This window comes from Pelmatolapia mariae, linkage group LG23, assembly GCF_036321145.2.
Source record: "Pelmatolapia mariae isolate MD_Pm_ZW linkage group LG23, Pm_UMD_F_2, whole genome shotgun sequence".
Taxonomy (NCBI): domain Eukaryota; kingdom Metazoa; phylum Chordata; class Actinopteri; order Cichliformes; family Cichlidae; genus Pelmatolapia; species Pelmatolapia mariae.
Window position 1 is genome coordinate 2,770,359 of NC_086246.1, and position 72,089 is coordinate 2,842,447.

At 41.9% G+C, this 72,089-nt stretch overlaps 1 pseudogene; it reads left to right on the forward strand.

Moving 5' to 3' along the window:
* The first annotated feature begins 15,231 nt into the window (after nt 1–15,231).
* LOC134621115 (NLR family CARD domain-containing protein 3-like) lies at nt 15,232–40,569 on the forward strand (annotated as a pseudogene).
* Nucleotides 40,570–72,089: the final 31,520 nt, after the last annotated feature.

The window sequence follows — 72,089 nt, forward strand, 5'->3', positions numbered from 1 at the left end:
GACCTGAAAATTTCCATGACTGTTCACCAAAGCCTGCTGTCTCTTACGGTGAAAGAATGATATCGATACTCCAAATAGATTTAGAGTTAGAAAGCTTTGTTTGAGGGCAAGTCAAGGCAGTTTTGGCATTGCCTCTACTCAGTTATGGTGCATTAGAAGTCAAATATCTTTAATAATTCGTATTTTAATGATAACTTGTCAACACTTTAAGATTCCCCCATCTCTTCTGAACAAAACGGTGTAAGAATGACCATTCTAGCCCCTACGGTTAGGAAATTATAGCCATTTGTTTGAGGGGAGTCCTGACTATAAGAAATAGACTGCAGAAATCCTGTCTCTGTGCTGCGTGTGTGTAAAAACAGGTGCACCTGTCTTGGTGGGAAAAAGTACACAGCCTCTCTGATTGGTGGGTTCAAATTTAGCAGCTCCCAGGCTGCTTGGCTGCTGCTGCTGCTAGTGTGTGTGTGTGTGTGTGTGTGTGTGTGTGTGTGTGTGTGTGTGTGTGTGTGACAGAGAGGGAGAGAAAGAGAGGGCGAGAGAGAGTTTTTATGGGAGCATCTTATTGTATGATTTAAATTCAATATATTTAGACTGGTTGACTGAATTTGATCCTGTGTGTCTCTCTCTGTGCATGTGTGTTTCCATATGTGTACATATTTGTGATTGTGTGACTGTTATACTTGTTTTTGCTGATTTTTTTTTTCATTTAACAATTACATTTGAGGGACCGTTAGCATGTTCCGGATTTTTCAGCTGTTCATTTTGCTTTTCCAGTTTTTCTATTTAAGTTATTACTATTGTGCTAAGTCATAGCATTTCTGCTGCTTTTCAGTATTTGTGCTAAATACAGAATTTCTGCTAAATCATACTATTTATGCTATTTTATAAGATTTGTGCTAAATACTGCATTTGTGCTAAATCATACTATTTATGCTATTTTATAGGATTTGTACTTAATATAGTATTTCTGCTTAATTATAATATTTCTGCCATTTTATAGTATTTGTGCTAAAACATAGTATTTCTACTAAATGCAGTATTTCTGGGTAATCATTGTATTTCTATATATTTCTGCCACATCCCCAGGGAGTCAGACCTCTGTAAGGACTGTAATATTCAAATTTAGCCATTAGGACCTGGATGGCTTCACAACCAGCCAATCATATCTGAGGGCTGGCACATTCAAATTTGCATATTGTTGCCTTCATGGCTTCCCAGCCAGCCAATCATATCTGAGGGCTGGAACATTCAAATTTGCATATTGTTGCCTTCATGGCTTCCCAGCCAGCCAATCATATCTGAGGGCTGGCACATTCAAATTTGCGTATTGGGGCCCTCATGGCTTCTAAGCCGACCAATCATCTATGTCATATATCTATACTTGTTCATTTTTTTTTTAAAGACAACACTTGATGATTCCCCCATCTCCTCAGAACAAAAGAATGTTAGACCTGAGACCTGAAAATTTCCATGACTGTTCACCAAAGCCTGCTGTCTCTTACGGTGAAAGAATGATATCGATACTCCAAATAGATTTAGAGTTACAAAGCTTTGTTCGAGGGCAAGTCAGGGCAGTTTTCGCTTCGCCTCTACTCAGTTATGGTGCATTAGAGGTCAAATATCTTCAATAATTCATATTTTAATGATAAATTGTCAATACCTTAAGATTCCCCCATCTCTTCTGAACAAAACGGTGTAAGAATGACTGTTCTAGCCCCTACGGTTAGGAAATTATGGCCATTTGTTTGAGGGGAGTCCTGACTATGAGAAATAGACTGCAGAAATCTTGTCTCTGTGCTGCGTGTGTGTAAAAACGGCTACACCTGTTTTGGCGGGAAAAAGTACACAGCCTCTCTGATTGGTGGATTCAAATTTAGCAGCTCCCAGGCTGCTTGGCTGCTGCTGCTGCTGCTAGTGTGTGTGTGTGTGTGTGTGTGTGTGTGTGTGTGTGTGTGGGTGTGTGTGTGTGTGTGTCCTCCTGCTTACATTAAACAGACTTTCACAAGGCTGTGTCTGTAATAAAAGACTACAGCCCCCCACCCAGAACCTCGAGAGGCTGGGGAGGGGGCCCGTGGAATTCCTTTCATCACAGAGTTAAAACAATGTAGAGATGGTAAGCATAAAAATGACAACATTTAACAATTCACTTTAACAGGCGTCACTGGATCCTGACTCTGGGAACCCTGGAACCACAGCAGCTATTTAAAGTTATTAAGTGTTTGACATTAAAGTGAATGTAAATGTGAGACTTTATGTGCTCACAGCTAAAGGCTACAGTCAGCTGTGTTAGAGCATCTTTCACACAATCATCCTTTAATAAACGCTCAGAGCTCCATGTTGATGAAGTCATGTGTGAGCTTGTGTGCTGACATGTTGACAGTGTGACTTCTATTTAGCCAAAATGGCTGCTTAAACTGTCGGATACTTCACAGATGTTTAAATAGCACAACAATCTGCAACTACAAATGGGCACAACATAATCCATGAGTGTAAACTAAGATTCATGATCTGTATTTTATGATGGTATTGTAGTATTGGAATATTACACTTAATTCCCATTTTTACAGATTTTTCAATGGACTCTGGTGGCAGCAGGTTTTATTTTTGCAGTGACTGAAGGATAAAACCCCTGTTGTAGAGCCGTCAGTCTGGCGCAGGACCCTGAATGCATCGTAAGTGTACAGGAAAAACTCTCAGGTCAGAAACATGAATCTGATCCTGGCTCAGTGTGTTTAAACACACAGTGAGGATGAAACGCTGCTTTAATGTTAGTTTCATGTATTTTCAGGGGTTATTGCTGCTGTTGGATCAGCCTGTCTGTAGTATTCTGAGTATTAACTGCAGTAAAAGTCCTGCATTAGAATCCTGCTGATGTTCATACTGACATCAGATGAAGGTAAAGTGTTAGAGTAGAAGTTTAGTACCTCACACTCGACCATGATCTCATCATGAATGTTTGACTGTCAGGAGAGAACTCTGAGGATGTTTGGATGAATGTGGAGCTGAAACAAAGTGTTGACAGATGTTTGTGTTTTAAACAGGAAAATGAGCAGAAATAAATGAGCTCTGGACAAACAGCTGCCTGTCATTATTATTATGGTCTGTGCAGACAAACATGTGCTGTTCATTCACTCAAACTAATCTATTCTGTGTTTTTCTATGTTCAATAGAAAATCTTATGTGCTGCGTTCACTGACTCCATCCTCTCTGACTGTTACTGCCACAGTTTACTGCTGCGGAAAAGGGGGGGGGGGGGGGGGGGGCGTAACAAAAGCAGAGTGAAATGGAGTGCTGTGATTGGTCAGAATGTTTGTGACTGAAAGATTGTGGACCCTCTGTCCCACAAACACCTCCATGGTTTTTCCCTTCCCGACGTTTTTCTCTCCTGAACTTTGACGCTGATCGTGTCCGTGTGAATCTCTGTGTTACGTTAGCAGTGTGTAATGTTTCCTGGCTAACATCAGCTGTGTGCAGCTTAGTTCAGAACAAATCTGCCGCTCCATAGTTCACGGTAACGGACTCACAGCTGGACCAACAAGGCTGACCGCGCCCTGAGCTCTGAGTGAGGCCGCTGTACGTGACGTGGAAACAGATGAAAAGTAAATATGCTGTGAATATTTGCTCTGTCGTTTGTTTCTCTGCTCGCTCTGCTGTCGCTTTGATTTTAAGAGAACACAAAGTTTTCCGTTAGTCTTGGTGTTTCAGGCTCTGTGTGTTTGTGTATGAATCTGGACTCTCCTGAAAGAAACCTCATGAAAATATAAAGTTAAAGTAAAGCTGTTTGTCATCGTATGTCTGGGATGAAGCCACATCCGAAACGCGTGTAACGTTCACTAGATGGTTTGTAATCTCTCTGAATATTTAGGAACAGAAACACGCATTACGTCACTGAGTTATTCAGGAGAACAGCGTCTCTGCTTTCAGTGCACACGTGTGACAATCAGTAACCATGGATACAGGTGACAGGGAGGGTTTCTCTTGGGTGATGAGTCCCAATGAAAGATCTCAGCTCATTAACAGACAAACTGGTCTCTAGAGTAGTTCGACTGGGTAAGATATGAACCATTAGATTTACACACGTGTGCAGTGATTTGTGTGTTACATCTGAGGACTCACAAGTATGTGCTGCAATTAACATATCCCAACCTGAATAGATCCTCATTATTTACACTCAGTTTATTAAATTCAGCTTCACGAATCAAAAACCTTCCTGTGCACAAATATCTAAAACATTTCTCTCCATCACAGTTTTGAGACAAATATAACACTGCAAACTTCATGCAGCTTTCCACAAAGTAAGCTACGTTTTGTCTTACAAATAAACAAATTTATCAACATTTTCATTTTTTTCCTTAAGATTTTTTTGTTGCTTAAAAACAAAGGAACTGTAACAACGATGAAGAACTCAGTGCTCTCATTGCTTACATCATATTCTAAGCAGCATTAACATGAGTTAGCTTAGCTAGCAGAGCAGCTAGCAGTTAGAGCATAAACTCTGTAAACAGTCAGCTCGGTCCTGGACATTGTTACTGACATAATGCTGCTCTCTGCAGCCATGTTTGACCTTTGTAGGACTACAGTAATGGAAGATTTGGAGGCTGAACTCGGCTCTGTGACACTTTTTGTAGTGAACTGATGAAAGTTGTGTCTCAGATGGATGTTAGTCCAACACATCAGACACGACCTCTGCAGCTCTCAGTTGATGTGCACATGAATGATTTGTGTTTCCTCTGCAGGTAGAAAGTGTGTGTGAGCTGATGTGAATTGAGCAGCATGGATCAATGTGAGGACAGAGAGGAGGGAGTCCCTCCCTCTAAAAGCACTCTGTGTGGGGAACATGAGAGCCAGACCAAAGCTCAGAGGTGAGATGACCATCTCTAACTGTCCGTGACTCTTCTCCATGTCACAGCTCAGCACTCACATCACTGCTCCATCATTATTCACAGGAACCCACCTGGACCTCCACCCAGCTCTGTGTCCTTAAAGAGTGACACGTCTAAAGATTATCCCATTCGTTTTAAATCCCAGCCTCTGTCTGCTGCAGAGAGGTGAGCTGTTAGTAACATGAACTGATGCCAGTTTATCTAACATCTGCTTGATGTTGTTTTCTCGTCTCTAAACTGCATCCCAAAGGAAGTCACTGAGTGAGGAATTCCTTTATTCTATCAAACATGTCCAACATTTAAACTCCTACTGCTTACCGTGGGACCATCAATAGTCCTGCACAGTGTAAATTACATCTGGGTGGCGATCTGTTCTTACACTGTAAAACAGTAATTGTAGTTTCCTTCTGCTTATTCTCAAAACAAATTTTTCTTCTCTGACAGGATCCATGGGAGACCTGCTGGACCTGAACCTGAATCCAGCTGTGTCCTTAAAGAGTGACGCATCTAAAGATTTCCCCATCATTAATTTTAAAGTCCAGCTTCCATCTGCTGAGAGCTGAGTTGGTTGCTAATAGACATAGATTAGTATATGTTAGCTAATTAGAGATAGAACCAGTTACTTAGTGGAGAATAAGAACACTGAAGCTAAAAATCTGTCTCACTATTGTGCTGCTCCTTGCTGCAGCAATTAGTTTATTTAAAAACTTTGGCTCTCTGTGTCTTCAGCAGGAAATGGTTCTGCTTTGTTTGGTGGCTGAGCTAAAACAGGAAAATCCATCTTAGTTATAGTGTTTGGGTTTGTAACGAGGCTAACGAGGGGAAACAGAGAGAGAGAACACACCATCAGCATTACTGACATATTTCATCATTTAGAAACACTTCCTGTCACTGTGGTGGTTACAGTGACATCATGCAGTTTGTGTTTTGACCTCCAGAGGGCGACAAATCAGCACAGACAGAGAACTCCATTCGAACTTTGCTGCCATCAGTAATAATTCTTCAAATATAATCATCAGTGTTTGAGCAGTTATGATGTCACGGACGATCTAGACATGTGTGACAATACTGAACATGTCACATGACACACCTTAAACATCATGTGATCCACTCTCAGTGTGCACTTTCATTCATGACTTCAACAGGTTGAAATGAGCTTTGATGAAACATTCAGTGAAATAAACCTCTCATCACAGGATTCATGTGAGCACCAGATGAACTTTACAAAGAATCAGTGGATTCATCTTCTGTTTTAGATCAATTTTGATCACTTAGAGCAGGGGTCCCCAATCTCAGTCCACGAGGGCCGGTGTCCCTGCAGGTTTTAGATGTGTCCTTGATACATCACAGCTGTTTTAAATGCATAAATTACCTTCTCAACATGTCTTGAAGTTCTCCAGAGGCCTGGTAATGAGCTAATCATGTGATTCAGGTGTGTTAACCCAGGGTGAGATCTAAAACCTACAGGGACACTGGCCCTCGTGGACTGAGATTGGGGACCCCTGACTTAGAGCATCTTAAGTCTGTTTGTTCTAACTTGTCACTCAATGACATTTCATATGATTTCAGATCCCTGCTGTTCCCCACCTGCCCTGTAGGTGGCCTCACTATGTTTCCACTGTTTCCAGTCACCTGCCCCCTCCTCCATCAGCACACCTGTTACCTGTTACACCTGTCATCTTGAGGCGGCAGTTGTTGTGATTTGGTGCTGTATAAATATTGAGTTAAATATTCTTTACCATCAATCGTCCGTTAAATGTACTGCAACAGGCCGAGGCTCCTGAAGTTTTTGTACGGTACTTTTCTACTCTGCTGGTGCATTTAAAGTACTTTATTCAGCTTGGTTCATTCACCTATTCACCTTTTCTGCTTATGTCTATCTAACATTCACACACATTCCCACTCTGATAGAGTATGAAGCACTATTGATTATTGGAAAGCAACTTGGGGTTAGTATTGTGTCTGAGGATATTTGACATGCTATCTGATAACAAGGACTGGTGCAAATGCGAAAGATGCTCGTCATGGCACATTGGCTTTGGTGATCATTTGACCTCATTTCCATTTGGATATACAATCAGAAGCACAAATAACCACAAGTGAACATCAATCAGTATTTATTATCGTATCATGGTCGTGATATATTAGACACTGTTACGGTTCTGGGTCCGCTGGACCCAGTATTTTGAGTTTATTATGTTTTGGTTTACTTTTGCATCATGGATTATTCTTTATGTTTCTCTGGTACTGTGTTTCAGTTTCTTGGTGTTTTGGTGATGATGATTATTGTTATTAGAGTTCCATGTTTCTGTTTATTTATATTTAGGATTTGTGTTCTCATGTTTTGTGTGAGTTCAAGTTCCATGTGTCATTCTGTCTGTCTGCGTCTTGGTGTAGTGTGCTTGTTTCCTGTTTTATTGTGGAAGTCTGCGTCTCATGTGAGTGTGTTCAGTTTTACCTCTTGTCTCGTCTCATTTATTACTCCCAGCTGTGTCCACCACCTGTGTGTAATCTCCCTGTGTTTCTCTGTGTGTTTTTAAGTCACGTCTTTAGTCATTGTTGTTGCTGGTCCCTCTGCGTTTCCACCCTGCTTCATCTGTGTGTCTCCCTGCTGTCCGTCGTCTGCCACCCCCGCTCTTCCTCCTTCATGTTTCAGGTCCTGGTTTGTGTCAGCAGGTTAGTTGTTCTCAGTTTAGATAGTTTCGGTCCCGTTTTGCTGTTTTGTCCTTTTCATTTTGTGTTTAACAAATCACCCTCTCACCTTCATTCTTGCCTGCGATTGGATCCTCCTTTATTATTTTCCACACGGCTCATCTCACTCGCCGTGACAGACACAGTGAACACATGAAGGAAGGATGTGTTTAAACATTCCTCTGCTGGCAGCTGATAATAAAGGAATTTGATGGAACTGAACATTTATTTACTTTAAATTGAGTAAATCTTCTATATGATCTGAATTAAAGTGTAACTCGACCTCGTGAGGGGAGTCAGTCTTTTTACAGCTCTGTTAAATAACATGTTGTTGCTGCTGAAGCTTCATAAAGATCAGGAATGCTGCAAACTGAAACTATGCTGCATGCCGTTACTAGTCTTTCTAGTTTAAACTTCCCTGGAAAAATGTTTGCTTGGCTGACAACAACCAACATAATTAAGGTTCTCTGGTTCTCATGAACATGATGTGAGACAGAGCAGAGAGCTGACTTTAGTAAAGAGCTCAGGACCCACTGTGTGTGTGATACATTTTATACCTTTAAGGTTGTTGTTTTTGTTTTACATATTTCTTTATGTTTGTGGCTCTGTATTCATCTGATACTGTTATAACTGTGTGATGTCTGCACATGAACTATGCTCTATAAGTAACGTCTAGACTATTCATGCAGCTTTCTGTTGGTGCAGCCACTGTAGATTCAATTTGGTCTCATAGTTTTTAGTGATCGTAATAAGTGAATGCAGAGTAACCATCACTGTAAAGAATATGATCAGAAAAAAGAGCAGAGGTAAACCATTACTACAAATCACTACTTTGGGTGTCACTATCACAGAAGATATGACCGTCACCAAGACAGATAAAGACGATGTCACGTGCTGTGTGCAGCAGGCAGGGTTGGAGGACAAACTAAACTCATCTTCATTGCTGGAATCTGGAAATATAAAAACCAAACTGGAACCAAACCAGCAGGCAGAACACACAGCTGCGAATGAGGGAGACTGAGATGTTGGATGCAGGGAAAGGCAGACACTAAATAAAACAGGAAATTGGGGGAAAGTGGAGGCTCTTACATCTTGCAGGAGGTCTCCTCTCTCCAGGAACTCACTCTGCAGGTGGGGGAGATATAGAAGAAGTGGAGGACGATCTCAGCCTTGGTGTCTATTGTCTTGCGTGGTCTGGAAGATGAGTAGATGACGCAGTGGGTGCAGTTTTCTCTGTGGTGGGGTGGGGTGGGCTGTCCTGGGCTCTGTGGGGCCGGACAGCGCTGCTGAACTGGCCCCGGTCCGGATGGGCCTTGGCTCCCTTGCCCTGGTGGGTTGCAGAGTATGGGGGTGCCTACTGGGGTCAGCGGGGGAGCTGTCCCCACCACTCCCCCTGCCAGTGGCAGACACGCTCAGACATTAGACATTCACATTACTCACACTCTCATTACACATACATATAGGATCTTGGGGGTGGGCACGCAACACGGACTCCAAAAGACATTCAGGGTGTACAACCTCACCCCTGGCGTCGTTGCCCACCTCTCAATTTTAAATACACGTAGACATTGAGGGCTAGCAGGAGGGGCTATGCGCTTACCTGCTGCTCTCTGGCAGGTAGCTCCATGCCCTCCTGGGTTTTAAATGCACCTTAGAACATAGAATAGAATAACTTACATCAACACTACATATGAGCGGGTGGAGGGAGGTTTGGAGTCTTCTCACACCCCCATTCTCTGCGGCATGCTGGAGCGGGGGGGCTAGGAGGAGGAGTTTGCCGTCCGACTGGGGTCTGGAATGTGGGGCCTCTCTGCTGCTGTGGAGTCGGGGGCGTCTGCTTCTCCCCACCGCAGGGAAAAGGGTAACACCACCTGGGTCTGGGTGCAGTTTCCCCCTCCAGGGGCAAGGGTACCTAGACCCAGTTCTTAGAGTACGCTTGGGGAGTGTGATTGTGTGTACAGTGTCTCTTTATGTCTGTCTCCACGTTGGTTGAGTGTGGACTAATTGCTTATGAGAGCATGAGGGTGGGAATGGATGTTTGTATCTGTGTGTGCCTGTATGTCTGTGTCTATATGTCAGGTTGGGTATCAGACGCCACCTCTCTGGTGATATCTCAGGCCCTCCAAAGTTTAGAGGCCTATCTCCCCCACCACTTCCCCTGCCGGTGGCGGACGCCCTCAGACATCGGTGCGTTGGTGGTTCTTTGTGTCCGGGGATGGGCGTCCAGGTACACACCGGCTCACTCCTTGGTCGCTGCTTATTGGGGCCTGCAGCCTGGGGCTCGCTAAAGCCACTTCGGAGGTTGGGGTACCCTCAGCCTCTCGGCCTGGAGCTCAGTCACTCTGGCACAGCTGGCTGCCGGTGGAGCTCATGGGCACGTCACTGCAACTGGCTTCTGCTCTGCGGCTGCTGAGTGACCCCTCATCTGGGGCTCTCCTCAGCTCTTTCTGGGATAGTTGCACGGCTGCCCCTCTGTTGGTCTTCCTTGGTCTCTTGTGTTCTGAGGGCCTCTGGATGTCTGGAGTCTTGATCTCCTCCATACCTGCTTCAAGCCCTGGAGGACGGGTTGATCTTACGTGCTGCACAATAATGTTTAATATTTACTATTTAATGTTATATCCCCATAGATCGGGGGTGTCCAAACTTTTTTCACTGAGGGCCACATAAATAAAAATATAGGAGGGGCTGGGCCACTTACTAGAAATTAGGTATTAGGTACACTCTTAGCCTGGCCCGGAAAGGCGACTGGAAGTTAATGTTATTCTCCTTAAGCACCTTCTTCGCTGCCGCATATTCTCTTCTTCTTCCTTGTATCTCCGGGGCATAGTCATTGTCCACATATAGCCTAGTGCCTTGAAAATCAGCCCCCCCTAGCCTGCCAGGCCTTCTTGATGATGTCTTCCTTGATACGATAACTTGAAAGTTCAACAACAATTGAGTGTGGCGGGGCTCCATCAGGGCGTTTCTCAGCACCTGCCCAGTGTGCTTTTACAATTCCCAACGCGGTGGGAGAAGAGAGACGCATTGTCTTTTCAAACAAAGTCTCTACGAAGTTTACAACAGATGGGAATGAGTCCCCTTCCCCTTCCTTCACCCCATATATTCTGAGATTCTCGTGACGTGAACGTCCCTCTAAATCCAATGGCTTAGTTTCGCATCGCATCTGAAGATTTGCTAATTCTTTTAGAGTCCTTCTGCTTCATCAATGCTGTTCACATTCTCCCTTATGGCATTAAGCTGCTTATTTGTGTCTTGAAACCACGGAATTCTTTTAATATCATATCCGTTGTAGCTGGGTAGTCTTTCGCAGTAGCATTAGCATCAGGTTGCTGGTCTTCTTCCATATTACTGCTGGCTTGCGACGAAGCATCTTCTTCCACTTCACTACCTTCTCTTATGTCCTTTTTCTTACATATTCTGGGCATTTTTATTCCAGAAACAAATACCCCACACTGTCAATCCAAGTTTTGTAGGTTTCGAGTTAGATAAGTTGGGAAAAAAAGGTAATAAGGTTGGGAGCAATTACCTTACACAGCCATCACACAACCTGCCAGACCGGAAGTCGGTTACACACCCTATTTCTAAGATTTTCAGGGCCGAGTACAATAAGCTTAGTTTTATCTAATTTTAGAAGCAGGAAGTTAGATGCCATCCAGGTCTTTTTGTCTATAAGACATTCCTGCAGTTTAACTAATTGTGTGTGTTACCTGGCTTCATGGACAGATAGAATTGGGTGTCATCTGCATAGCAGTGAAAATTTATGCTATGTCTTCTAATGATACTGCCTAGGGGAAGCATGTATAATGTAAACAGAATTGGTCCTAGCACTGAACCCTGTGGAACACCATAATTGACCTTAGTGGGTGAAGAGGACTCTCCATTTACATGTACAAATTGGAGTCTATTAGATAGATATGATACAAACCACTGCAGCGCAGTACCTGTAATACCTACAGCATGTTCTAATCGCTCTAATAGGATATTATGATCAACAGTATTGAACGCAGCACTGAGGTCCAGCAGGACAAGCACAGAGATGAGTCCACTGTCAGAGGCCATAAGATTATTGTCAACATTCACTGGTACCGTTTCTGTACTAGTGTTGGACTATTAATGATCCTTGTATGAGTAGAGGTTTAAATGTACAATGCATACAAATGAATTCGGATCCAGGTGGGTTCTTGTGAATAATGATGGAGCAGTGATGTGAGTACTGAGCTGTTACATGGAGAAGAGTCATGGACAGTTAGAGATGGTCATCTCACCTCTGAGCTTTGGTCTGGCTCTCATGTTCCCCACACAGAGTGGTTTTAGATGGAGGGACTCCCTCCTCTCTGTCCTCACATTGATCCATGCTGCTGAATTCACATCCACGTCAGCTCACACACACTTTCTACCTTCACCTGAAGAGGAAAGACAAATCATCCATGTGCACATCGACTGAAATCCTCCTTTCCATCATGTGTGCTGTCCAAATATCAGCTGCTTCTTTCCTGCTTCATCTCAGTGTCAGCTGAATGCAGTCAGACGGCAGCTTCTTATGCCTCGCACTGCTATCAGCTGCTCTACTATCAGTCCACTAGATGGAGCAGTGAAGCACACACGGTGCATTCACTGACACACTGATTCACTGTGACTGGAAGCTTCAGTCCATTAATATTAGGTCAGTTTAACACAATCTGTATCTAATGCCGTGCAAAACTCCAAAACTCAGTGGTTTGCTTGTATTTATGGGAAGGATTGTGTCCCTTGTGATGGATATTCAATTACATTTTATTTATAAAGCACTCAAACATTACACTTTACAGTTTTCTTTTCAAAAAACTTTATTGAGACCATGAACAGAGCAACAGGCCTGCATAAAGATGGTGATCAGGGAGTATGAGGTGGATTTATAAAAATGCTAATCAAAGATGTTTTTATATTTGCTGTAGAAATATTTTTAACTCAATGTTGAAACAAAAGTTAGTCCTGATTTTAAAGTCATTAACTGACAGACTTCTGTAGAAAGCTGTAGACTGACATTGACATTAAAATACAGCTCAGGGCTAGGGATGGGTACCAGTGTCCGGTGCCATATTGGCATAAACGGTAGTAACCAGACTGAAAAGCAGCGCACATTTCGGTGCTTTTTTTCGGTGCTTTTTTTCGGTGCTTTTTTCCCCCTGAGATGTGATACACTTCAGATTCTAGCCAATCATTTTACGTCTCCGAGGATAGTAGGCGGGCCCAGGTACGTATGTTCTTTTAGAGCAGAGCTACAGATTAAAAAACCCCAAGGTGAAGCAGTCAAAAGTCTGGCTGTACCTCACAGCAAAATATGCAAACTCAGCAGCCTGCAACAAGTGCTTTAAGGCGATACTGTGCAAAGGAGGTAACACCTCAAATCTGATGAAACACCTGGCGGCGCATAGCATATTTTTTTAAAGCCAAGAAATGCACCGTATTTGATAGCTTGCTGCAAGACCGAGCACCGGCACATCTACTGCAGGTGTGGTGCCTGTTATTGGAGCCGGAGTTAGCAACATCCCCCAAAAACCCGAAGAGTAGAGTCCTGGCCCCTAGCCCTGCCAGTGTAGCAGAAATGATGAGGATGATGATGGCAGCAGCAGCAGCCGTTCTTCTCTGCGTGAGTAGCTTAATGTTGTTCGTGTGTAATTTACGTTGATTACGCTAACCACGTTATTACTAGAGATGGCACGATACCACTTTTTTATGTCCGATACCAATACTGATATCATAAATTTGGATATCTGCCGATGATATGAATCCGATATATCTTGCTGCATTTTGTATAAGTTCATACTCAAGTTTAAATAAACAACAACACTAAAGCTATTCTGTTATACCTGTATGTAAAAAATACACTGCACCCAAAATATTTCATAGTTCAGCAACACTGATCAATCTAATAAACCTTACCTAACTTAAAACCTAACTTAAACCTACTCCATCCTCCCTATTCTGGTATTTCAAAGAGTACTTAGCAGAAATATTAAGCAACCGAACTAATAGGGTTGCAAACTCCCAGCAAAAAAAAATAGGGAACCACCCCCCACCCTCCACCTCATGATGCTTAATCGACCTAATCAACTTTAATTTGAGGCAGGGTGAAAAAAAATGCACAGAAATCAATTATTTTTCAAGAATAATTAAATATATTCAACATCTTTCTTCAACAGAATTGCAGAATGCACAGATGGTATCTTCCCAAAGGAAAAAGTAGTATAGCTTACTAGGGTATATTAGACTTAAAAGTTACTATATACAGTAATGGACTTCTATACATTTTACATCAGATTAAAACTTTGGGTGTAAGATTCGGATAATTATTTATTAAAAGCTAGACGTTTTAAATGAGAATAAGAAAGAAAAGTATGTCTTTGTGCCCCCTTTTCCCTGTTCATGCCCTATCGGCCCCCCTGGCTAAATTTTGCTAGATCCGCCCCTGCACAGTTACCAGCCGTCAGCTACGTAGAAAAGGATCCTGGTGTAGAAAGTAATATTAAATAAATTCTAACAACAGCTTATCAAGGTTAAACGTGCTGCTGTTGTTCAGCCGCTGGTTTCCTCTTTCTGGTGCAAAGTGGGCCAAAAACAAAGAAGAGAGACGGACTTGCGACAGAAAAGCCGATCAGCTGATCATCAATTGAAGTAGGAGCAGGAGAGGTAGGGGGAGAGAGAGAGGCAGTCGCTCCATATATCGGTTGTTAAGCTTAACATGGGAACGCTTTACAAACATTCAGAGATGAACTTACACACTTGCTTTACTTCTCTGTGGGATAACTTCCTCGGAGATGAAATGCTGGTTTGTTAGCGAGGCTTCAAATACACACAGCCGCTCTATCACGTGAGCACACTGCTCCAACGTTCTACGGTTACGAGCCGAGTTACGCTGTGTCGCAAGTTTTGTGAGGTGCTTTTTTGATATTTAATGGATCGGATTACATTTTTTATTTCTCGCCGATATCCGATCCAGTAATTTAGGTCAGTATCGGACCGATACCGATACGTAATATTGGATCGGTCCATCTCTAGTTATTACATTAATGCATGTAAGGTGAACTAGCAAACACCGGCGTAGTTACATGCGGCTGTCTTTTTGTTTGATGGCAGGTACTCCCTTCACCCTGGCCAAAAAGACTAAAATGACCAAAGAAAAAGTGGGAAACAGTTAAACATGAGAGTTTTTTGGACCAATTTTGTGTTTTTTCCAGTGTTTAAGCACTGCTTCCAGCCAAGAGTGATACCATATATGCTCTATAGCTGCAGAAAAGGCTAACATTGTTATCTTTTTACAAAAAAACAGCTGAAGATGAGAGGTTTCTGGACCAATTTTGTGTTCTCCATTCCTTAAGCACCGGTTCGAGCACCGTTTAAGCACCGGCACTGTTTCAAAAGTACCGGTTTCGTACTGGTATCGGATAAAACCTAAACGATACCCATCCCTAGTCACTATATGTTTACAGACATCTCTGAAGTTAATCAATAGTTATTATTAATCTTTGGGTCTCTTCCACAGTGCTCTTTTATTTTGTCTTCCTCCCCTTATCCCCAAACCAGTAATGACAGATGGCTGCCCCTCCCTGAATGTAGTTCTGCCAGAGAAAAAAGACAAGAAATTAACAAAACATTTTTTCACCATTTAACAGGTTCAATGGGAGACTTGCTGAACATGGACTTGAACCCAGTTGCGCGTCCGTACAGAGTCACCGGTCTGCTGGTCACCGCATTAATTTTAAAGGACACCGACCCTCTGCTATAGAGAGGTGAGATGCTAGTAACGTGAAAGTTTGATAGCTCTCAGTTTGGTATCTGACCGAACTGAACTGCTTGATGTAGTGTCATGGTCTCTAAAAGGCAGCTCAAAGAAAGTTGCTTAGTGAGTTCAAATAATGTTTAATGATGTTCAAATAATTATAAAAAGTATGCTTTTTTTTCTTTCTGCTCAGACTGCAAACCAAATTGTCTCTGTGATGGTGAAGATCCTCTAAGTCTTCATCAGATTCGGTGTCTTGAAATGAAAAACAGTTTTCTTCTCTGTTTAACAGGATCGATGGAAAACCTGCTGAACTTATATCTGAACCTGGACCCGAGCCCATCTATGTGTCCTTAAAGAGTGACTACTCTAAAAGTCACCTAATTCATTTTAAAGGACAGCAAATGTCTACTGCAGAGAGGTGAGCTCTGTTATGTTATACGAACCCTTTAAGAGCAGGTTCAACTGATTAACTTCAAATAAGCAGTGAGTGACACATTGAACAACATGGTGACAATGAACGAAGTTCAACACAGCCAGCTCTTTTTTGAGTGTTAGGTGACTTGACAAAAAACCGGAGTTAGCAGGTATGACAACAGAGGTTACTCTGTGAAATGGTCATTTAACAAGATTTCCTGCATAAAGTGATTAATTTCTTATGCACAAAATGATTAAAGTGACTGGCACCTATTCCAATCAGAGATGCTATCAGATAGTCATGATTGGAATGGTGATTAAACATGCATAGAGAACATAAGTATATAAAAAATTCAATACTGTTCCAGACATGAAATCAACAGTACTTGTCTTATGACTATTTTTACATCTGTTCTGTTCACAGTAATATCAAGCTAAAGAAGTTTCAGGGGCTTCTGAGACAAGATAACCTGGAATGCTCAGAGAGCCATAGGGAAGATGAAGAGGTGATGGAGCGAAAGGATGAAGAGCAAAATAAGGACCAGAAAAGAGGTTCTTCTGAAGATCACACTGAAAATGAAGCAGGTGGACTTTGCTGAATGTGTGAAGTCCCCTAAAGTTTTAATTCAATTCAATTCAATTTTATTTATATAGCACCAAATCACAACAAAAGTCACCTCAAGGCGCTTTATATTGTACAGTAGATCGCACAATAATAAATACAGAGAAAAACCCAACAATCATATGACCCCCTATGAGAAAGCACTTTGGCGACAGTGGGAAGGAAAAACTCCCTTTTAACAGGAAGAATCCTCCGGCAGAACCAGGCTCAGGGAGGGGCAGGGCAATCTGCTGCGACCGGTTGGGGTGAGAGAAGGAAAACAGGATAAAGACATGCTGCGGAAGAGAGACAGAGATTAATAACAGATATGATTCGATGCAGAGAGGTCTATTAACACATAGTGGGTGAGAAAGGTGACTGGAAAGGAAAAACTCCATGCATCATGGAAATCCCAGGCAGCCTACGTCTATTGCAGCATATCTAAGGGAGGATTCAGGGTCACCTGGTCCAGCCCTAACTATATGCTTTAGCAAAAAGGAAAGTTTGAAGCCTAATCTTGAAAGTAGAGATAGTGTCTGTCTCCCGAATCCAAACTGGAAGCTGTAAAATTTTTAACAAGATAATCGACCTCTGTTGGAGTAGCGTTCAGGTAGCTGCTCTGCTCTTTGTTGGTACAGGGCATTGAAGATGATAACAGTGGGTGGATTATATTCTTAAACTTAGTTACAGCACTTTCAGAAAGACATCTACTTTGATAAAGTCTACTCTCCATTGCTGTGTAATCAATTATTGTAAATGTAAATGTTATCAGGAAATGATCAGACAGCAGAGGGTTTTCAGGAAACACTATTAAATGTTCAGTTTCTATGCCATATGTTAAAACAAGATCTAGAGTGTGATTAAAGTGGTGGGTGGGTTCTTTTACATTTTGAGAGAAGCCAATTGAGTCTAATAACAGATTAAATGACATGTTGAGGCTGTCATTTTTAGCATCTACATGGATGTTAAAATCACCCACAATAATTATTTTATCTGAGCTGAGCACTAAATCAGATAAAAAGTCTGAGAAATCAGAGAGAAACTCTGTGTAAGGCCCAGGTGGACGATAGATGATAACAAGTAAGACTGGTTTCTGAGTTTTACAGCTGGGGTGGATGAGGCTATGCATCAGGCTTTCAAATGAATTAAAAGTCTGTCTGGGTCTTTGGTTAATTAATAGGCTGGTGTGAAAAATTGCTGCCACACCGCCCCCTCGGCCTGTGCTTCGAGGTTTCTGGTAGTTAGAATGACTCGGGGGTGTTGATTCATTTAAACTAACATAATCATCCGGCTGCAACCAGGTTTCTGTAAGGTAGAGTAAATCGATTTGTTGATCAATTAATAAGTCATGTACTAACAGAGACTTGGAGGAGAGAGACCTAATATTTAATAATCCACATTTCACTGTTTTACTCTTTGGTTCAGATGTGGATACTGTATTGTTCTTTCTTTTTGATTTTTTATGTTTAAATTGTTTATTGCTGGTTTTTAGTTTGTTTTTTGTCTGTTTGGGAGCTGACACAGTCTCAATGGAGATGGGTTTTTGGGGGGGTAGCAGGAGGAGAGAAGCTGCAGAGAGGCGTGTAAGACTGCAACTCTGCTTCCTGGTCCCAACTCTGGATAGTCAGATTTTGGGGGGTTTAATAAATTGGTCCATATTTCTAGAAATGAGAGCTGCTCCATCCAAAGTGGGATGGATGCCGTCTCTCCTAACAAGACCAGGTTTCCTCCAGAAGGTTTGCCAATTTTCTATGAAGCCCACATCGTTTCTGGGACACCACTCAGACAGCCAGCAATTTAAGGAGAACATGCGGCTAATCATGCCACTCCTGGTCTGATTGGGGAGGGGACCAGAGAAAACTACAGCGTCTGACATTGTTTTGGCAAAGTTACACACCGATTCAATATTGATTTTAGTGACCTCCGATTGGCGTAACCGGCTGTCATTACTGCCGATGTGAATTATGATCTTACTGTATTTACGTTTACCCTTAGCCAGCAGTTTTAAATTTCCTTCAATGTCGCCTGCTCTGGCCCCGGGAAGACAATTGACTATGGTTGCCGGTATCTCTAGCTTCACATGTCTGAGAACAGAATCACCAATTACCAGAGTTTGACTCCCGGCGGGTGTGTCGCCGAGTGGGAAAAACGGTTAGACACATGAACAGGTTGGTGGTGTACCTGGGGCTTCTGTTTAAGACTATGCTTCCTCCTCATCGTCACCCAGCCGCCCTCTTTCCCCAGCTGCTTGGGGTCTGCCGGGGAAGTTTTAGGCTGCTCAATAAATTATTAACATCTAGACAACATCATTATTAACATTTATTATTGTTAACAATAACATAATTTATTAACATTTATTAACATCTCAAATATGAATAATGTTTATGGGAAATAAGGCTGACATAATTCAAAAATATATATCTGATCCTTGTTAATTTATGAACTCCCATTGTTGTCTATCAGGATATTCTCAAGTCTTTTTTAAAGAAGAAGTTCCAGTGTGTGTTTGAGGGTATCGCTAAAGCAGGAAGCCCAACCCTTCTAAATCAGATCTACACAGAGCTCTACATCACAGAGGGAGGGACTGCAGAGGTCAATGATGAACATGAGGTCAGACAGATTGAAACAGCATCCAGGAAACCAGACAAACCAGAAACAATCAGACAGGAAGACATCTTTAAAGCCTCACTTGGAAGAGATGAACCAATCAGAACAGTGCTGACAAAGGGAGTGGCTGGCATTGGAAAAACAGTTTTAACACAGAAATACACCCTGGACTGGGCTGAAGACAAAGCCAACCAGGACATCCCGTTCATATTTCCATTTACTTTCAGAGAGCTGAATGTGCTGAAAGAGGAAACGTTCAGCTTGGTGGAACTTGTTCATCACTTCTTTACTGAAACGAAAGAAGCAGGAATCTGCAGCTTTGAAGACTTCCAGGTTGTGTTCATCTTTGATGGTCTGGATGAGTGTCGACTTCCTCTGGACTTCCACAAAACTACAATCCTAACTGACCCTAGAAAGTCCACCTCAGTGGATGTGCTGCTGATAAACCTCATCAGGGGGAAACTGCTTCCCTCTGCTCGCCTCTGGATAACCACACGACCTGCAGCAGCCAATCAGATACCTCCTGAGTGTGTTGGTATGGTGACAGAGATCAGAGGGTTCACTGACCCACAGAAGGAGGAGTACTTCAGGAAGAGATTCAGAGATGAGGAGCAGGCCAGCAGGATCATCTCCCACATCAAGACATCGCGAAGCCTCCACATCATGTGCCACATCCCAGTCTTCTGCTGGATCACTGCTACAGTTCTGGAGGATGTGCTGGAAACCAGAGAGGGAGGAGAGCTGCCCAAGACCCTGACTGAGATGTACATCCACTTTCTGGTGGTTCAGGCCAAAGTGAAGAAGATCAAGTATGATGGAGGAGCTGAGACAGATCCACACTGGAGTCCAGAGAGCAGGAAGATGATCGAGTCTCTGGGAAAACTGGCTTTTGCTCAGCTGCAGAAAGGAAACCTGATCTTCTATGAATCAGACCTGACAGAGTGTGGCATTGATATCAGAGCAGCCTCAGTGTACTCAGGAGTGTTCACACAGATCTTTAAAGAGGAGAGAGGACTGTACCAGGACAAGGTGTTTTGCTTCATCCATCTGAGTGTTCAGGAGTTTCTGGCTGCTCTTCATGTCCATCTGACCTTCATCAACTCTGGACTCAATCTACTGGAAAATCAAAAAACCTTTAAGAAGTTTGAAACAAGAGAATCTGTAGAGAAACACTTCTACCCGAGTGCTGTGAACAAGGCCTTACAAAGTCCAAATGGACACCTGGACTTGTTCCTCCGCTTCCTCCTGGGTCTTTCACTGCAGACCAATCAGACTCTCCTACGAGGTCTGCTGACACAGACAGGAAGTAGCTCACAGACCAATCAGGAAACAGTGAAGTACATCAAGAAGTTCAGTGAGAATCTGTCTGCAGAGAAAAGCATCAATCTGCTCCACTGTCTGAATGAACTGAATGATCGTTCTCTATTGGAGGAGAACCAACAGTCCCTGAGATCAGGAAGTCTCTCCAGAGATAAACTGTCTCCTGCTGAGTGGTCAGCTCTGGTCTTCATCTTACTGTCATCAGAAGAAGATCTGGATGAGTTTGACCTGCAGAAATACTCTGCATCAGAGGAGGCTCTTCTGAGGCTGCTGCCAGTGGTCAAAGCCTCCAACAAAGCTCTGTAAGCAAATATTAAAATATAAATGTGTCTGTATTTTGTTTAGCCATATCATAAATATACCTAAATTAATTGTATTAAATGTAATACAACCAGAACTTTAGGGCTTTTTAAAATTGATTAAATAATTTTGTAAAATGTTCTAATCTCCTAAAGTTCAATTATTTAAATGTGTTAATAATACATCCAGCTTATACAGTTCAGCAGCTGGCGCCTATCCCAGCTGTCTTAGCGCAAGAGGCATGCTGCACTCTGGACAGGTAGCTAGTAGCAGGGCTTAACAAACAGAGACAGGCAACCATCCACACTCACATTCACACCTATGTGCAATTTGGAATCATCAATTAACCTAATCCCACTAACTGCATGTGTTTGGACTTTGGGAGTATGCGGAAGTACCCAGAGAGATCCCATGTAAATATGGCAAGAGCATACAAACTCCACACAGAAAGACCCTAGCCTGATGGTGTAATTGAACTCAGGTCCTTTTTGCTGTGGGGCTACAGTGCTAGCTACTGCCATATTTAAATAAATATGAGTTAACCCTTTAAGACCTACCATAGAACCAAGTCTGCCAGACCTTATATTATATTTTTACATGCTGTAGTGCCATTTTTGGGAGCATTTCAAGTTGCTATACATCAATAGAACCATTATAGCCCAAATTTTAATAATATGTGCATTAAGTGCATAGTGGTTACATAAATTGCAAAAAAGTGCAATAAACTACAAAAAAATTGAAAATCGTTTTTGTTTTTTTAACATATATTTCTAGTTAGAGAAATTTAAGAGGCTTATCCCTCAAAACTGTAAATACAAAAAAGTTGCACAAACTAGTTTCCCACCACAGGAAATTTATTTTAAGTGTCTTCATAGTTTTATTTTTGAAATACACCAATTTTCATATACTGCAGGAAAAACAAAAATAAATATTATTTGCAAATTTGCAAAAAACCCAGCATATGCATCAAAATAAACTATTTCCAGCAGTGCAATATGAGTCCTAAGCATCCCAGAAACGACACAGAAAGTCATAAAGTCAAACATAACTTTTAAAAACACCAGTATAGGGTCATAAGGCCACGATAGTAAAAAAACTACATTTCCGCAAAATGACGCCACTTCCGGTTTCGGGAAGGTCATGGCGGACATGCGACAGTTCACGCTGATGGACGTAGGACGTGTTTTGAACAGCTGATCGGATCGGCAAAGCGTATTTCTGCAATATTATGTTTTTGTTGCTGCAAGCGCTTTTTATGCAGTTTTTGCAAAGCTATATGTAGAAGGAAACTGTGACCTAGGAAAAGCTGATGGCATAAGATGTAAGTACAACTCCTCTAGTTTCATATGCAAAAAAAATTATTGCGCTAGCTTACGTGGTTGCAGAGCTACAGGGATTTAAAAATAGTTACACAAAACGGAGCGTGTCCGCTCCGACCGGCTTTAAAGGGTTAAATGGCACAAATACTGAAACTTTTAACACAGATGAAAAGTTCTGATGAGCTTTTAACTAGACATGGACTGATCCGATATTACGTATCGGTATCGGTCGGATACAGACCTAAATGACTGGATCGGATATCGGAGAGAAATAAAAAATGTAATCCAATCCGAAGTATCACAAAATCACCTCACAAAATGCGCTACTTGGTGTAACCCAGCTCAGCGCATTGTAGCGGTATGTGTCACGTGATAGAGCGGCTGTTGTCTACGAGACCTTTCAGCGGTCTGCTGGAGCATTTGGAGCCTCGCTACATGCTTCCTAACAGTGGAATTTCATCTCGGAGAAAACTATCCCAGAGAAGCAAAGCAAGTGTGTAAGTTCATTCCTGAATGTATGCATAGTATTTCCACATTAAGCTTAAAAACTGATATATTAAGCCACAGCTGGACTGGCCATCGGAGTTCCATATTGAGGTGAAAAGGAAGCGATTTGTCCCGTACTTCAGCTAGAATTTAAAAAAGACACAAAGCTGGAGTTATTCTGTCTTTGCTGCGCAGTTTCATCTACTTCTCTCATTCACTCCCCCTTCCTCTCCTGTTATTACTTCAAGCATGAAACTGATCAGTGATCAGCTGATCGGGTTTTCTGCTGCAAGTCCCGTCTTTCTTGTTTGTTTATCGCCCACTTTGCGCTAGAAAGAGGAGACCAGCAGATAAACAACAACAGTACGTTTAAGTGTGATAAGCTGTTGTTAGAATGTATTTAATATTACTTCCTAGTATCAGCTGATTTTTGCTGGAGCCACAGCTGTAAAAGCTGCTGGTCATGATATCTGTTTGTATATGTGGTGAGAGGGAAACATGAAGGAGATGTCCTCACTGAATCATCAGAGCTGAGCAGGTGATGGAGAAACAGGTTTACCTTTTCAGGTGACATAAATGAGTTGAAGGGAAGTTATGAACTGTTTCTGAGAGACAGATATCACCAGGATCCTTTTCTAAATAGCTGTAGGGGCGGGTCTAGCAAAGTTTTGTCGGGGGCCAGGTTGGGCATTAACAGGGAGAGGGGGGCACAAAGAAATATTTTTGTTTGTTATGTCATTTAAAAACTTTGAATAAATAATTATCTGAATCTTACAACTAAAGTGGTCATCTGATTAAATGTATAGAAATCCATTATTGTATATAATAACTAATAAGTCTAATATACCCTAGTAAGCTACAGTACTTTTTTCTTTGGGAAGGTACCATCTGTGCAGTCTGCAATTCTGTTGAAGAAAGATCCTGAATCTGTTTAATTATTGTAGAAAAATAATTGATTTCTGTGCATTTGTTTTACACTTGCATTAAATTAAAGTCGATTACATAGATTAAGGGCGGGGAATGGTTCCCTAATATTTTTGCTGGGAGTTGAGAACCCTATTAGTTAGGTAGGTAAGTACTCTCTAAAATACCAGAATAGGGACGATGGTGTAGGTTTAAATTTATTAGATTGATCAGTGTTGCTGAACTATAAAATGTTTTGGGTGGAGTGTATTTTTTGCATACAGGTATAACAGAATAGCTTCAGTCTCTTGTTTTTTAAAACTTGAGTATGAACTTATACAAAATGCAGCAAGATATTTATAAAAAACAGTTTTATTGATTACAAAATACGCTATATCGGATTCATGGTATCGTGCCATCTCTACTTTTAACACAAGTTTGTTAAGAAAGCTCAAAAAATATAGATAAAACTATCCACATCCATTATATTAAACCCATGCAGGATGCAGTACAAAAAAGATGGGAACATGGGAACTCTGCTGTGATCTTCAAGTAAGCTGTTTCTCTACCAGTAGTCAGAGGTTGTTCCAAACTCAGAAGCAATTATTCCAAATTGAACTTTAAAAGGAAAAAAACAAAAACTGAAGATGTCCAACCTAAATCATGTAGAGCAATATTTATGTAGTCTTCAATTTATTTCCAAACAAGCACATTTCAAACCCTTCAAAATAAGGGTAAACAAAAAAAAAAAAAATCTAGAAAACTAGTCACTCCAGACTTATCTGTACATGGATTAGTGTAAAAAATTTTTATCTGGATTTACCTTTCTTTTGAATATAATATTGATTTTGTCAATTTAGTTGTTACTGCTGATGTCAAAATTTTGGATGTGATTTGATATTTTCTATGTTCTACTACTGTTTGTTTCCCTGTGTTATTTAGATTCATCTGCTCACAACAATTACTTTTTCAGATTAAGCGGCTGTACCATCTCAGCGAGAGACTGTGAATCTCTGTCATCAGTTCTCAGCTCCCAGACCTCTAGTCTAAGAGAGCTGGACATGAGTAACACAAACCTGCAGGATTCAGGCTTTCAGCTGCTTTCTCTTGGAGTGAAGAGTTCACACTGTATTCTGGAAACTCTCAGGTCAGATTGTTTTTATATATAATAATAACAATAATAATACTACACCCACAAGATGTACTCTGGATATTGTTCCATCTCGTTTACTAACAGATGTTTTTGACACTGTGGATATGAGTTTGTTTTCTATTGTCAATAGCAATCTTCAGTCTGGGTGTGTCCCTGCTGACTTTAAACATGCTGTGGTGGAACCTATTCTTAAAAACCAAAACCTGGATCCAGAAGTTTTATCCTACTACAGACCATTTTATAACTTGCCTTTTCTTTCTAAAGTCCTGGAGAAAGTTGCCCTTCTTCAGCTCCAGACCTTCTAGATAAAAATGGCATTAGTGAAGCATTTCAGTCTGGTTTTAAATCACACCACAGCATTGACACTGCTCTTTTCAAAGATTTTAACGACCTTTTTACTTTTACTGACTTGGGATTCTGCCATTTTAATACTATTAGACCTCAGTGCTGCCTTTGAAACCGTAGATCATAGGATTCTTTTCTCTGGACTTCAACACTGTGCCGTAATCAAAGGGACTGCACTGGTTTAAATCTTACCTGTCCGACCAAAGTTTTTGTGTTAGATACATCATCCTCAAAAATCTCACTTTCTTGTGGGGTCCCCCAGCGGTCCATTCTTAGCCCAGTTCTCTTTTCAGTTTATATGCTCCCTATGGGTTCTATTTTTTAAAAAGATCGTGTCTCATTCCATTGTTATGCAGACGACTCACAGATTTAACTGCGACTAAAACGTAAATCTATGAGATTTACCCCCACCATACAAACACATCCTCCAAATTTTGTTTTCAAACTCCACTGCAGTTTATTTCACACCTCAAACATTTAGTAAACAATTAAAACAAATAAAAGTAAACTGCAATAAATTAAAGGTAGCAGTGAAATAAACTACTAATTCTTTTACACTGCGTCCACACCTACACAGGTATTTTTTGAAAACGCAGCTGTTTCTATGCATTTGGGCCTTTCGTCCATAACATAAATGGCATTTCAAATCACCGAAAACAGAGATTTTTTAAAACTCCTTTTTTACATGTGGACGAGGAATACAGAGTTTGCGATGCAACGTCAAAGTTATGTGCCTTTTTTCACGTCATGCTGTGCTCCACATTATTGTTTACATGAGATGAATTTCTACAATGGCAGATAGTAAGACTGACAATAAATTATGTCTATCTCTTCAGTTAGTACAGGCGTACATAAAGGCAGAGTCCTCATGGTGTAATTATTTTATGTGTAGTTGTTTTTTTCCTGTTTAATAATATTCAACATTGCTATCAATATATTTTTCAAAAATGGCTCTGTGCAAAATGGGTTTAAAAACATAAGCAACTGTGAGATACTGTTTGTCTGTGATTTGGACAGGGGGAACATATTATGGCAGGATCAGGATGATATTATTTGTATTCCACTGTAACTTTACTGTTTTAAGAGATAACATCTCCAAAATGTTCTGCACCCCCCCCCCCCCCCCCCTCCCCAGGGTGCGGGCCCCACACTTTGGGAACCTCTGGCTTGGAGGGTGTTTCTTAATTTAAATGAACAGAAAATAGGTTATTGTGTTTGGTTCCTGTGACCATTGCAACTTTTGTAACAGTCTTTACTCTGGTGTTAGTTTGTCATTAATTCGCTAATCCAAAATGCTGCAGTAGGGTTAATAACTGGCACACACAAGCGAGAACACATATCTCCCACACTGGCATCATTACACTCGCTGCAGTTAGTTTTACAATTAATTTGAAGATTTTATTATTTGTTTTTAAGGCATTTCACGGGTTAGCACCCTCCTACCTTTCTGACCTTTTAAATTAGTACACTCCTGCAAGATCACTGAGGTCTGCAGATCATTTGCTCTTGGCTGTCCCAAGATCCAGATTAAGGTACAGAGGAGATCGGGCCTTTATTAAGACTTTCACGGTTGCTGTTCACAACAGAGAACAACAAGCAAGAGCTGCAGCTCTCGCACTGCCAGCCCAACATACCAACAAAAACATCAATTATTACGGAGATGCATCGGCCTTCCCTGCACGGCACCGCAGGCCACACCTGCATGGCACCGCAGGCCACACCCCGCCCCATACACCCATCGCCCGACTGAGAGTCAGGGAGCCATCCGGCCAAACCCATTTCCCTCCCCCACGAGCGGGAGAGCCAATCAGTGCGAACCGTCGGAGTCCCCAGCCCCAGGTCCAGCGACAGGGAGGTGTGAGTTCAGGTGGTCGTCCCCGGACCCAGCGGCGCTGGCGAAGCTGGTCTGGAGGTCGGACGCGTGGCCAGTGTAGCCAGCATGCCGCCCTCACACTTGGCGGGGCCGTTGCACGGCTCGCCCTTTGGCTGAGCAGGCTCCTGTGGCATGGGGACCTCGGGCTTCTCCTCCGCTGCCACTTCCGGCTGGAGCAGCCCCTCGCACGGCACCTCGTGCAGCATGTTTACTACAGGCAGGCAGGCGCAGACCCTCGCGCACCTCCCTCACCACTGGGGAGGCGTGGGCCACCCCCTTGGCCTCCTCCTCCAGCGACAGTGTGGCAGGTTCCTCCAGCGCTCGCCGCTTGCTGACTTCAGGCGCAGGCTGAGCACTTGGGTGAGCTGGTGGTGGATCCAGCAGTTGCTCCGCAGTCCTCCTCCAGGGAGCAGGGACATGCGCAGGCCCCTGCTGAGCACAAGCTGCTCCCACCCGAGGAGTGGGGGATGGGCACGGAGGCAAGCTGCGTCCGCACCAGTCACAACTTTAGGGCCAGCATGGGTGCCAGAACAGTCCGGATCTCCTCCACCCTAGTGCTTTGAGGGAATGCCGGTGGGGGTGGCAGCGGTGTTGGCCAGGACTGGATCAGAGCCGCCAGATTTTTCATTCTCTGCAGGTGCTGCTCAGTCTGGCCCTGCAGCTCTTCCCACCAGTGCACCACACCACCGCTTGTCGATAGTTGGCAATTCGTCTTGTAATCGGAAGGTTACTGGTTCGAGCCCCAGCTCCGACAGTCTCGGTCATTGTGTCCTTGGGCAAGACACTTCACCCATTGCCTACTGGTGGTAGTCAGAGGGCCCAGTGGCGCCAGTGTCCGGCAGCCTCACCTCTGTCAGTGTGCCCCAGGGCAGCTGTGGCTACAATGTAGCTTGCCATCACCAGTGTGAATGTGTGTGTGAATGGGTGGATGACTGAATGTGTAAAGAGCTTTGGGGTCCTTAGGGACTAGTGAAGCTCTATACAAATACAGGCCATTTACCATTTGCCTCCTCCCGCTGCGTGGCCACCAGCTCGGCCAACATTTGCGCCAGCTCTTCTGCTGTCCCAGTCCTGGGTGTGCTGTGCCTCCCCTCTTGGGTTTCGGCACTACTGTGAATGACCGAGACAGACCCGACAACACTCACAGCACCAATATGTCTATCGATCTCCAGCTCCCTTGTCCCATCACTTGTGAACAAGACCCCGAGATACTTAAACTCCTCCACTCGGGTCAGGAACTCGTCCCCAACCTGGAATGGGCACTCCACCCTTTTCTGGCTGAGGACCATGGCTTCAGATTTGGAGATGCTGATTCTCATTCCCACCGCTTCACACTCGGCTGCGAACCGTCCAAGTCGAGCTGGAGGCCATCACCTGATGAAGCCAACTAGACCACATCATCTGCAAAAAGCAGAGATAACATCCTGAGGCTTTCGCCAAGTGAAAGTCTTCCGCCACTTGGCTATACCTAGAAATTAGCCTTTTTGGCCAGGGTGAAGAGAGTACCTGCCATTAAACAAGAAGACAGCCGGATGTAATTACGATGGTGTTTGCTATTTCACCTTACATGCATTAATGTAATAACGTGGTTAGCTTACTCAATTTAAATTACACACGAACAACATTAAGCTACTGACTCAGAGAAGAACGGCTGCTGCTGCCATTATCATCCGTCATCATTTCTGCTACACTGGTAGGGCTAGGGGCCAGGACTCTCCTCTTCGGCTTTTGGGGGGACACCAGATCCGGTAACAGGAACCACACCTGCAGTAGATGAGCACGGTGTGAGGTCTCGCAGCAAGCTATCAAATACGGCGCATTTCTCGGCTTTTAAAAAAAAAATGCTATGCGTCGCCAGGTGTTTCATCAGATTCGAGGTGTTACCTCCTATGCACAGTATCAGCTTAAAGCACTTGTTGAGGGCTGCTGAGTTAGAATCTTTTGCTGTGAAGTACAGCCAGACTTTTGACCGCTTCGCCTTGAGCATTTTTTAATCTGTAGCTCTGCTCTAAAAGAACGTACGTGCCTGGGCCCGCCTACTATCCTCGGAGACATAAAATGATTGGCTAGAATCTGAAGTGTATCACATCTCAGGGGAAAAAAAGCACCGAAATAAAGCACTGAAATGTGCGCTGCTTTTGGGTCTGGTTACTAACGTTTATGCCAGAACCGATACCGATACTCATCCCTAATGAACACAATCAGGGACAAAGGGCAGCCCTGGCGGAGCCCGGAACGAGTCCGACTTACTGCCAGTTAGGCAGACCAAGCTCTTGCAACAGTTGTATAAGAAAAAACCTGAACTGTAAATGTTCAGGGGTTTTTTTCAGGTAGGCAGATATCTGTAACAAAATTACTGAAGTTGAAGTACATGTACTGTACAGTGGTTGCTGAATGTCAATAAAATCTAAATTATATAAAAAAGAAATAATAACTGCAAACCCAATGATTCTAATTCAAAGCAATGAAAATCAGAGCTGTTTAACCAAGCTGTTAAATAATAATAATTTTTTTTTAAAAAAAACAGCAAAAATCTTAGCATCTGTATCAATACTTTACAGGAAATTAATCAAAGCAAAAGTAAATTTAGCAATCAACTCAACAGTAATTATCACAGAATCAAAAAACAAAAATGAAAGTGAATTTAACAATTTACTCATGCAGTTAACTGTATCTCAAACAGATAAATTGAATGAGCGAATCAATGAGAATCATATAGCATGAGCAAAATATCAGTTAATTTTACAACAGTTAACAGTTATCGGCCTGATCAAAATCAATTATAAGATCAAAATGCTAAGATCAAATGTGAAAACAAAAACAGCTAACCTCAAGACTGTTAAATGCCATCAACCGATAAAAGAAATTAATCCCAAGATCAAATGCAGGTATAAGAAAAAAAATAGCAGTCACCCTAAGAAAGTTAACCTTTTAAGACCTACCATAGAACCAAGTTCGCCAGAACTATTCTTTATATTTTTACATGCTGTAGGGCCATTTTTGGGAGCATTTCAAGTTGCTATACATAAATACAACCGTACGCATATGTATGCATTTACTCCATAACTATATAATTAGCAAAATAACAGCAATAAACTACAAAAAAATGAAAATCTTTTTTTTTTTTTTGTTACGTATATTTCTAGTTAGAGAAATTTCAGAGCTTTATCCCTCAAAACTGTAAATACAAAAACATTGCACAAAATAGTTTCCATCCACAGGAAATGTAATTTCAGTTTCATCATAGTCACAGTATCATCCTCCTTTCCTGGGGAGGTCCTCATGTGAGCCAGTTTCCTCATTGCAGTGATGGTATTAGCGATTTCACTTGGGGACACATTCAAAGTTTTAGCAACTTTCAAGACTAACTGACTTTCGGTTCTTAAAGTAATGATGGACGGTTGTTTCTCTTTACTTAGCTGAATGGTTCTAGCCATAATATGATTTCTAACAGTTGTCAAACAGGGCTGTCAGCTGTGAACCAACTAGTGAATGGGATTTCTGGCTCTTTTTAGAGAACTTTCGGCTCGGCTCACTAAAAAGAGCTCCCAACCGGCTCTTCGGGTTGTTTTGTTGCTTTAATTAATTTATTACTAACAATAATATAAAATTATGCAAAAAAGAAATTACTGATGTAAAAAAAGAAAGTGGTTTTATTTATATATGTTTATATATAAATATATAAAGTTATCCCTAGAGACAAAGCACGTACAAACTCCAAAACACATTTCTAGCGTTAACTAAACTTGTTACGGTTCTGGGTCCGTTGGACCCAGTATTTCGAGTTTATTATGTTTTGGTTTAATTTTGCATCAGGGATTGTTTTCTTGTTCTCTTGTTGTGTTGATGATGATGATGATGATGATGTTTATTATTACAGTTTCATGTTTGTTTGTTTTTTGTGAATTCTGTATTGTTCTTTCTTTGTGATTGATTATGTTTAAGTTGTTTATTACTGGCTTTTAGTTTGTTTTTGTCTGTCTGGGAGCTGACACTGTCTCTATGGAGATGGGTTTTTTTTTTTTGGGGGGGGGGGGGGGTAGCATCAGGAGAGAAGCTGCAGAGAGGCATGTTCCATGTTAAAAGCTAAAATATAACAAAAGAGATTATGCTAAACAAACAAAACCTTTCAATTGCCCAACCCTATCTGTCCCCTCAAGGGGTTGTATGTTTTCAATGTTTCCTTATTATTTTGTCATAAAAATAAACCAAACAAATAACTTAAGCTGTGTGACAGCACCTTGCGTTTACGCCAGGCTGTGAGCTGCCCTAACTGTACTTGCTACACCCCCTTTTCACCCAGTTTAAAACCATTCCTGACTTCCCTCAGTGCACACTGTAAAGTGTAAAAGATACAATTAGCTTTTTCCTGGTAAAAGGTCCTAGATAATTTTGTCAACCTTTGGAAACATCCTCTATAAAGTTAACCTGTTTCATCTTTAAACTTAGGCCTGATTTCTTCGCCCCCTTTAACGGGTAGCGCATATCCGGTCTGAACACTGTGTTTGGGCAATTTACATGACATAAAAATCCTGCAGCTATTCGTAAAGTCCCTCTCATTACTTTTATGCTCCCATTATAACCTGTGTCTAACAAGCTTTTGATCTTCTTTGCAATGTAAACAACTAGGTGTCTTCGTGCTCTGTTCTTCTCCTTTCTCTGGTTGGTTCCGTTCGGTCTCGGGCTTCCATGATTTTTGCCACCCCTGTGGTCGCTGTGGTCCTGAAATCTTCTCCTGTAAAGGATAGGAAACAAAAAGCCTCTCTCTGCTACACCTCACTAATCTACTGTGTTCATCTAATGTTCCCTTAATCATTCAAAGTTGTTTCACCATATCATGCTCTGGGCTCTGTTCTTTATATTAACTTTACTTAATCTCAATGCTCTTCATGTGTTTGCGCAACGCTGTTAGTTTTATTAAACACCCAGGGTAAGATATACACTATCACCATCTGAGCATAAAAACAGACAGAGATCTTCTCCGAACAGCTCAATTCAGCATGGTTTCATTCATTAGGGTTACGCCCCTTCTCGCGTCACAAATGAACATGATATGCATCAGTTACAGTAAAGGGTCAATTTTAAACCCCTAAAATTAGACAGAGAGGTTCCACTTTTTATCACACCTTCCACACAAGGCAATAAGTTTCAATCCTACATGGTCCGTGAGGCGGATGCTCTTCTTTAACTTCTCCTGTCATCTGTTCTCAAGCACGTCCTGTACAAACTTACTTCCTCTTTTCAACACACATACAACCTCTACCACCTTTGCCCTACGTGGCTGTCTCGACATGTTTCCTATCAACTTATTCATGGCATGCCTATCTTTACAGCTTGTGCGTCACCAGTTCAAACAAAGACAAAGCAAACTGTGTTTCACCTCTACCCTAGAAATAAATCTATGTAATATCTTGACACGGGATTTCTTTAACCCTTTAAAGCCGGTCGGAGCGGACACGCTCCGTTTTGCGTAACTATTTTTAAATCCCAGTAGCTCTGCAACCACGTAAGCTAGCGCAAAAACTTTTTTTGCATATGAAACTAGATAAGTTGTACTTACATCTTATGCCATCAGCTTGTCCTAGGTCACAGTTTCCTTCTACATATAGCTTTGCAAAAACTGCATAAAAAGTGCTTGCAGCAACAAAAACATAATATTCCAGAAACACGCTTTGCCGATCCGATCAGCTGTTCAAAACACTTCCTACGTCCATCAGCGTGAACTGTCGCATGTCTGCCATGACCTTCCCGAAACCGGAAGTGACGTCATTTTGTGGAAATGTAGTTTTTTACCATCGTGGCCTTATGACCCTATACTGGTGTTTTTTAAAAGTTATGTTTGACTTTATGACTTTCTGTGTCGTTTCTGGGATGCTTAGGACTCATATTGCACTGCTGGAAATAGTTTATTTTGATGCATATGCTGTTTTTTTTGCAAATTTGCAAATAATATTTATTTTTGTTTTTCCTGCAGTATATGAAAATTGGTGTATTTCAAAAATAAAACTATGAAGACACTTAAAATAAATTTCCTGTGGTGGGAAACTAGTTTGTGCAACTTTTTTGTATTTATAGTTTTGAGGGATAAGCCTCTTAAATTTCTCTAACTAGAAATATATGTTAAAAAAAACAAAAACGATTTTCAATTTTTTTGTAGTTTATTGCACTTTTTTGCAATTTATGTAATCACTATGCACTTAATGCATACATATTATTAAAATTTGGGCTATAATGGTTGTATTGATGTATAGCAACTTGAAATGCTCCAAAAAATGGCAGTACAGCATGTAAATATATAATATAAGGTCTGGCGGACTTGGTTCTATGGTAGGTCTTAAAGGGTTAAATCACCCCGTAGTTCTTCAGCTGAGACACCTGAGTTAGAAAACACTAACACTACAGTCCTTTCACTCGCGAGGGGCAGTCATGGAACGCAAGACCTGCATCTCATCCCTGTCTGCGTGCTTTTCTGTGTGTCATTGTGTGCGTGTACAACGATGACAAAGTTACTCTAAGAACTCAGAGCTGAGGTTCCCCTTTTCTAAGTCTGTATGTTCAGGAAGAGAGGAAGCTGCTAGTTGGTAAACAAATTTATCATCACAAAAGTTATTAGGTGAAAAGTCACGTAGACATTTGCTCAGTGATCCTAAAAGAATACATTTCATGTAGCTGATCACATATACACGATTTTCCTTTGACATATCTGTATGTGTAAGCCTAAATTATAACCTCTTATTCTAGAAATCAAAAAGAACATGAAAATAACAATTTCTGCCTCAGTTTTATCATATCTAAATTATCAAAAACCCCAAAAGTCATAAAATGATCCTAAAACCCATGTCAAATTAAACCTTAAAATCCCCCTTTTTGACACATCTTTTGTGTCAAAACTCAAAATCCTTCACCCAAGCTTAGGAAATTAAAAGAAAAAGGTTAGTCATATCATCTCTCCAAACACCTCAGCAATCCTCCTCTCAGGTATATCAGCTCCGGCCCTGCAAACCTGTGTTTAAGGAATGAAATCAATTTAATCATCATGTCAAATCTTTTCGAACTCCTGGCTCCATCCACAGCCTGCATCCTTGGAACTTCCTAGAAACAAAACCTGTGTGTTAACCAGAACTTCACATTTCATACTCAGTTTTCCCCACTTATGATCCAATCTGTGTTATAAAAAAGAAAACTTAAAACAGAACAGTTATCAGTCATGTGTTTAACCTTTGTCCAGTCTTTATCTCAGTGTCCAGTCGGTCCACATCGTCCATCCAGTCACCGTCCATTTACACACATTCACTCACATGCATTCACACCAGGTATTGCTGACAGTGGAGACTCCCGCGCAAATAATCAGATTCTCCCCTCTCAGCAACATGAGCTCATTCATTTGTTTTATTTTGTTTTGTAGGAAAATAGTTCTTTATGCTTTTGGACTGGATTGGCTCGCGGCAATCCTTTTAGACAGGGACTTTCAATCTGATCAGGTCCCCACAGGTAGCCTTTTCCTCCGCCCATTGTAATCTGGAAAAGGTCACCTTATATTTGTTCTCCCGGGAATTTTGTCAGTGCTGTTATCCACTCTTGCAGGCCTGCTTAGAACAAAAATGAGAAAAAGGAGAGCTGATTATTAGCTCATCAAAACACAAAACAAAATCACCTGACAGGTTTCTGTAAGTGCACTGTTACAAAAATAATGGGCCCCCTTAGACATGTGCATGTTCAATAAAACTCCCTCTATTAAAATAAGAAAACAACACAAACCTAATCGATAGAATCAACCTATCACTACAACAACCACCTCAAAAATCTTAAACACAGAAAATTTTGTTTATTAATCTATCCATATGTTGTTGGGATTAGAACTTCAGGGCCACATAAGTTTTGCCCTACTTTTGGCTTGACTAATACTTACATAGTCTGAAATCAGACTTAAATCACTCTCTCTGTTCATTTTCCCCACATCATATTTCAGTTGCCTCAGGTACTTCAGCATCCTGAGACTCTGAGGTCAACTGACATAATTTCACCTGCTAAATACACAGAAAATCTTGTTAACAACCACACAACTTGGACACCATCATCACTGAATTCTAAATTTCTTTTCTAAAAACTACTACACACTAAGCAATTTGGACAAGATGATAAACAGACTCACATGCTCAAAATGCTGTCTAATCTTCATGTTCTCTCTTGTAATTCTAAGGTTAATGCATTTTCTGTTTGTGTGTGTGATTTTGTATATGTTTCACAATTTCACAATTCTCCACTTAAAAAGTCAGTTCTCTCTTCCCAAATTTGCTAACCCAAATTTTTATCCCCCACATTAAATAACAGTATTCCTCTGTGTTCTCACCTCCTGCTCTGCTGTCCTCTCTCACTTCAACAGTCCAGAAAAGGCAGTTCTCTTTCCGAGACCGAATCCACTTTTGGGTTCTGTCTCCTCTGTGTACACATGGCTGCCGTTAATGCACAGGTTGTTCAGGTCACTGTTGCTCTGCTTCGAGCGGCCCATCAGTGAGAAAGGACTCAAAGAGACCTTCCTGTCAGAGCTGCTGGTTCGTTTGTGTCCCAATTTGCATTTCTCAACTTCAGGAGAGTAAACATTGAGACCAGATGAGCGGCTGCTACTCAGAGATGAATTCTTCTCGGGCAGCGTCCCCAGAGTGGACATGGACTGCAAGTTTGATTTTTGGGCAAAGAGCCTTTTTTAGCTTAGATTTCTTTTTCTCATCCATGTTATTGCTCTTTGGAACTGCATTCCTTGTCTTCAGCCAGGAGTGAGAGCTTGCTTGTTAGGTTCACCTATAACCTATAACTTTCTTCCGACCGCTGCATGTGGAAAATTGATCCAGGTCTGCTTCCACCTACAGATAACAAATCTGAGACATTTTCATTATTATCATCAGTGCTTAAACGACCTGTTTCTCACTCTTTCCGGTCAAAAATACCAATCTATGTCATGTATAAGTGTATAAGTGTCAGCATGTTCTTCCGTGCTTTCATGATATGTGGTCATGTTAATGGAGTGTAAGCTGCTTTCTTCATTGCATTCTTGTGTATTTAATAATCAGGTTTAATTCATGCATCTTTTCACTGAGCTGTGGATTCAAACTGTCTCACTTCTGATTCTTTCCAAAAATAATTTCACATGTAACAATTTGTGTATGTGTGTTTTCTATTCATTCATGTAATTGTTAGTTCATGTATTTATTTTCCTCTGTCTTTCTCTTTTCTTTTTTTTTTTTTTTTGATGTGGTGGACAATCCTAAACCTCCATGATTTAGCTTCCATTTTCAATCCAATTATATCCTGTACTCATTCAAACTCGTCCGGGCTTGACCTCTGACCGGTCCCTGTGCCTCTTTACAGTGTCCTGTGTGGCCTTGAAAGCTCCAGCAAACACAGTCCCACTCAGATTTTCTGTTCCTCTGTTTCTTTTCAGTCTTTTCCTTTTAGGTTAAGTCTTAGCCTGGCATATTATCACATTCAGTGCCTTCAAACAGTCATGTCACGCTGTTCTTACCAGTCTGCAGCTCACCGTGCATGTTTTCATCACGTGCTTTCTTTCATACTGCTTCTGGAGTCGTCAGTGTTCAGTTGCACTGTCTTTTCCCTGCTTTTATTTCTTCAAGTCCACGATGTTCTGTTGATCTTCATCAGGAGATTAACTGTCCTTTGAGCTTCTTCTCAGGGTCGGGACAAAGTGAGAGGTCAAGCTGTAAAATTTTAGCCAAAAACTGGCCTGTTTTCTTCCCAATTCTGTTAATCTATCCTTTTGCCGCTGTTCTCATTTTTTCAGGTTGAGGAGAGTCCACCTGTATTGACACACTAAAACATGTAATTAATATCATTTTTTATTACTTTTTCTCAAGGCATTCAGTCTCTAATTCCTCTGTTTTCATGTTGCAACATCTCTCACCAGCTTACAAGCTATAATCAGACTTCCTGTTTGACGCACACACTCTGCAGTTTGCCTACGCACACACTTCTCTCTCAGACTTCCTCTTTTTCCCGCACTCTGCTATGAACCTTCGTAGTGTTATTATTACTTATTTATTATTTTGTACAAATAACACAGAATCACTCAAAACCTACTACTCACAGCATTCACACACTTAAAATTACTCAAAATACGCTAATTCCTAAGACTATTTTAGACATGCTTTTCAAAATCAGAAAGAGCAAGTCAAAGAAAAACAATTGAAACCTCTAATCATTCTCACAGCACACACATAAAATGAAAAAAAAAATAAAACATACCAGCATTTATTTCTGGAGAGAGGTTACTATTGAAAGTAATATGTTAGTCTTAAGTATATACAATGCACTCAATATATATATATATATCAAAACTCAGTCAATTACTATGGTTCAAGCAGTTCACAGCTTACTAATTGGCATTTTCGTACACACACGGTTTAAAAATAGCCGCAGCACTGCAGCTTACTCTCAGCTTACTCAAAGCTCACAGACTTCCCTTACATAAAGTCTCTTACCTTATATTACAATAATGTCTTATAATTACAACTGCACAGATTTTTAGGCCTTTTAGCACCTACACAATTTTGACAAATTTAATATAACCGTTCCAAACGGACAAAGTCCAACTTTTTTGTGATCAATTAACGAGTATCAGGTCCAACCTTTCTCTGGCCTGATTTCTAAAATCCCTAAGTCAATTAAAAAGCGTCAACCAACCCAAACTTTGCCTGAAGCTCTATTTTGGCATTTCACAGCCAAGGCTTTCCCCGAAGTTTTAAGTTAAGGTTTCACGCTGGAAACCCGGTTTCAACTGCCCAAAAACTGCACAATGTCGTCCCGGACGATAAACTGGTAGATACCAGTGGCTATTTTGAACCAAGGTCCCAAGTCATTGGCAGGTGCCACCTGGGATAACCTCACGCCGGAGGACCCTTTCCCACGTCTGGAAAAGGGAGGGGGTTCCCACCCCTGAACTTGGTGCAGTCCTAGGAGCCCAGCTCCCGTCCTAAGATACTTTAAACAACCATCACAACTTCACATGAAGTATATGACCGAAGCCGGTCCAACCGTCTTTGCCAATAGGGACTCTATCCCTTAAAAATGACCAATTACCTATTCTACTATATTCTCTTATTCTTAACATCTCATGTTACTTTTATCTCAGTACTGTCTTTTTCTCACCGTTTCATTATCCTTACTCCAAAGCTTCTCATTACTTCAACATTTTACTTTATTCTCAAGAATTCAGTTTTACCACTACTGAGCCAATTTGATAGGTAAGATCATCTACTCAGCGAACAGATAATTTAGAATTCATCCAATATGCACAAATTTTCTTATTGAACAGGTTTGTGCATACCTTTTTAAATCTTTTTAGACCGGTCTTCTGTTCGCCTCATATCAGATCAAACCTTCGGCCACATTTGTTCTCTCTGTTGCATGACGAACCGGGCAGAAACACCAAATATTAAACCCAATCCTTTTTTCCCCATGACAGAACAGAGAAAACCGACTCATAGTGTGTTAAAATAGTTATATTTCTTTTTATTCAATCATCTTCCAGAGAGCGAGAACCCTGCACAGCTCAAACGCAAGAGCTCTCTAACATTAGAATCATAAGCTGTGTCTCATATGGTGTTATTTCAGTACTTCACACGTCACACAGGCTTGAACATTGCTTATATGGAAAGTTCCTCTTTTTTGTGTCTATATCTATTAATATGCCTGTACACTAAAACTTCCTGTCTTTCAGTCTGGCTGAGCACTTATTTGTGAGTCAAAGGTGGCCTTGCTCTACAAACCTTCATTATTAAAGTACATAAAACAATATAATGAGCAGATACACATTAAAAATATTTCTTTTATTCCTAACAATGTACACATCTGTTTTTTATTGGAGACATTAAATTTCTTTTCAGTCATGTAGTGACTTATTGCTTAACAGTACAAGACTCGTTACATTAATATGAAAGAGATCTTACAGATGTTAGAAGACAATATTAAAGGTCATGAATCTGAGCAAAACCAAGGAGGTGTCTTTTCCAGCATCACTCATATTTTACTCAGTACAGTGGTGTACTAACAGCCCGTTCTCACTCCTGAGGCATATCATACCGACGTTTTGTCACATCCCGCGATGTTCCTGAGGAACATGAAAGGTGACCTTACGCGTTCCTTATGGTATGCGCCAGGTTATGAAATCCGGTGATAGAAATTCCAGCCATGTATTCCAGCCCTAAAACTAACCTCATCCCTAATCCTAATTGAAGGTTCCTTCAATGAAGGACTGGTTTAAGTCCAGTGGACTGGTTTCAGTCCAAATGAACAGAATCAGCTTTTGGAGAAGGCTGTGAATCATTTCAGTCCGTGTGTGTGATAAAGCAGCAGACAGGAGCAGCTAACATTTCTGTTCCCAACTCATGGTCCTTGATTAATGGCCTTGACAACTTACATATTGATGATAACGGAACTGACCCGGCAACCTATTGTTCATTTAGTGGTGCTAGTTTCAGTCATTGTGCATATAATGCTCTAGTTTAATAGAATAGAATAAATATTCTAAACTCAATGGTTTTCTACTTCCCAGTTTGTCTTCATTGAGTTGTCAGTAATGTGACAATAACTCAGACTGGAAATAACCTTAATGACAAATGAATTTTCAGACTTTCAGAAGAAAGAATGAGTCTGACAGGTGACTCAGTGATGTGAGCTGACATCACTAACATGAGGATCGGAGTGTTTTCTGAGGAAATACACTGGTCCCTTAATAGTTTGACCATGAAATATTCAAAAACAAATATATTGTCAACTGTTTGTGTGACAGAGGCAGAAGTGTCTCTTTGTGCATGTGGAGAAATCTGCTGTTTAATCAGAACATGAACAGGTGGCATTTAAACACATGCTCCACTGACTCAGAGGTCAGAGGTCATGTACAGTAGCCACACTGACACCAAGAGGAGATAACCAGCTGGCAGCAAATGCAGGGAGGTGTCCTTTCCAGCTAAACAGGAGAGGAATATAAAGATAATGAAGGTGACAGTTTGAATCAGTCATATTTCATTCAATACAGTGATGTACTGACAGATGAAGGATCAGTCCAAATCATCAGCAGTTTGATCCACGTATGGATTGAAGTGCATCTGTGAAAATGTTGAACTGCTCCTTTATCAGTGTGTAACAGTATGGTGGTCTTACCTCCTCCTCGTTTCAGGGTGGAGCCTGCTGGAGTCCGATGGTTGAGACCAGGTCTGAGGAAGTGTAAGTGTGTTTTTAATGGGATTCATGAAAACAAAGCAACCATCTTCATCATTCTGATGTCAGGAGTCATCATCAAAGTATCAATCGATGAACAGATGATGGATCAATAACTGCAGCTGGATTGTGTTTGTTCTCTCCATCAGATTCCTGTCAACTCACAATCGACACAAACACAGTAAATGCTCCCCTTTAACTGTCTGACAACAACAGGAAGGTGACATGGGTGAAGAAGGATCAGTCATATCCTGAACATCCAGACAGATTTGATTACTGGTCTCAGCTGCTGTGTAGAAATGGTCTGACTGGTCGCTGTTACTGGGAGGTTGAGTGGAGAGGGTGGGTTTATATATCAGTGAGTTACAGAAGAATCAGAAGGAAAGGAGGCAGTAAAGATTGTTTGTTTGGACTGAATGCTCAGTCCTGGAGTCTTTACTGCTCTGTTGATGGTTCTCATGTTGTCTGTCATAATAACAGACAAAAACCCATCTCCTCCTCCTCCTCCTCCTCTGTCTCTAACAGAGCAGCAGAGTATGTGGACTGTCCTGCTGGCACTCTGTCCTTCTACAGAGTCTCCTCTGGCACTCTGATCCACCTCCACACCTTCAACACCAAATTCTTTGAACCTCTTTATCCTGGGTTTGGGTTCAGCCCTGGTTCCTCAGTGTGTCTGTTCTGAGTTTAATACAAGAATTGTCCTGTTATAGAAACCACTTAACATAGCAGTTAGATAGTTTAGACATTAGTCTAAAAATCTGAGAAGGACAAGGTGTGGATAAGGTGTTGAAAAAGTATCACTGTATTGCTTTAACAATAATTATAATAATATTTGTTTCATTCGGGGCTGTACGAAGTTACTTTCATCTTTGCTTCATTTTCATCAAAAATAAATCAATAAATAATTTAAAACGTAAATGTGTCTTCTGCCATGTCCATAATAATAATGATTTTTTTAATTATTTATTATTATTATCATTTATTAATCAGACTTTTTTTTTTCATTTTGGACTAAAAAACAAATAATCCCATCTGACCTGAATGTATTTTGTACATAATTAACAAGTAAATTGAGCTTTAACTATAAATATTATCCTTTAAATATTAGAAGGTAAATAGCTAGAAAATATTTAAATCTTTAAAAATCAAATTAATAACCCGTGAAACTAATAACAAAAACTATTATGAAAAACTATTATATCAGCATACAACAACAATGAACACAGTACTGGAAGACTGTAAACAAATCATGTTAGCCTTCTAAAGACCCAACGGAACATTTAATGTTTGCACTGTTTGCATGTTTGTTTAAAAAGTTTCTTTGTTTATTCATGAGCTACATCTGCTTTTAATCCATTTTGAACCATCTTGCCAGGTTCAAATAAACTCTGCCTATGATTTTTTGTGAATTTTCCAGATTTTCAAAATGTTGCAGGGTTGGCAACGTCATATTTACAATACTTATTATTTTCACTTTGCTTGTCCAGCTTTTACCTGTACCATATCATACCTCGCAAAAGCTTGATTCAGTTCATCTGGACGTAACGTTTTCAGTGGCAGAAAACTTCTGTTACTCATCCAAGTGACTTCTTCAGTCTCAGCTGACTGCATGTTTCCCCAAACTTATAAACAGCACATTTGCACAATGACTGAAACTAGCACCACTGAATGACCAAAGGGCTGCGAGGGCAGTTCCTTGATCATTAATATGCAAATACTCATGCATGATTTCTATGTTAATTATCAAGGACCAGGAATTGACTCACAGAAACACAAACAGCGATGTGTTTCTGTTAGATGTTTGCTCCTTCCCAACTGATTATCTAAAACATTTAAGTGTGGCAAACATGAAAAAAGGAAACTAATTTAGACAAAGATAACATGCACAATATGCAGTTTATAAATAAAGTAGTTTATTTTATTAAACTTACAATTGTCAGTCTTGTCCTCAGTCATTTTCTCAGACCTGTTGTAAAATTAATTTATTCAAGTCCACACATGTCAAAAATTGTGTTTCGGTAGGTTGAGCGTACTTGGCTTGATGCATACTTTGAATTGGACAGTACTTGGTCTGTGACTGATGATGTATCACAAGTCCACAAGAACGCAAGTACACGCAAGTATGCAATATTGAGACACGGCCTCAGTCTGAATTTATTGAACTGCTGAATTTATTTACTGATTGTTTGAAGGCCCGTGCAAATATCGATATTCACTGCTCCGGATAATTAAAAGGGACAGGTAGGACGAAAGGGATCAAGGCCGCCAGCAGGGCGTGGAACACACAGTCCTCGGGGTCACACAAAATCCACAGCTCACACCAGCAGAAGGACCACACGAGATTTGCCTATATCAATCCGGCAAGACGTCGGTAGATGAGTTGGTATTCAGCTGAATTAAATAACCAGCTGAATACCAACTCATCTACTGTTTCATGCCGTCTCAACAATTGCTGGCATTAGCTGAATACATCCATACTGAGCAGAGTGAGAGCTAAGCAGGAACGACTCTAGGCTAAATGCTAGCAGCTAATCACAGTTAGTGATATGAGCCCGTTTTAAAGGTTAACAGTTACAGTTTTGGAAAAAGCCTCTCAGAATTACATTCGATAGCAGTAGCTCATCTCTCCTCCCTTTCACACACACCGTGGACCCCATAGCTCCCTGCCAAATCCCCTCTACCAGAAACTCTCATTGGATTGGCTCGAGCCACCAGAGCTGTAGTACATTATTATTAGTAGTAGTAGTATTAGTATTATAATATTATTACTGCTATTTTCTTAATATTTTCTCCTTAACGTAACTTCACACTTTCTGTGTGCTCATGTAAAGCTGAGGAGCACAAGCCAAAGAATTTCATTATCGGCAAACTGTTTATCTGTACATGACAATAAAACTTGCAAATAGATCCCAACAACACTGTGGGATCATACGGTTTCTCTGGAAAAAGAGTAGAATTCTTAGAACAGATTTTATTATACAGTTTCATATGAACAGCAGAACACTACATTTAAAAGCAAAAATAACATAAAAAGCAATCAAAATGAACAAAAAGCATAGCAAACCCGGGTGAAGAGCCTTAAAGCACACACAAAAGAAAGAGAGGAAAGAAGCAGCAGAAAGAAGAGAGGCCCTGTCATGGTCCTGGGTCGTGCGACCCAGTGTTTGAGTTGTAGTTTATTTTGAGGTTTATCGTTTGTTTATGTTCATGAAGTTATTCCTGCTCATTTGTTATTTATATTGCCCTTGTGTTAAGTCTCCCTGGTTCATGTGTCATGTCTGCGTGGTTATGTTTAGTTCATGTCGTGTCTAATCTCCATGTTTCCTGTCTTACTTTGAAAGTCTGTATTCTATGTCAGTGTATTCAGTTTCACTTCTCCTGTCCTGTCGTTAGGTTCATGTGTGTCAGTTGTGTTCCCATGTGTGGCCACTTCCCCTGATTATCCCTCATGTGTATTTAGTCTCTGTGTTTCTTGCAGTCTGTGTCGCGTCGTCTGTGTTATCTCCCCTACCCCTGGCCACAGTTTCCTAGCCATAGTCAGTCATTGTTTGTTTGTTGTTTTGTCATAGTTTAACTTCTCAGTAAGAGTCCTAGTCTTTGTTCAGGTTTCCCTCAGTTACTTTGTTGCCTTTTTTCTGTGAGTTTTCAGCCCTCAATAAAAGGCTCGCTTTTTGTTAAGTCCAGTTTCGTCTCCTCGCCTCTGTCTGCTCTTGGGTCCTCTACTTACTCCACACGGTCTGCCCCGGCAGCCCGTGACAGGCCCAATGCATATTGGACTCTTCTTATATTCAATTCAATTCAATTTATTTATATAGCTCCAAATCACAACAACAGTCACCTCAAGACCCTTTATATTGTACAGTAGCTCGTACAATAATAGATACAGAGAAAAACCCAACAATCATACGACCCCCTATGAACAAGCACTTTGGCAACAGTAGGAAGGAAAAAGTCCCTTTTAACAGGAAGAAACCTCCGGCAGAACCAGGCTCAGGGAGGGGTGGCCATCTGCTGCGACCGGTTGGGGTGAAAGAAGGAAAACAGGATGAAAGACATGCTGTGGACGAGAGACAGAGATTAATAACAGATATGATTCGATGCAGAGAGGTCTATTAACACATAGTGAGTGAGAAGGTGACTGGAAAGGAAAAACTCAATGCATCATGGGAATCCAAGCTGCCTACGTCTATTGCAGCATAACTAAGGGAGGATTCAGGGTCACCTGGTCCAGCCCTAACTATATGCTTTAGCAAAAAGGAAAGTTTTAAGGCTAATGTTGAAAGTAGAGATAGTGTCTGTCTCCCAAATCCAAACTGGAAGCTGGTTCCACAGAAGAGGGGCCTGAAAACTGAAGGCTCTCCCTCCCATTCTACTTTTAAATACTCTTTTCAAACAGGGTTTTCAGAAAACACTGTTAAATGTTCAGTTTCTATGCCATATGTTAACACAATATCTAGGCTGTCATTAAAGTGGTGGGTGGGTTCTTTTACATTTTGAGAATCAGGATCAGAATACTTTATTAATCCCGAAGGAAATTATAGGTTACAGCAGGCAGCACACTAATGGCGCATGCGCACTTACAAAGGAACCTTCTGGACAAACTTTACACAAACATCACATTGGGAAGACATGTCAGAGAGGTAGGCTGATAGGAAAAGAGAACGAAAATACATGAGGTGAGAGGAGGAGAAAAAAAAACACTCCAATCAGACTGAGCTCCCAATGTGAGAACAGTTTGAGGACAGAAAAAAAAAACACCCCAGCACAAAAAGCACATGATTATCAACACACCATAGAAACACAGGATAAGCAACAGGGGTGGGTAAGGGTAAGAGAGAGCTCGTGTAGACAGCGCATACAGTCCTGCAGCATGTCTGCGCTGGTCCAGTCGACCCACCATCTGTCCCAGGAGGGGACAAGCATCGAAGGCGTTTGAAAAGGGAGAGGGGATGAGTGTGTATTAATGTATGTGTATGTGTGTGTGTGTCCAGAGTTCAGCTGAGATGGTGTCATTCGCCCTGCCAGGCTAAGTAAACAGTCTTGCAGCCAACCCAGGAGGCCTTGCGTAGGATAGGAAAAAACAGTCTATGCACCGTCTGTTATTTGGGTGTTTTTGTTCGGCTCCAGCATTGAGAGCACAGCTGGCACCGAAGGGGTAGCCGCTTAAAATGATTGTGGTTTTTACTCTAGTGCAGGGGTCAGCAACCTTTAACACCCAAAGAGCCACTTGGACCCGGTTTCCAAGCAAAAGAAAACACTGGGAGCCAGAAATACTTTTTGACATCTAAATGAAGATAACACTGTATATATTGTTTTTTTTTTACCTTTATGCTTTGTGTGAACAACTAAAGTAAGTAAGTAAAGTTTATTTATTAAGCGCTTTTCACAGACAGGCTGTCACAAAGCGCTGTACACAAAGATTAAAATAAACAATACAATCAATAGACATTATACACAATGTAAAAGATGAAATGTAAATAATGTAAACAATATCAAATACGTAGATCAACAAAAGGCTTGTTTGAACAGAAAAGTTTTTAACTGCTTTTTAAAAGAATTGACAGAGCAACTAAGGTGTGTTGCTTATGAAATCCATGAAGTGCTACAGAAAAAAAATATACATTTTATTTATGTAATCAACACATTTTTAACTCTTAAAGAAATATAACCAAAGGAAAGACACCAACCTGAGCTAAAATGATTCATGTAGCAAACAAAAACTGTTGTGAGCCACCACCATCATATCGCCTTTGGGCTTTTGGAGCCTTGACCTGACTTTTAAAAAATAATTGGAAAAAAAGCACTATGCTGCTAAAAGATGAAAAATAGGTATTTGCAAAATTCTGCCTAAATATGTATTTTACCTGGTTAATGTGTGTGGCGGGTCGTGGTCTGCAGCGCCGCTGCAGGGGAGGCGAACGCACCTGAGCGGCACCCGCAGTCACGCCTCGCCGCTTTAGAGTCTGTGCTCTCTCTGCTGTTGTGTTGTCAGGCTGTACGCATACAGCAACCGTGTGTGAAAAGTGGTCAATAAAGAGATGTTGAAAAGCAGCGGGTCTGCCGTGGTATGTTTACAATGGAACTTCTGCTCCTGAACCTCTGCGCACAGCGTCTTCAAATCGGGGCTGTACGAAGTCACTTTCATCTTTACGCAGGACTGTAAGCTGTCATCTGTGAGGAGTGAGCGGTGTTTGTTTTTAACAAAGTTCACGGTGGAGAATAGCTGCTGACATTATGTGGATCCGAAGATCCATAATTGGCCTACCTGGGGTTGAAAGTCTCGATAAATGCACAGCGTTTCGGCGGGTACACCAGCTTCCGTGAGTGTGACGCTTATTTTGAGCGATGAAAAATAATAAAATATAATTTTATTTTTATATTTCAATATCACAATAATCTTCCAATTTAGAACTGCAAGTTAAAAAAAAGAACTAAACACAAATAAAATACACTTCAGCTTAATACTTCTAATTTATTTTCCCAAACCAACCGGAGCCGCAGTATAAGGACAAAAGAGCCGCATGCGGCTCCAGAGCCACAGGTTACCGACCCCTGCTCTAGTGTAAACAACTCATGTGAATTTCAAAGCTGTTCTAGCAGTCTGACACTGGTCTCTTAATCTGCTGTTGGAGAGCTGTGAGCTTCTCCAAGATGTAATCCAGTTTTCGCTTAGTGGTCTTATTCTGAGTATTCACGGCAGCCTCAAGCTTCTCCAAGATCTTATCCGTGCTGCGTTCGATGAGCCCATTTTGAGAACTCACGACTTGTCCCATCGTTTCAATCACAGCGGGCAGCCTTGTGGGGGTTTGAACAGCCGATTCCGCTTTCTTTAATCTTCTATAGGCCATGGTCAAGCCAGCACCGATCAGCAACCCTGTTCCGAACAGGTAGATGTCCTCAATGTCTTCGATCAACAGTCCCACCAGGCACACAACCCTCCAGTTATGCCATCGTGTATCCGGCGAGGAAAGTACCTCCAGGACAGTCGGGCTCACCCAACCCAGGCTTCTCGTTGAGAAGAGGGTGTCCATTGCATTCAGGGACCAGTTGATAAAATTCATAATTCGTCCAGGTTTCCTCCAGAAGGTTTGCCAATTATCTATGAAGCCCACATCGTTTTTTGGACACCAGTCAGACAGCCAGCAATTTAAGGAGAACATGCGGCTAAACATGTCACTCCTAGTCTGATTGGGGAGGCGACCAGAGAAAACTACAGAGTCTGACGTTGTTTTGGCAAAGTTGCACACAGAATAAACATTGGTTTTAGTGACCTCTGATTGGCATAACCGGGTGTCATTATTGCCGACGGGAATTATAATTTTACTGTATTTACGTTTACCCTTAGCCAGCAGTTTTAAATTTCCTTCAGTGTCGCCTGCTCTGGCCCCTGTTAGACAATTGACTATGGTTGCCGGTGTCTCTAGCTTCACATGTCTGACAACAGAATCAACAATTAAGAATGAAGAGGCCATGGTGCTAGCGAGTCGGCTACCAGCTAAGCTAGCAAAACAGTCCAGACACAGTAAGTGAATACTTTGGCTATAAATTAGGTAGTGAGTACACAGAAAGTGTGCTTCGGAGGAAGCACATGAAGATTATACTATGAAAAAAGAATGTATCTACAAGTTCTCAATTAAATTACTAAGCAGATAAGCAACTTAAAAACACCACTGTGTTTGAACAGGAACAAGAAGTGATAATCTACCGCAGAGTTAAACACACAATCATTTTCAACGTTTTTTTTTAGAAACACATTTAAACTTCTACTTTTTAATTGTCAGGATTTGTGTCGTGGATGAGAGAAGGAGGACCCAAACGCTGGACTCACGGTGCAGGATAATGGTGTTTTATTGTAGGTAGGCTGGATGAACAGAACGTGAACTGAAACGACTGACTGGACTGGTCCCGCTGGCTGGCTGATTGACTGAACTGAACATACATGCAGAAAGACAACATCAACATCACTGACACGAAAACGATCGGATGGAACTGAGGACTTAAATACACGCTGGGTGATGAATGATTAGAAACTGGTGAGTACACATCTGAACTTAGTCTGACTAATGATACATGGAAATAACTGGAACACAATGCGCAGGCGGTATGCTGGCACAGAAAACAGGAAGTGAGAAAGTAATTGTGGCAAACTAAACTGAACATGAACAAACTGAACTCACTGGGTCAACGACCCAGGAACCCTGACATTATTATCCCAGGAAGCCTAAGTAAGTAAGCCTGGAGTCTGATAGCGTAGTGCTCTGTGAGGAGAATAAGGTATTGTGAGATTACTATATTATCTTATGCCACATTATACCCCTAATTAAAGATTGTGAAAGTAATATGTAGTTTTAGTTTTGTGAATGGATGATATTGTTTTATGATACTGCTGAGTTATAGGAAATGCTGTTTTCAGAGAATCATGGCCTTATTTGTCTGATTTGAAAAGAACAGAACATACTGCACAGGAAGCCAAGGTCATAACATAGGCTCACTGAGAGAGAGAAAGAATGTGGATATTTAGGTTTTATGACTTTGGAGGGGGGCTGAAGCTATAAGAATGTGAGAAACCGTCACACACTTCGGGATCAGGCGGACACCCTCCCGTGCTCATCTCCCCTCCGGATGGTTTATGCTCAAAAGTGTTGTATGGAATAATGAGAATCGTATGGAATAAAATGATTGTTGATTGAGCATTTATACACCGAGTGATAGGTTCGTAGCTTGAACCTATTCGCTGGAATGTTGAAGACAATGTAATTACACAGCAAAGCAAGACACAAGTAGGCAACGTTCTTTATGTTTCGTGTGCATGGGAAAGAACTGAACAAACGCCGTTCTTTCGCTTGACCCCAGTTGCTCTCGTCCGCTCTCCCGTAACACTGCTCTTTTATTGTGGTTACATGAATATACATAGGTTCATTAACATATGACGTATACATACACACAAAGAGTACCTTGCCTGTGCGTTGTGTAAGCATGCGTGTGTGTGTGTGTGTGTGTGTGTGTGTGTGTGTGTGTGTGTGTGTGTGTGTGTGTGTATGTGGGGTCAGAGTGTGACCCCATAAATGACTTCCCTAAACCTGCTGGTCTGGAAGTCCAGCAGTTCATCTAAACAAAAGGCACTAAAGGTATAGGCTAAAACAGATATAGACACGTTTATCCTAACATAAAACAATAAGACAAGGCACGGCCTCTCCCACGCTCCCAGAATGTGGGTGTGAATGCCAGAGTGCTCTGGAATGCACACAAAGCCTTTTACAGCCTACTGAAGATCACACATCCTATCACTACATTATCGATTATACACCTCTAAGCATATATGGTTAGATATTTCTAAGCATAAATGACAATCAACAATACAAAACCTGACACCGAGTGCTGTCCTTCCTTCAGCCCAAAGATGAAAGAATTGGGAGAATTTAACAGTTGTTAAAAAGTCCTCCGGCCAGGGCATGCGTTACCTGCATGGGAGGAGCATGATTCCCCCAGGGGCCAACAGCCAATCAGAGTGCTCACCCGTTCTCTCCTTGCAGTGGCAATTGAAAGTGTAGTTGGAGAGTAACACTGCTGCAGGCAAGTTGTGAACTTGAGTTGAATCGGACTAAGGCGGGCAAGTGTGCGTTCATAGTACCAATAAGTCACGTTGGGAATGTATTTTATTTCTGTTACTGTTAATGTGCCAATGTAGACATCTGTTACTATTGCCTTGTGTTAAGGGATTTTAGGATTTTAGGATTTTTATTATGTTATGCTTTAAAGTACACTTCATTATCTAGATGTGTTTGCTCTTTCAGTATTAAGCTTAAATAGGGAAGTTACGCTCTGTTCAACAGGAAGCCTGCATGCAGCACAGTTCTATTTTATCTCTTCCTTTAAATGCTACACGGATATGCTTGAGGTATAAATAAAGCCTGACAACTGTTCCAGGGGTGCGAGTCTCCGTGAGTCTCACCCGTGTACACGTTAACCTTTCTGAGTGTCTTTATTCTGACCTGAGTTGCAATACAGGCAAACTCCTGACACCTTGAGTTAGCAGCTATGCTGTAGGAATAAGTAAGTAGTAGCCTGGCTCCACAGGATATTCCTCGTTTCTAAGTTGCTTCAGTTATTGTGGAGAGTTAATGTTCCCAAAGATTTTACCTGATGGAGTTACTAAGTTAGCATACAAATCAGTTCTTGTTTATAAAGCCTGCATACACATGGCGGCCTTTGACTGAGTGATTGTGTCCACTAGAGGGTGGTGTTGACCCAAAAATGAAAGAATTGGTCTGAATTGATTATGATTCTGTGTTCATGCCATCCTGTTATGTTATTTTACTCTAAGCTCTGCTTCTGGTATCTGGAACTGTCCCTGTGTAATCTGGTATGGTGTTCTCTGTCATACTGAAGTATGAGAAATGCTAGACAAGCAAGATGTTTATGTTATTTCTTATTTGTATTAATTACAGAACCACATCCTTACTTGCCAGCGAGAGTGTGTGTTCGATGTGGGCACATGGCAAATAAAGTTCTTCCACTCTGACATCATTCCCGTCTCTGACCGGACGTTATTACCAGGGAACAGTACTGAATCACGTTTCAGAGATAGTGGTCCAGGGCGTCCGCTATAACAAGTGGTCCTTCGAGCCGGATTGATCCTCGCAATAAAGCATGGAAGAACAGCGCACCAGGAGACACCAGGCTCTTCCTGCCCATCTTCGAGAATATTACTTAAGTGACTATCTCCCCCGGAGTAGATCATCACTTCCCAGATCAGCTCACACTCCCCCGCCACATCTGAGAGACGAGGAGGAGCCCGGCGGGGCTCGTGGATCTCCTCGATCTGAATCTCCTGTCACTCAGGATAGTTTCCAGTCTGGATGGGACGTCAGAGATAGATGGGAAGAGGACACCGAACTGTTGCAGCAGGAGAATAACACACGACCTCCTCAACAGTTAGAGCAGAAGGACTAGTCTGATAAGCTGGAATGGCCTGGCAGTTCGGGCCATCACAGTGGAGCAGAGTCTGATGGTGGGAAGAAACTGCATGCAGCTTCAATCCGAGGAGTTAAGGGACACATTCTCCCAGGACTTGATATGACAATGCCATATGAGGCGGCTCTGCGGGAAACTGTTAGACAGCCAGATTCAGGTTGTCAGCACCCTTTAGAACATACAGCAACATGCCGGCATTCTCCTGAAAGGTACGCTGTTCGCTCCAGACACCTTACCCGCCTCTCGGAGAGGATGGCAGCATCAGTATCGGACACCCAGCACTCTCGACGAAGAAGTTGTGATTACTCACCTAAGGGTTTCACCTTGTCAGAGAGAAAACAGCATGGAGCATCATCGTGGCACCCTTGCAGTTTGGACAGCGATTATTACCGTTGCCCAGAGCAGCCAACGGGAGGTGGGGATGGCCCCCATCGTGATTACGGGTCGCATTACCAGCCCCCTCCAAGACCCACGTATTCAAAGTACTATTCATACTCTAGATAGCATTGGAAAATATCCTCCCAGCAGACGCAACAGAACGGTTCAAGTTCCAGATACTGGTAGATCATCTTAAACTGGTGGAGGCCCTGCTTATTGCTGACTCCTATAGCCATTCCAGGCACCCTTACACCAGCACAATGGATGCCCTAAACCAGGAATATAGACAGCCGCATCAACTGGCACTCCAGCGTATCGCAGAGTTAATAGATGGGGCACCTGTTATGTCAGGAGATACCAAGACCTTCAGGATGTTTGCACTAAAGGTACGCTCCCTGGTCAGCATGCTTGCACAATTAGAAAGGAAAGGAATTGTGGAGCTGGAATGTGGGTTTGGGTTTTCATGAGTTATGCCAAAATTATCAAAATTAAAACAATGAAAAGCTTGAACTACTTCAGTTGTGTGTAATGAATCTAAAATATAAATCTGTTTATCAGTACATTACAGGAAATAATGAACTTTATCACAATATGCTAATTTTTTGAGGACCTGTATCATTTACCACTCTCATTGCAACTGTGATAGTACTGTGATTCTTCCTAAAGCCTGATTGATATTCAGATAAAATGGCATTGGTGTGTAAAAACTCCTTTAACTGCTCGCACACAAGAGCTCCAAGAACTTTGGCCAGCACAGATAGATTAGATATTGGTCCGTAATTAGTTAACACTGCTGGTCACCCCTTTTAACAGAGGAACAACAAAAGCTGATTTCCATACTGAGGGAATTTCAATTGTATCCAGTGTGAGATTGAAAAGTGTTGTGAGAGGCTCTGCCACAAAATCAGCAAATCAGCTGCCAGTTTCAAGAAGTAAGGCTCTAGTAAGTCTGGCCCTGGAGATTTTCTAGGATCTAACACTTTAAGAGCTTTACAGACCTCCTGCACAGAGAAGGGAACAAAGTTAAATCCCAGATTTTACAGAGACTGGGTTCAGAGAGTCAAACAAAGAGCCAGGAGATATAAAGTGCTTCTTAAAGCAATTCATAATCTCCTTCCTATCATAAACAGGAACAGAATCCTTAAAAACATAGGTGGGTAGAGCGTGGGAGCTTTTACTCACTGAAAGAGACTTAATGATTTTCCAGAACTTCTGTGGATTATTTAGGTTCTCAGCAGTGACAGACAGATAATATTCTGATTTAGCTTTCTTAATAGAGGAAGTACATTTGTTTCTTAGTTGTATGAAAAGAAGTCAATCAGTGGGGTAGCCTGTTTTCCTAGCTTTGGCCCGAGCCAGGTTACACTCATGAATATCTGCCAGCTCTGGGGAGAACCAGGGCTTTTCATGACCTTTTATCCTATATCTCCTTAATGGAGCTGTCAGGATTCCTGGGTCATTGACCCAGCGTTTTCAGTTCATGTTCTGTTTTCGCCACTCCTACCATTTCCTGTTTCATTATGTTCAGCTGTGTATTCGCCTGTGTCCAATTATCTTCATCATCCAGTCTGTGCATTTAAGTTCCTCAGTTTTACCACTTCTCTGTCGTGTCATTGATGTTATTGTGATGTTATGTTGTCGGTTCCGCCTGCATTCAGTCAGCCAGCCATTCAGTCCTTCAGCCAGTCAGTCCTTCATTCGTTCATTCAGTCAGTCGTCCAGCCAGCCAGCCGTTTCCTACTTCTGTTCCGTTTGTTCACTCCATCGACAATAAACACCCACCTTCACCTACCTACCTGTGAGTCCAGCGTTTGGGTCCTCCTTCTCTCATCCACGCCTCCACGACACAAACCCCTGACAGAATGACACAACCCCGCGTTGTGGACCCAGCGGACTCGGAACTGTCCGATCAGCAGGACGCAGCGCTCTCCATTTGGGCAGAGAAGCTCAGGTGGAAACAGCGGCTCTTCTCAGAGAGGGAGCACGTCTTTGAGGGGACTCGTCTGGCTCTCGGCGGGCCTCGGAGACACCGCGGTTCTCCACCTGCTGCCTCACCTGCAGCATTCGCCGCGGGGAGTGGGCGTCACAGGCCAAGTTTCGGCTGCTCGCTCTCCCGCCGCTCCGCTCCTTGCTCACCCGCCAGCCGTTTCACTCACCGGCTCTTCCACTTTGCCACGGCACAGCGGCTATGCCTCCCACCTCGGCTCAAAGGAGGCTTCCGCACCAGAGGCTCAGCTGTTCACCCCGCCCGCTTCCTCTTCCTGGAGAAAGCGGCGCACACGCCGTCATAAATTGGACTATTCTCAGCAACTCCCGGTGGTGCGTTCCAGTGACTGTTTTCCACACCCTTCATCCAGTTGTTCACTCAAAACGCATAACGGACTCATTTCTGATTCATGGGGAGTTTCCCTCCTAGAGGATGAAGTGGACTGGGAAGATTTTTTCTGCTCTGCTCCCCCAAAGACTGTAATTAGTGGTGGCAGAAGGACCAGAATAAAACCCAATAGACCAGTCAGTATCACTCACCCAGTCATTATTTCCACTCCCATCAGTCAGCCTACACCCACACCTGTGCCAGCTTCCAGGAGGAGGGCAGCTGCAACCCAGTCTACCTCCACACCCGCTCCTGTTTCTTGGGTGGGGGTGACTGGTGTCCAGCCACCTCCCATGCCTGTCCCAGCACCTAGGCTGAGGGCAGCCAGAATCCAACCTGACCATCCCAGAGGCCCAGCCGAAGCTCTCCAGCCATTGCCCTCATGCTCAGGAGGCTCGGAAGAGCTAGCCTGCTTACCAATCAGTCCACCACTTTATCCACCGCCTGATCCAGCCTTTCACGCACTAGCTCTATCCCTGGTTAGGCTAGCTGAGGTGTCCCCTGCTCAGGCACCAGCTTTATTAGCCCAGGCTGTAGCTTTATCTCCCTCACTAGCTCAGTCTATAGCTCAGCCATCAGCCACACCAACCTCAGCTCTGTCGTCAGCTTCGCCTACCTCTGTTCATCCCTTAGCATCCCCACTCCAGTCATTTCCCTCACCTGCTGTTCAGCCGCCACTCCAGTCAGTTCACACGCCTGCTGTTCAGCTTCCACTCCAGTCAGTTAATTCTCTTGCTGTTCAGCCTCCAGCCCAGTCATTTCCCTCACCTGCTGTTTAGCCGCCACTCCAGTCAGTTCACTCGCCGGCTGTTCAGCTTCCACTCCAGTCAGTTAATTCGCTTGCTGTTCAGCCTCCAGTCCAGTCAGTCCAGCCTGCTCCAGTCCAGTCAGTCCAGCCCGCCCCAGTCCAGTCAGTCCAGCCTGCCCCAGTCCAGTCAGTCCAGCCTGCCCCAGTCCACCCTGTAGCCCAGTCGCCTCAGATTCAACTTTTGGAGATTAAAAGAATAGAATTCAACTTTATTGTCATTGCACATGTCACAAGTACAAGGCAAAGAAAAGCCTTGTACTTGTGATCTGGGACAGTACACAAAATGTTCACTGTTGTAACTCTATTTTTTTTAAATATTGAGTATAATGTGTTTTAACTCTGCAGTCACTTATTCCTATCAGTGCAAACTATGAGACCAAACTGTTTCTTGCAGTTGCTGCACCAACAAAAAGCTGACAAACAGCCCATGATCATCAAGACATCATACTACCATCAGAATTTATTGTCCAGACTTTATTAATTGACCTTAATTTATATGAAGAGATCACACACAAGTTATTCACCATATGGACTCAAATGAATGCAGGGACACAGACACGAATAAATTTGAAAGAAATCTCAAAGGTATCAAATATTATAGATCTCTATAATATTTGACCTGACCTGAACACAGTCAGGTCCTGACCTGTTCATTAAAGTCAGTATTAGCTCGTATGGGATTATATTTTCACCGTATGCCATATTATACCCCAATTAAAGATTGTGAAATATTTATGTAGTTTTAGTTTGCATTATTCTCCTGAATTAGAAGAAGGTGATAACTATTACATTTGTTAAACTGTTTTGCATTACATTAGACTGCTGATTTACTGTGAATGAATGATATTGTTTTATGATGCATTATACTGCTGAGTTATAAGAAATACTGCTTTCAGAGAGTCATGAACTTATTTGTCTGATTAGAAGAGAGCAGAATATACCGGAGAGGTTTTCTGCCCCATCTCAGCAGGAGCAGATAAAAAGGGAGCCAAGGTCATAGCTTTGGCGCCGTGTGAGAGAAAGAATGTGAATGTTTAGGCTTTTATGACTAGGTGGGGGCCACTAGAGGCTACAAGAGTTTGAGCAATGCTCCACCATTTTGAGATCTTATGCTGTCTCCGTACAGTGTTCATCTCCCACACGTGTGTTCATTGAAAATCATCGTTTGACTCAAACTGGCCGGACCAGTGTTGTTATTTAGGTTTTTCTCTTGTATCCATCTCCAATACTTTTGAACCTGTAACACTCGCTACTCTGTTCTAAATCATATTCATGAGCAACAGAGGTATTTTTTAATTACGTAAGGTCTTTTCAGCCAACGAAACATTCTTTAATGGAAGTTTCAACAACCAAACTAGAAAAACTAGTAACTGTATGTGGTATAGTTTCAGTTTTCAGCATACCTGATCTTTGTGAAGCATCAACAGTAACAACACTTTATTTACCAGACCTGTACAAAGGCTAACACAGATCATGAGATTGAGAAACTGGGATTAATCAGAGGGATTAATAAATTACCACATACAAAAGCAGGGTAAATCAAGATGAAGGTTTCAGCCAACTTCTCCAGTGCTAAAGTCCCTCTGTCTAACCTCACTATACAAGAAAATAAGGCACTCACTTCCCTGAGTGAACCCACAACATCACCATATTACCAGCTGACAAGGGGAGGTGCACTGTTGTTCTAAAAAACAATGGATTATCGCACAAAAATTCAGTGACAACAATACCTATGAAGCCTTAAAACAAGATCCCACAGGCAGGTACAAAAAGAAAGTTATTGGTTGCCTTCAAGAACTTGAAGGCAACCAATCATCGTCTTGCACATCATCTGCACATCATCGTCTATACCAGTCCACGAGGGCTGGTGTCCCTGCAGGTTTTAGATCTCACTTTGGTTCAGCACACCTGAATCACATAATTAGTTCATTACCAGGCCTCTGGAGAACTTCAAGGCCGTTTCTCAATTCTCAAGTACGCGAGTACGTACTCGCGTTCTCGGTTAGTACGTACTCGCCGAGAACGCGAGCACGGACTCGCGATATGTAAAATTGGAACACCTGCGTACGTGATGATGTCACAGGTCCGGAGTTCTTACTGCCGTCCCCTCCTAATTTAACTGTGAGTAACATGTCATGAAGCTTAACTTTAATCACAGCCAAACCGGTTTACTCAGGAACAAATAAAAAACTGAAATAAACCAAACATACAAATACAAGCAGGTGAGATGTTAGAACGCTTTTATTTCTATTTTAGTGGACACTCAATACTATAGACAGCTGCTGGGGTTCCTTTAACCTGAGTAGTGAGAAGACCGCGAGCCGGGGGGGGGGTGTTGAAAACGATGTGTGCCGGGAGTGTCACTAGTCCGCTGTTGAGTTTTGGACGAAATGCATTCTGGGATATTTAGCTGTATCAAGTCCACATAGATGCATGCTCGATAAAATGGGCGGAGCGAGAACACATCCGGGACTTTTTTGCGTTCTCGGCTTGTTGCGTACTTCGAATTGGAACAGTACTTGGTCTCCGACTGATGACGTATCACGAGTACACGAGAACGCAAGTACGCACAAGTATGCATATTGAGAAACGCCCCAAGACATGTTGAGGAGCTAATTTAGCCATTTAAATCAGCTATGTTGGTTCGAGGAAACATCTAAAACCCGCAGGGATACCGGCCCTCGTGGACAGTGTGACATTAGTTAGAAAAGGAAGTGCTCTTATTGTAAAAATCTAACTGTTACTGAAGGTGGAATCCCTGGGGAGAGAGACAGATAGTGGTAAGGTGTGGTCAATGATCAGAAGGATGAATGGCATTACAAGGAAATGTGGGTATCCAGTATTGAGTGAAGGGGAAGTCACAGCAGTGAAAGAAGAAGACAAGGCAGATATGATGGCAAAAACTTTTGTTAAAATCCATAGCTCAAGTAATATTAGTGAAGAAGGTCAAAGGGGAAGAGAAGTTACACTAGCAGAGAACAGGGGGATACTGCAACTAGTTGACGACACAAATGTTTCATTGAATATGCTGTTTATAAAGACTGAATTGAACCGGGCACTTAGGAAATTTAACCTTTCAGCACCTGGAAAGAATCACATGTGTTACACAATGATAAGTCACTTGAGAGACTGGGCTAAAGAAGTTTTACTAGAACTGTATAATAGAGTTTGGGAGGGAGGCAAGTTGCCACAAAGCTGGAAGGAGGCAGTGATAATACCAATACGTAAACCAGGGAAGGAACATACGAAACCAGGAAACTACAGGCCAATAGCATTTACAGCCATCGTCTGCAAAACAATGGAGAGAATGATAAATCAAAGATTAGTGTTCTATGTAGAAAAGAAAGGATATTTGGCTCAGTATCAGAGTGGTTTTAGAAGAGGGAGGGGCACAATGGATCCAGCTTTATGTTTAGAACATTTGATAAGGAAGGCACAAGTGAATAAGGAGAGTGTGCTGGCGGTCTTTTTTGATATAGAGAAAGCGTATGATATGATGTGGAGGGAAGGTCTATTAATAAAAATGAGGGAAATGGGTATAAATGGTCGAATGTTCAGATGGGTTAAGGATTTTTTGGAAGGCCGACGAATAATAGTAAGGATTGGGAGGAGTTATTCGGAGAGTTTGCCAATAGAAAATGGAACGCCACAAGGAAGCATAGTTAGCCCGCTATTATTTTCACTGCTGATTAATGATGTGTTTAGGAACATAGAGGGTGGGATGGGGTTTTCACTTTTTGCAGACGATGGGGAAGTGTGGGCAAGAGGATGACGGTTAGACTTTTTGGTGATGAAAGTACAGGGGGCAGTCACAGAAATAGAACAGTGCTCGTATAAATGGGGGTTTAAATTCTCAGTTGATAAGACTAAGTTGATGGTTTTTACAAGAAAGAGAGGTGGGGTTGACGCCAGGGTCAGATTGTATGGACGGGAATTGGAAAGGGTAAAACAATTTAAATTTTTGGGGTTGTGGTTTGATGAAAGGGTGACATGGACTATACATATTCAGAAAATAATAGACAGGTGCAAGAAAGTGTTGAAAATAATGAGGTGCTTAGTGGGAATTGACTGGGGGGCTGATAGGAAATCTTTAAAAGCTACATATACTGGGTTGATTAGGTCAGTATTGGATTATGGGTGTATAGTATTTAATTCTGCTGCCAGAAAAAGTCTTCATAAGTTGGATAGTGTCCAATATCAAGCGTTAAGACTTTGCTCAGGTGCATTCAAAACATCTGCAGCAGCACTACAGGTTGAAATGGGGGAAATTCCATTACAAATAAGAAGAGAGCAACTGACATTGAATTACTGGGCAAGTTTACAAGGAAATGGTCACGATCATCCAACGAAAACTTTTTTACAACCATGCTGGGAAAAAGAGAAAATGCAATTGAAGAGCTTTGGGTAGACAGTGGGACAGAAAGCAGCTGAACTTAATCTGGACAAAATAAACATAAGTCAACCAGTACCGTTGCCTGCAATACCACCATGGATGCTCCCTGACTTCCTCCCTTTACTCACACTATTAGTGTGAGTAGGACGTAGCTCAAGAGCAGAACACGACACAAAATGAAGGAAAGGTGGCAAAAGCAATGGGAGGAGGAGAGGAAAGGGTGATGGTTGTAAAACATCCAAAGGACAGTGGGGGAAATGAGAAGTACAGGACGAAACAGGAGAGAGGAGACGATTATATCTCGACTGAGATTTTGACACACTGGCTTAAATAGCACATTATTTTGAATAGGTAAACACTGTACAGGGGAGTGTGACTGCAGTAGGTAGGGAACAGGAAACAACAGAACATGTTTTATTGCATTGTCAGAAGTATGATATGGAGAGGAGACAGCTGATCAAAAAGCTGGACAATATGAAAGTGAATTTGGACTTGTTTGATTTATTTCGTGTGAGCTCTATGAGTGAAAGTTATCAGGCTGTATTTTGGTTTTTAAGACAGACCCACTTGTTCGGAAGAATTTGAATATTTTCTTTTCTTTTAATTTATTTATTTATTTGTTTAGATATTTATTTTTTGTCATTTCGGTCCACACTCCACACCAGTTTGTGGCGGTAATGCACCATTTTGCTGTTTGCCAACCGCCAATAAACCCTATACAGAAGAAGAAGAAGGTGGAATCCCGCCTCCTTCCAGAAAGTAGCTCACCTGTGTGTTGTGTTTAGTGTCCCGTTGTGGATGGGAGCTTGTTGTTGGTGTGTCTGTGTGAAGAAACTGTAAGTTTGCTTTGTTTCCTCCTTTAACAGTTTTACTGTAGGTTTCTGCTCTGTAATGTTTGGACCAGATCTTCAGCTCTTAATTCAGGACAAACTTTGGGTCATTCTTGTGTTTCAAGACAAATCCACATGATTATAGATTGTCTGTAATCAAACATGTATAAAGTCTGTACCTGCTAATAATATCTGCATATGGAGGCTGTGACTTATGTCAAGCATAAAGTGCAGAAAAATAGTTGAATTATTTCAGCTTTTTCATGTTGTGTCACTGTCATGTTCATTTTGTACTTTTGTGTTCTTAATCAGAGGATTTGAGTTTTCTTCTTTTACTCTTTCAAGCTTTTAATCATCAGTAGTTGGTTAGATTCTTCTTCTTTGTGTTTCCATCTATAATCGCATAAAAACAGCCACTTTGAACATGGTTCTTTTAAAACTGTTTTCAGTCTGACTCAAGGCTCGCTTAAAGTTATTTGAGTTTGTTGCAATAAATTTGGCTACAAACCTCTCCCAGCTAATGCCAATAATCTTTTGTTAAATTTGTTAGTGCCTTAATGATACATTCAGATGAGTTATATATTAGAACTGCAACATATTAAAATTATGTTAGTTGTAATCAAGTAAAAGTAGTGAATCATGACTTTTATGTCAAAGAGAAGTCTCACAGCCAAAAAAAAAAAAAAAAAAAAAAATGTGCCTCTCCTTCCATAATGAAAGAATGTAAGTTATAAAGGGCAGAACCTAACCCTGACAACTCTGTTTAATCTATTTTCATTTTTTATTATTTACTACTATTTCAATAGCCAGTTCATTATTCTGTCAAAATACTGTTGATTTAGGGCATGTATAAAGGTTAAAATCTATCCATGTTACTTTCCATCACCACATCAGATACAAAAAGAAGCACAAATAATTGCAAATCACCATTAGTCAGTACTGATTATCTGTTACCAGCATATCTGTCCTTATATATTAGACAGTCAGTGAACTCAATCTGTTTTTAGAGTGTTGGAAATGTTCAGGTGTGAAGATCTTAACCATTTTAAAAAGGATCAGATGGTTGTGTCAGAAGATCAGGTAAGTCCTCATGGTCTCCTGGTCAGTGGAGCTGTGACCTACAGAGCAGGAAGCAGTGTGGGGCAGACTGCCCATCCTTTCCTTTAAGGACTCCGATTTATTCGTGAAAAACCAAAGAATGGATTTAAAAACAGAAGTACAGAGTAGAACACATACTGTGACACACTCGGACATGAGGAAGTGTTCAGTTAAACATTCCTCTGCTGACAGCTGATGATTGAGGCAGCACAAATACTGATGAAACTGATAGAGAACAAAGTGAGACATTTTTTTCTTTCATTTACATAAAAAATTAATTGGACGTATAATCTGAATTGGGGTGTAAATCAAACTCCCGATGTGTGTTATTCCTTTTACAACTATGTTAAATAAAATGTTGTTCCTGTTGATCAAATATCAGCTGTGCTGAAAACTGAAACTACACTACAGTAGTGAACAGTTCAGGCACTACTTCTTGTGACAAGACTTTTTTTAGGGATCTCTATAAGATTTTACACCTCAGAGCAGTGGTGTCAAACTCCGCTCCTTTAGGGCTGGTGTCCTGAAACTTTTAAAAGTTTTTGAAAAAAGTATTGCACCATGTTCATTCAATCATGAGCTGCTGTAATATGAATCAAATGGCTGAATTGCCAGTCTTGTTAATGACTGGCAATTACAACACAGCTTAATGTTTATTAGGCTGTGTTGCTGCAGGGAGACATGTTAAATTTTCAGGACACCGGTCTGTGAGGACTGGAGTTGGACAGTTGGCTGCCACCTTAGAAGTTTCTTATGTACTTCTTTATTTCGGTACTTCTGGATTGCCTTCATTCTGGATCATGAATAACTTTGATGTCTGCTCATTGTTGCATCAGTAAAGTCTAGACTAATAATTCTGATGGTATTATGATGTCTGTCTGGTCTGTCAGCTTTCTGCTGGTGCATCCAATGTAGAAACAGTTTGGTCTCATAGTTTGTACTGATGGAGTTAAGTCAGTCACTTCTTTCTGTGTTACTCTCCCAGAACATGTGACTCTGACCAAAGAATAGTTGTTGGACTTATAGGTTTCTCTTATAATGTCCGGTTAGGTAATGCTGCTTGGATGTGTACTAGCTCACTTGTAGTGGCTGTTTGGCAGGGCCTGGCCCCCCTGGCTTTGTTGGTCCCCTTCCGGGTGTGGAAGGCCTGATCTCGGGTCTCTGAGTCCAGAGCTTGGTCTGCTCTGGGGTAGCCGGCTGCTGGCGGAGACTGCGGGTTCATCGCTTCTGCACCTTGGCTGCTGGGTGACCCCCATCCGGGGCCCTTCTCAGCTTTTTTCTAGTTAGGAGATGTGATTGCCGCTGCAATGGTACCCTTTGGGCTCTTATGCTCTGGTTGGGCCTCTGGATGTCTGGGGCCAGGATCTCCTGCATTCCTGCTTTATGCCCTGGGGGGCAGGGCTATGGCTCTTCACACCTATTATTAAACACTTGTGTTTACACAGATGTACAAAGAGGTACTCACAAATACACACTGCCTTGGTAGGCTGCTGCTTCAAAAATGTGTGTTATTAGTTCTGTGTGCTGTTATTGCACATGTGTGTGTTTGATCAGTTGGAGTCTTTGTTGTGGAGTCTGACAGCAGTGGGGAGGAAAGACCTGTGAAATCTCTCCGTCCCACACCGTGGGTGCCGCAGCCACTGAAGGAGCTGCTCAGTGCTGTCAGAGTCTCCTGCATGGGTGGGAGATGTTGTCCAACAGGGATGACAGCTTAGCCGCCATTCTGCTGTCACTCACCACCTCCACTGGGTCCAGAGGGCATCCTAGAATAGAGCTGGCCCTTCTCATCAGCCTGTTCAGTCTCTTCCTTTCCCTGGCAGACCTTCCTGTCCCTGGCAGACCACCTGCCGCCCCAGCAGACCACACCGTAAAAGATGGCTGAGGCCATCACAGAGTCATAGAAGGTCTTATGCTTATGTTGGTTCCCAAAAGGTTGATTTTGTTCATCTGGACGTTGCTAGCAGTTAGAGTATGAACACTCTGTAAGCAGTCAGCTGGGTCCTGGGCATTGTTAGTGAAATAAAGCTGCTCTCTGTCATTTCTACAGCCATGTTTTACCTGCTGCTTTCTATGACTACAGTAATGGAGGCATTTCGGCTCTCTGTGACACTTTTTGTAGTGAACTGATGAAAGCTGTGTCTTAGATGGATGTTAGTCCAACACATCAGACACGACCTCTGCAGCTCTCAGTTGATGTGCACATGAATGATTTGTGTTTCCTCTGCAGGTGAAGGTAGAAAGTGTGTGTGAGCTGATGTGAATTGAGCAGCATGGATCGGTGTGAGGACAGAGAGGAGGGAGTCCCTCCCTCTAAAAGCACTCTGTGTGGGGAACATGAGAGCCAGACCAAAGCTCAGAGGTGAGATGACCATCTGTTAAAAGATTATTGAACATAATGTGATCAGCTACATGAAATGTATTCTTTTTATGTATCACTAAGCAAACCAGATGTCTATGTGACTTTTCACCTAATAACTTTTGTGATGATGAAGTTATTCAGCTACTAACCGCTTCCTGTCTTCAGAGAACATTTAGATGTAGAGAAGAAAAATCTCAGCTCTTTTACAAGAACATACAGATGTAGAAAAGGGGAAAAACCCGCTGCTCTGAGTGACGTTGTTACCTTTGTACACACACACACACACACACACACACACACACACACACACACACACAGAGAAACATCTTGTATAAATAAAGGACGCAGACAGTCATGAGGCGCAGGTCAGGTCGTGCGTCCATGGCTGCCCTCGCGAGTTAAAGAAATCTGCAGTGTTTGTGTTTTCTAACTCAGGTGTCTCAGCTGAACAAAGAATGGTAGGGTGATTTAAAGAAATCCCCTGTCATTTAAATTGGTCCTTCGAGCTTATCGATGGAAACAACAGACACGTTTCTGTGACTCCAATGTAAGGTCTGACTGCTGTACCCTGACGTCGTGGGAAGCCAGCACCGAAGTCTGTCGACAGTCCTCTCCAGGTAGAGGTGAGAGTCCTGGGATGTGGAATTCGGGTCCAGACCGGTGATTTACTTCTGGTCCACGATGCTGGGATCCAGCCAGAAGACCTGAATAACCAGCAAAAAGACAACTGAGGGTGAGAAAACACTGTTTGGTCTTAAACCGCTGGAAGGGTTTAGAGAAATGCGCAAAATAGGTTTGCTGTAGCTGGAATTACTTTGTGAAGTGTGCATTATAGGTTTGCTGTAGCCGGAATTACTTCGTGATACGCGTAAAATAGGTTGGAAGTAGCCGCAATTACTTAATGAAAAACGTGAAATAGGTTGAGTTCGCTAAAAGGAACTGCGTTTAGATTGGTTCTAGAGGTAGCCGTCAAATACCTCGTGACAAATTAGGTTTAAGTTCGCCACAAGGAACTGTGTTTTGAGTGGTTTTAGAAGTGACCGTGAAATACTTTGTGACAAATTAGCGCGCAAATGTCTATCTGTGTGTATGTATATGTGTGTATGTCTTTGGAAATAAGTTGATTTTACAGCACGCTGCTGAACTACTTCCGTTTTTCTAAGGAGCTTGGAAAGAAAAGCGTCTGGACTTCTTTAATTTGCTTGAAGACGTTTCACCTCTCATCTGAGAAGCTTCTTCAGTTCTAAGGGTCAAATGGTGGAGAGTCCCAGATTTAAACCCAGTGGGAGTATCCCCCAAAAGAGGGACAAAGGACCCCTGATGATCCTCTAATCACATGAGCCAAGGTGTGAAAGTGGGTGTGGGTCACAATCAGCCAGGGTTTCGGGTGAGCTCATTGTTAAACCTGGCCCCACCCTATCATGTGATTTCCTGAGGTCAAATGGCCCAGAATGTGAGTGGGCGTTAAGGCGTCTGGGAAGGGATCTCAAAACTGGATTATAGATGGCAGACAGTTGGTGTCGTAAACCACCGCCTCTGTTCAAAGATGGTCGCTCACAGTGGACGTAAATGGCTTCTTTCACTCCTCTTTCAAACCATCTGTCCTCTCTGTCCAAAATGTAAACATTGGCATCCTCGAAAGAGTGACCTTTGTCCTTTAGATGCAGATGGACTGCTGAGTCTTGTCCCGTGGAGGTGGCTCTTCTATGTTGTGCCATGCGCTTGTGAAGTGGCTGTTTGGTTTCTCCAATGTAGAGGTCTGGGCATTCCTCGCTGCACTGTACAGCATACACCACATTGTTAAGTTTGTGTTTAGGAGTTTTGTCTTTCGGGTGAACCAGTTTCTGTCTGAGTGTGTTACTGGGTCTGAAGTACACTGGGATGTCGTGTTTGGAGAAAACTCTCCTGAGATTCTTTGGTGTCTGATCTTCTTTTCTGTGCATCTTTGCTGACTTTATAAACGCCCAATTAGGATAACTGCATGTTTTAAGTGCTTCCTTTACATGTGTGTGTTCCCTCTTTTTCCCTTGAGGCTTAGAGGGAACATGTTCTGCCCGGTGGTGTAGGGTCCTAATTACTCCAAGTTTGGTTTCCAGAGGGTGGTGGGAGTCAAAGAGGAGGTACTGGTCCGTGTGTGTGGGCTTCCGGTAAACTTCAATGTTGAGGTTGCCATTCTCCTCAGTGTGCACAGCGCAGTCCAGGAAAGGCAAGCAGTTGTCCTTTGTGTCTTCCCTGGTGAACCTGATGTTTTTTTCCACGGCGTTGATGTGCGCAGTGAAGGATTCCACTTCTTGTGTTTTGATTTTGACCCAGGTGTCGTCTACATATCTGTACCAGTGGCTGGGTACTCTCCCTTTAAAAGAGCCAAGAGCCTTTCTTTCCACTTCCTCCATGTAAAGGTTGGCTACAGTAGGTGACACGGGGGAGCCCATGGCACAGCCATGTTTTTGTCTGTAGAAACCCTCGTTGTATTTAAATATTTAGTGGTGAGGCAGAGGTCTAACAGTGTGCAAATCTGATCGGGTGTGAAGTTGGTCCTGTCTTCCAAGGAGCTGTCTTCTTGTAGTCATTTTCTGACAGTCTCCACTGCCTCCGTGGTGGGTATGCAAGTGAAGAGGGAGACTACATCAAAGGACACCATGGTTTCATCTGGATCCAGGGTAAGTTTCTGGACCTTCTCAGTGAAGTCAGTGGAGTTCTTGATGTTTCACAGAGGTGAAATGTCTTCAAGCAACTTAAAGAAGTCCAGAGGCTTTTCTTTCCAAGCTCCTTAGACTAGACCTGGATGACTGAGAACCTTCACAGACATACTTCCGTTTTTGTTTTCTTTGCTGAGACTCACGTGCTGGTGACACCATCTCTAACTGTCCATGACTCTTCTCCATGTCACAGCTCAGCACTCACATCACTGCTCCATCATTATTCACAGGAACCAACCTGCACCTCCACCCAGCTCTGTGTCCTCTAGGATTAAACGGGTGAAGAATTTCTTCAGTAATTCCTCAGGGAAAAAGTCATTTAAGAACAAGTAAGTTTATGTTGATATTAAATCATCTAAAGTTGTTTGAGTTTATATGTCATGAAGCTTTTATTGAGGAGTTGAGCTTTTTATTTATGATCCATCAGAGACTCAATCCTGGACTTCAACCCAGCTGTGAGTCCTTAAGGAGTGATGCCCCTAAAGGTTGCCTCATTAATTTTAACATCCAGCAGGCTTCTCCTGCTGAGAGGTAAGCTGTTAGTAACATAAACTATTTGATATCAGTTTGGTGTCTGATTTAAATGATTTTGATGTTTCCTGTTTTCTAAAATGCATCTCTGTAGGAGAGCAGTGTCTCAAAGGAAAAACAGGCTCAGGCGTAACTGTCATTTTTATTTGCTTTTTAGCCACATTTTGACAAAATTGTCTGTTTTAACCATGTGGAAATTTAGACATCAGACATTCATAGAAAAACTGCTAGCAGTGGGTAGTTTGACTTCAGCCTAGTGGCTAAGCTAACAGAAGCAACATCTGCACAGCTGATATGCTGCTCTAGAAAGCAAACCAAAGGTTTGCAGACCTTAAAGAGGTCATCACTCTGATCAGTGAAAGATGAAAGCTTCATAGACGTGACGCAAATACAGTCTGAAACATTGGCTTGCTCAGCACAGCCCTCCAGAACACAGCTGTGTGGGTTCCTTCCACCTGTCCTCACCCTCCTCCTGCTCCTCACCTACATGTCAGTGGTCCTGGGCTGAAGTGTTAGTCCCCAGTCACAAGAGCGACTCAGAGCTTTTTCTGAACCACAACACATGGTGTTTTAGCTAACTGCTTGGCTTCAGCACCTGGCTGCAGAATACAGAGCTTCTAACACAGGTTTCACTGACACTTTTAATCTGTTTGTGAAACCATCCCTCTCTTTTCTAAACAACTCTAACACCTGTCGGCGTACAGCTGCCGCTCCCGATCTTTGGTTTCCGACCTGGTAAAAAAAAACAAACAAACGACTCGAGATAGACTTCTTCACTTCAACAACTTCTTTATTAAACCCCTGAGCAGGAGGGAATCTGCACAGTGCAAAGCCTCCTGCAGATTCAAAGGGCAGTCCTTCGATCACATTTATATTTCCAAAGTTGCTCATTTAGCCCCCACTTTTCCTGTTATTTTGATAATCCGTTCGCCTTACACGTCATACACCGTTTCTGTCGAAACAACTTCTTATCATTTATTCTTGTCCTTTCCTTCTATGGTCTTGCTCAACAATGCATCTCTCCTTCTCTTTGTGTGTGTGTTTGTGTGTGTGTGATGCATATGTCCCTGTCTGCTGTGTGTGTGTTGCCAGTGGGGAGTCTACGTGTGCTACGTTCTCTACCTAGTTCTGCTTTTTGGTCTATACTTACCATCTATGTTAGACTATTATTAATGCTGCCCTTTTGCAACCTTCTCTTCTAATGCTACTTCTGCATTCTTCTCACCAACATAGAGCAGGGCAGCTATCTGAACGCTACTCCAACAGAGGTCGATTATCTTGTTAATAATTTTACCTCTACGTACGACTCTGGATACTGTAGCTCCAGTGAAAACTAAGGTCTCAAACCAGAAGTACCTGACTCCGTTTTATAATTCTCAAACACGTAGCCTAAAGCAGATAACTCGTAAGCTGGAGAGGAAATGTCGTGTCACAAATTTAGAGGATCATCATTTAGCCTGGAGAAATAGTTTGTTGCTTTATAAGAAAGCCCTCCGCAAAGCCAGAACATCTTACTATTCGTAACTGATTGAAGAAAATAAGAACAACCCCAGGTTTCTCTTCAGCACTGTAGCCAGGCTGACAAAAAGTCAGAGCTCTACTGAGCCAACCATCCCTTTAACGTTAACTAGTAATGACTTCATGAACTTCTTCAGAAATAAAATTTTTATCATTAGAGAAAGAATTACCAATAATCATCCCACAGATGTAATATTATCTACAGCTACTTTTAGTACCATTGATGTTAAGTTAGACTCTTTTTCTCCAATCGATCTTTCTGAGTTAACTTCAATAATTACTTCCTCCAAACCATCAACGTGTCTTTTAGACCCCATTCCTACAAAACTGCTCAAAGAAGTCCTGCCATTAATTAATTCTTCAATCTTAAATATGATCAACCTATCTCTAATAATCGGCTATGTACCACAGGCCTTCAAGCTGGCTGTAGTTAAACCCTTACTTAAAAAGCATCTCTAGACCCAGCTGTCTTAGCTAATTATAGGCCAATCTCCAACCTTCCTTTCATATCAAAAATCCTTGAAAGAGTAGTTGTCAAGCAGCTAACAGATCATCTGCAGAGGAATGGCTTATTTGAAGAGTTTCAGTCAGGTTTCAGAGCTCATCACAGCACAGAAACAGCTTTAGTGAAGGTTACAAATGATCTTCTTATGGCCTCTGACAGTGGACTCATCTCTGTGCTTGTCCTGCTAGACCTTAGTGCAGCGTTCGATACTGTTGACCATAATATCCTATTAGAGCGATTAGAACATGCTGTAGGTATTACAGGTACTGCGCAGCAGTGGTTTGTATCATATCTATCTAATAGACTCCAATTTGTTCAAGTAAATGGAGAGTCTTCTTCACATGCTGAGGTTAATTATGGAGTTCCACAGGGTTCAGTGCTAGGACCAATTCTATTTACATTATACATGCTTCCCCTAGGCAGCATCATTAGAAGACATAGCATAAATTTTCACTGCTATGCAGATGACACGCAGCTCTATCTATCCATGAAGCCAGGTAACACACACCAATTAGTTAAACTGCAGGAATGTCTTAAAGACATAAAGACCTGGATGGCCGCTAACTTCCTGCTTCTTAATTCAGATAAAACTGAGGTTATTGTACTCGGCCCTGAAAATCTTAGAAATATGGTATCTAAGCAGATCCTTACCCTGGATGGCATTACCTTGGCCTCCAGTAATGCTGTGAGGAACCTTGGAGTCATTTTTGACCAGGACATGTCCTTCAAGGCACATATTAAACAAATATGTAAGACTGCTTTCTTCCATTTGCGCAACATCTCTAAAATTAGAAATATCCTGTCTCAGAGTGATGCTGAAAAACTAGTTCATGCCTTCATTACTTCCAGGCTGGACTACTGTAATTCGTTATTATCAGGATGTCCTAAAAACTCGCTGAAAAGTCTTCAGTTAATCCAAAATGCTGCAGCAAGAGTCCTGACAGGGACTAGAAAGAGAGAGCATATTTCTCCTGTTTTGGCTTCTCTTCATTGGCTTCCTGTTAAATCCAGAATTGAATTCAAAATCCTGCTCCTCACTTACAAGGTCTTAAATAATCAGGCCCCATCTTATCTTAATGACCTTGTAGTACCATATCACCCTATTAGAGCACTTCGCTCTCGCTCTGCAGGCCTACTTGTTGTTCCTAGAGTATTTAAAAGTAGAATGGGAGGGAGAGCCTTCAGTTTTCAGGCCCCTCTTCTGTGGAACCAGCTTCCAGTTTGGATTTGGGAGACAGACACTATCTCTACTTTCAAGATTAGGCTTAAAACTTTCCTTTTTGCTAAAGCATGTAGTTAGGGCTGGACCAGGTGACCCTGAATCCTCCCTTAGTTATGCTGCAATAGACGTAGGCTGCCGGGGATTCCCATGATGCATTGAGTTTTTCCTTTCCAGTCACCTTCTCACTCAGTATGTATTAATAGACCTCTCTGTATTGAATCATATCTGTTATTAACCTCTGTCTCTCGTCCACAGCATGTCTTTATCCTGTTTTCCTTCTTTCACCCCAACCGGTCGCAGCAGATGGCCGCCCCTCCCTGAGCCTGGTTCTGCCGGAGGTTTCTTCCTGTTAAAAGGGAGTTTTTCCTTCCCACTGTCGCCAAAGTGCTTGCTCATAGGGGGTCATATGATATGATTGTTGGGTTTTTCTCTGTATTTATTATTGTGCTATCTACTGTACAATATAAAGCGCCTTGAGGCGACTTTTGTTGTGATTTGGCGCTATATAAATAAAATTGAATTGAATTGAATTGAATTGAATTATTCCCTTAGAACACTGTCTCTGCACCTCTTCCTGTAATGCTGCTTTATGATAACTAATTTTGCTCCTGGAGTTACACAGGTGCCTGCTTAAAAGTATAATGCTAAGCACTATAAGGCTATATTCAATCTCACACACCCTAACAGCCTGTCTCCAGAACCACTGTCATTTGGACTCCTTTAAGAGAGTAACAACAAAGACTCTCACAGAGGGGATTTTTTTCTCAATGAAGCCCTCTTCCTTCAACTTGGAGATCGTGCTGTTAGATTTGTACAGGATGTTTGTGAATCTGCACCTTCTGTCTGTAATTAATTACTCACTTCTGATTGGTTCTGTCCCTGTTTAGAAAAATGAATCAATAATAATAATAATAATAATAATCATCGTCATCGTCATCGTCATCATCATTAATAATAAAAATAGTGCTGTCAAAATTAAAGCGTTAACGCAAATTAATCCTTCGACACGATTAAAATTTTTAATGCAATTAACGCATCTGGAGTGCAGAATGACTCAAAATCCCTGAAATGTTTTTGTCAACGCATTTTGGGCAGTTTGTCCAAGTAGAATTACCTTCGCACATGCGCCAATGGGCAGTTGAGCTGGTAGTGAGGGGCAGCTGAACCAATCAACTCAATATGGAAGATGATAAACGTACATTGGCCCGACATAAAGTGTCATGCACATTGTGAAAGAAGGAATTTTCTTTTCACCGAAGCACTTCCAGCTTAAAATATCACATTGACGCAAAGCATATGGTAGTCTGGGATGCTGCTAGTACTTTGGTTAATGCGTCACCCAGCTCCTGCAGTCCTGCTGAGATTCCGTTAGAGATTGGCTGGCTGGTAATTACCTTCAACTAAATCCTGATAAAACGGAAGTCATTGTCTTTGCTCCTGAGAAATTTGTTCCCCTCGTGGTTAAAAATCTAGGCCCTCTTGCTTCCTATATTAAATCATCCATTAGAAACCTTGGTGTTACATTTGATCCAGCTCTGACGCTGGACACACACGTTAAATCTTTTGTTCGCTCTTGTTTTTACCATTTAAGAAATATCACTAAGCTGAGTCCCATTGTGTCATGTTCCGAATTGGAAATGATTATTCATGCTTTTGTTTCATCTCGCTTAGACTATTGTAATTCCTTGTTTACTTGCTAAAGTAATGCCTCCCTGGAACGACTGCAGGGTGTTCAGAATGCTGCTGCTAGGCTTCTGACAAAGCATCACAAATACTCCCATGCCACTCCCCTCCTGATTCAACTGCATTGGCTCCCTGTCAAGTTCAGGGTCCAATTTAAGATCATAATCATGACTTATAGGGCCCGGCACGGTGTAGCTCCAACTTCAGCCACTAATCAGAAGGTCGGTGGTTCAATCCCAGGCTGCCTCCTGGCTGCATGCCAAATATCCTAACCCCATGTTTGCCTACTGGTGGTGGCCAGAGGGCCCGGTGTCAGTGCGCCCCAGGGCAGCTGTGGCTACAATGTAGCTTGCCATCACCAGTGTGTGAATGGGTGAATGACTGAATGTAGTGTAAAGCACTTTGGGGTCCTTAGGGACTGAGTAAAGCGCTATACAAATACAGGCCATTTACCATTTGTGACCTTATATGCTGGACAGCCAGCATACAAGGTTAAAAACAAAAGGTGACAGAGCATTTGTATCAGTGGCTCCCAGACTCTGGCACTCACTCCCTCTGAGTTTGAGATCTGTGGACTCAGACATTAAAATCTAAAACAAAACAAATTCAACCAAAAGCGAGTTTAAACAGATAGGTTTTTAACTGCTTTTTAAAAGACATGACTGTTTTCTGCCTCTGTAAAGCACTTTGTGATTTTATCTTGAAAGGTGCTATATAAATAAAATTTTACTTTACTTTACTTACTTTTGACAAACCACTCACAGAGCATCCGGTGCTCAGTAAGTCTACCTACTTGACTGACAGAATTGCCAAGTGGATTGCAACAAACT